Source organism: Mauremys mutica, chromosome 12, assembly GCF_020497125.1.
Source record: "Mauremys mutica isolate MM-2020 ecotype Southern chromosome 12, ASM2049712v1, whole genome shotgun sequence".
NCBI lineage: Eukaryota > Metazoa > Chordata > Testudines > Geoemydidae > Mauremys > Mauremys mutica.
The window spans coordinates 43336655-43407592 of NC_059083.1; the positions used below are offsets into that span (position 1 = coordinate 43336655).

At 52.2% G+C, this 70938-nt stretch overlaps 1 protein-coding gene and 1 pseudogene across 1 annotated transcript; both read right to left on the minus strand.

Moving 5' to 3' along the window:
- Nucleotides 1-2196: 2196 nt before the first annotated feature.
- Nucleotides 2197-36028, minus strand: LOC123345969 (butyrophilin subfamily 1 member A1-like). The gene is made up of 7 exons (XM_044983108.1): nt 35923-36028; nt 34022-34369; nt 23970-24251; nt 15416-15532; nt 9593-9613; nt 9463-9489; nt 2197-2800 (listed from the first exon to the last, which is right to left on the minus strand). The coding sequence occupies exons 1-7, from the start codon at nt 36026-36028 to the stop codon at nt 2241-2243; spliced, it is 1461 nt and encodes a 486-aa protein (XP_044839043.1). The 3' UTR covers nt 2197-2240.
- A 27712-nt stretch (nt 36029-63740) lies between these two features.
- Nucleotides 63741-70938, minus strand: part of LOC123345957 — an 18148-nt pseudogene continuing 10950 nt past the window's right edge.

A 70938-nucleotide genomic window follows, 5' to 3' on the forward strand; every position in this document is an offset into this window, starting at 1 on the left:
ATGTAAAGTAAATAAGGTTTTTAAAATGTTTAAGAAGCTTCATTTAAAATTAAATTAAAATGCAGATCTTATCAGTTTAGTGTGATCCTTGCCCTTGCTTTTCTTTGCTGAGTTTTCCAAGGTCTGGCACGTATTTGGATACTTTAAGCTGCACACATGCTTCTGAGTGATCAGTTGTTAACTGGCTCCAAGAGGGACAGAGGACAGATTTCATGTGTGAAAATACCTGTTCACACAGGTATGTGGATCCAAATGCTGAAAGCATTGCAAACGCAATTTTCTTCAAAGAGTTAAATTTCACTGGCAGGGACATCCAGCAGGTCAGAATAGAGGCCCTATGATCTCTCTCGGTAGCTTAAAGTGCACTCCGCAGATCTCCAAACTTTGATGCCCACAATTCTGAGCTTTTTAACGGAATGAGCTGCATTTCAAAATCTTCAACACCCATCCACCGAAATACAGACAAATCCAAGTCGCTTCTGTTGAACTTTTCAGGTTTAATTAGAAAAGAAAGCATTGGGCCAGATCACTGGAAATCTTGAAATCTGTCAGAAAATTCTGATTCCAGTTCTTGCCTGTACATTCTAATCTCAACTTCCAGCGCAGTGCGCTGTTCCACATGGCGTGATAGTGATGTAAGCACCAAATCAGGACTTAAAAATATCCCAGCACAGTGGTGCTGGAACAATTTTTAAGGTGAGGGTGCTGAGCTGCACCTCCTCTTGCCCCTGTCTGCACCCCTCACTGCCCCAGGCTGGGGCCAGTGGGTCACAGCTGGGGGCGGCTGCAGAGCCCCGGGCCAGTGGCTGGGACCCCAGGCTGGTAGCAGAGCCCCACACACTGGTGGCCGGGACCCGGGGCCGGCAGCGGGCTGACCGGGGCTGGTGCATGGAACTCCAGCTGGCAGGGGACCGGTGGCTGAGACCCCAGGACAGCAGTGGAGCTCCCGGGACCGGTGGCCAGGACCCGGGCAGTGTGAGTGCCACTGAAAATCAGCTCACGTGCCGCATTTGGCACACGTGCCATGGGTTGCTTACCCCTGGTCTAATGGTTATGGCACTGGGCTAAGAAGCAGGAGACCTGGGTTCTCTTTCCACCCTGCAGGGTAAGTCAGCAATTCTTAGAACAGAGACTGTAGGTTAAAATAGGTTTGATTTCTTCAGGGACCAGGGCCGGCTCCAGGGGTTTTGCCACCCAAGACCGCACCCCCCCCCGCCCGCAATAAAAGCTGTGATCGTGATCTGCAGCAATTCAGCAGGAGGTCCTTCACTCCGAGCGGGAGTGAGGGACCGTCTGCCGAATTGCCATCAAATACCTGACAGTGCCGCCCCGCTCCAGAGTGGCCGCCCCAAGCACCTGCTTGATAAGCTGGTGCCTAGAGCCGGCCCTATCAGGGACTGTTTGACGCCCTTTCAATTATCATGCGCTGGTTCAAGCAGTTTGTTTCCCCTGCTTGGTTTGGGCCCCTCTTAGATCTCCAAGGAGACCTTTGAGTGCTCTGGGTAACGTTCTCTGGTTTCATTGGAAAGACAGCAGAGAACCCAGGGAGTTACAGAAGGTTCTGGTCACCCTGCTGTCTCTGTCATATGCTTTGCAGGAGTTCACCCAGGATCTCATGCCAGGCAAATGTCCTGTTTGGATTGGACTTAACTTTATAAGCCCTGCAATGAAGTGGACCTGAGCGGATGGCTGCCAATTAAATCAAACACTTTGCATCTTTCCCCATGTTAAATACATCTGAACTGTTTTTAAACATTAGCCAAGCTAATTGTTTATCATGATCTGTATTTATTATTTATTATATAGATTTGAGGGAAGAATCCAAAAATAAATGTAAATAATTCCATTTCTAAAAATATGTTTAGATGCTTGTTTCTGAAGTACTGTTGAAATGTAAATTAAAATATTCTTGTATTTACACCTTGTCACAATAATATTTTCTAAATTAAAATCTTTTTCCTTTCATATTTTACACTGAGATTTCACAGGGAAAGAAAATTCTGACTGGAGTGAATGACCCCATCCCCCACCATCTGCTACCCCTGGGGCAGGGGACAGGGAAGGTGGGGGCTGGGGGTTCCCAGGTGTCCGGTTTTCGACTGGAAGCTCCAGCTGAAAAGGGAAACTGGCAGCGTCCGGTCAGCACAGAAAGTCCAGTTGCTGCAGTAACTGGCCCCCACCACTGGGGGGAGGAAGAGCAGCAGGGCTGGGAGGGGCCAGTCTGTGCCGCAGGGTCACTGTCAGGGACAGAGATTCCCTCCGGCCTGAGCAGGGACCGGGCAGATTATCAGGGGAGCCGCGTTTGTACCCCCAGCGTTGAGACCAGGATAGAAATAAGGGCGGAGCGTCCCGGAGAAGGTGCCAGTGAAAGTGAAGAGATGGGACCTGTCAGTCACATTGTAAAACGAGACGTCGCCCGCCACATAGTCCAGGAAAATCCCCACCCGGCTGGGCCTGACGCTCACGGGGAGGGGGGTCGGGGGGGAGGTGAGGGCCTTGTATCCCCCATCCCTCAGCCACACGGCCCAGTATCCATCCCCAGGTGAGAGTGTGACCAACCCCTTCCTGCTCACAGATTCCCTACAAACCCCCAAGTCCCATCTTGTCTTGTCTCCCACCTCCACCTCCCAGTAACGCCTCCCGCCTGCGAACCCCTCAGCGCCCAGGACACAGGGACAATAATCAAATCTCTCAGGGTTGTCAGGCAGATCCTGGCGTCTGTCTCCGTGTCTCACACGTTTCCGATCCTCCGACAGGATGAGTTTGGGATGAGCCGTGTCTGGATCCAGAGTCACGTCCACTGGGGAGAGAGTCACAGAGTCAGGGCCGGGGGCAGAGGCTGGTCACTGGGATCAAAGGGAAATTAACCTGAGTCCCTGTTAATCACTGGGGCGGGGGGAGGGGTCGTTGCCTGAGGGGAGTCAGGGCCCCTCTGCCTGTGAGGAGACAATGGGGGGGAAAGGGCAGGAGGAGCGGGTTGGGGGTGAGAAGGTGTCAGGGGAGGCAGGGATGGGAGGTGACAGACTGATGCTGGGAGAGGAAAGGGGAGGGGGAGGTGACAGGAGCAGAGGGGGTGGAGGGAGGGACATGGGGTGTGGCAGGCACAAGGGCAATGGGGTGATAAGGGAAGGGAGGGGCACCAGGATGACAGGGGGGTGAAGGGAAGGGCAGGTTCCAGGGGGCTACAAAGGGTGAGGGGAGGGTTGGGCTCCATGGGAGAAGAAGGGAACAGACCCCAGGAGGCTGCGGGGGGGGCAGGAAAGGGGCAGGCACCAGGGGGCAGAGGGGTGTGAGGGAATGGGGGAGCTCCAATGGGGCAGGGGAAATCAAGGGGCAGGTGAGCTGCCAGGGGGTGAGATGAGGAGTGGGGGAGGTGGAACCATGGGGGGGAGAGAATGAACAGGCATTGGTGCCAAAGGGGCAGAATGGGGGGTGAGGGAGCAGGTGAGCAGAAGGGGGCAGAGAGAGGGGTGTGGAGAAGGGCAGGCCCTAGGGGGGCAGAGGCGTGTGCAGGGAGATGTGGGCACCAGGGGGGCAGAGGGAGGATGAAGGGAGGGTGGGGCCCAGAGGTTAGGAGAGGGGGAGGGGAGGGGTGGGGCAGTGCTGAGGTGAGGGGAAGGGCTGAGACCAGGGGTCCCAAAGGGGGGTGAGGGAAGGGACTTGCACCAGGGAGGCAGATGGTGCCAGGGTAGAGCTGGGACTTGGGGCAGAGGGTGGGGAGGGGGATGGGCACTGGGAAGGAAGGGGCCAAGGGCAGGGTCAGGTGTTGGGGGGCAGGAGGAGGGAAGGGGCAGGCAGCAGGAGGGTGCGGGGGGAGGGGAGAGGGCAGGTGCCAGGGGATTGAGGGGGTTGAGCAGAAGGGCAGGCACAGGGAGGGCAGAGGAGGGGAGGGAGAAGCACCAGGGGGCAGAGAGGGGTTAGAGGCAGGGCAGGTGGGCAGAGGGAGGTGTTAGGAGAGGGGATTGGGGAGAGGCAGGTGCCAGGGGGTCAGAGTGGGGCTAGAGGAGGGGTGAGCACAGGGGGACAAGGGAAAGGGCGGGTTCCAGGGGTCAGAGAGGGTGGGGAGAGGGGCAGGTGTCAGGATGGCAGGGGGAGAAGGGATGGGCTGTTCCAGTGGGGCAGAGATGGGTGGAGGGCAGGGGCATGTGCCAGGGAGGCAAAGTGGGAGTAGAGGGGCAGGGGCCCAGGGGAGCAGAAAGGGAGTGAGAAGAGAGGGAGGGATGTTGGTGAGGGGTCAGAATAGACTAGGGTCAAGGGTCCCTCACAGGGGTGGGGGAAGGGGAAGGGAGGGGCAGGAGCCAGAGGTGGGTGAGGGAGAGGCAGGCCCCAGGGAATCTCTGTTGCTTTGGGGCCATGTGTGGTTGGTTTCTCGCTCAGAGCAGGTCAGTGCTGTCCCCACACACACTGGGGGTGCTGCCCTGCTCTAGGAGGAGCAGCTGGGACTCTCCATGCTGGCAGGCCCCACGGGCCCCACCTTCCAGCCAGGGAAACCCCACAGCCAGGCCCTCCCCTCGCCGGGCCGAGCCCTACCCCCACGGGGGCAGTTGTCTGCATTGGGCTCACTTGGGAGGCATTGCAGTGGAAGATTTTGGCGGGGGGGTATAAATGTGCACTAATGGGCCGTTGCTAATGAGGCCAGGGCAGTGGGAGGGGAGGAGGCATTTCCTCACTTACTGCCCCCTCCATCTGGGAGAAGCTGCACTGGGGACCAGTCCCAGTTCACACCTGCACAGCGCGTCTGCACTAGGGGTTTGCACCGGTGCAGCTACATCAGTGCAAGGAAACCCTGGCAGACATGGCTGAGACACTGCTGTGCCAGGCCCCTCCCCGTCACTGGGGTTATGGATCAATAATTACAGGGTCACTGGAGCAGGGGAGCTGGACTCTGGGCTCCCAGGTGGGGGCCTGACCCACTGGGCTGCAGAGTCATTCTCTCTCCCACGCTCTGGCCCAGTGCCCATGGCAGTGTTCAGACACAGGGGGACGTCATCAGACACCTGGAGCCCAGCGGTTCAAGCTCTCATGGCATCACACGGGGGGACTGAACCTGGGGCTCCCAGCTGAGGGCCCAGCCACTGGGCTAAAGGCTACAAGGGAAGCGGCGGCACCTTTTTCTCTTAAATGAAACCAGTCAGCAAACCCGACATGGAGTCGCGAATAGTTTCTTTTGACTCAAAATATAATTTTGCAGCAAATAAACAATTTGTCCAAAACATTTTACCCAGCTCCACTGCAAACCTGTCTGAGCAATTTAGGAGCCCCAATCCCAGTGACCTGCAATGAGAGACTGTCAACATCCCCAGAAACGCAGGTACAGGCAGGCCAGGCTCAGGACATCAGCTGTGAAACACTCCAGAGCTGCGGGTTAATTTGCCCTTTGCAGACAAATGCCTCCTGGGCCCCTGATCTCAGCCCCGTAAATCAGGCTGAAAATAGAGACTCGGCTCCAGTCTGAACTCTCTGCCCAGAGCCATTTGTACCATGGACGTTGGCATCTCCCAGAGCGGATAACAGTCACAGAGACCATCTCAGAGCCCCAGGAGCTCAGGTATCTCCATCTAACGACTGTGCCAGCCACCCCCCTCGCTCCCATTAACCAGCCCTGGGTCAGACATGCTGGGAACTTTCACACCCAGACTCTGGAGACACTTTGGGTCCTTCTACACAGCCTGCAGCAGCGAGTCTTGGAACAGGGTGGACAGATTCAGGCTTACGGGGCTCCCTCTTTGGAATTCAAAATAGCCACAAAGATTTTCAGGTTCTGGCTGGAACTCAGGCTCTGAAGCCCAGGGTGGAGCCAGGTCTGCCCCTCACAGTGCAAGAGGAGACATTGTCTGTGTCCACATCCCCTTCACCCCCTTCCTGGGATGGGGAACAGCAGCCTCAGGGCCCCTCCCTTCACCCCCAGGTCAGGGGAGTGAGAGCCCTCGGCCTCCTGGGCAGTGGGGCCTCCCAGCACAGGTTCCTGGGTGAGCGTGAAAGTGTCTCCACACAGAGAGCTCTGTGCACCTGGCAAATACACAGATGTGCCCGTGGATCAGGATCCGGGATGTTGCTCTGCCCAGGAGTGATGGAAGCTCCCTAAAAGTAGAGGGATCACCCACTCGTGCCAGCCCTTCTCCCTGAGCTCCTGTCCCCGCACCCCTGAACCCTCGCTCTCACACTGCCCCTTCTTCCTGAGCCCCTGCCTTCACCCCACCTCTTCCCCAACACCCTGACCCCCTGGTCTCTCCTCTCGGCCCCCTCCCCCATCCTCCCTAACCCTTACAGCTGGTTAAAAAGTGGGAGGGAACAGCCCTCCCATTGGTAAAAGTGATGGGGCCATGGCCCCTGGCCCCCCTCTTCCAGTGCCCCTTACTCACTCGCTCTCACCCCAGGAGGAGAGGAGCCTTGGGGCAGTGTCAGTGAGTTCAGTGCTGTGGGTACGAGTGGGGTTTACACCCCGGCTGCTGGAGCTCTGTGTATTGAGGGTATAAGGAGACAGAGGCCGTGTCAGCCCCCCACTGTCCTGCCAACGTGGCTCAGCCCTGACATCTGCCGGAGCCTCTCCCTGGTGAGGAATCATCCCTGCAGCCCGTTCAGGCCTTGGCCTCTCTGTGGAGGTGGCTGGTGAGGCTGCTGTTAAGGTGAGTTATGATGTGAGCTCCTGTCTGCTGGGAACCAGACTCTGAGCCTGGGCTGGGATCAGTGACTGGGGAGTGAAAGGCCCCAGCTGCCCTCACTGCCCCCCTGAGCCAGCTGGTTCCCCTTCCCCCCACAGTGCAATACCAACAATGCTCACACTTGGTGACACCCCCAGTGCCCCCAGCGGGCAGGGCGAGGGCCTGTCCAAGGAGCAATGGGCGCAATCTGCAGCAAGGGAGGTTGAGGCTGGAGATGAGGAAACACTTTCTAATTCTCAGGGCAGTGAAGCTCTGGACCTGGCTCCAAGGGAGGTTGTGGGATCCCCGTCACTGGAGGTTTGTAAGAACTGATTGGACAAATCCCTGCCAGGGATAGTCTAGGCCATGCCCCAGTGCAGGGAGCTGGACAAGGTAATCTCTCGAGGTCCCTTCCAGACCTGCATTGCCATGAGTCTAGGTTACAGCTGTTCTGGAGCTGGGCCCAGGGCGTGGTGAGTGGCACGTGACAGATTTAACACTGTTAGTGACCATTTGGCAGCTCAGCGTCCCTGCCAGGAGCCTGGGCTGGTATGTGGCTGCCTGTACCCAGCTCAGCAGGGTGTTACTGGGCCGTGTGGACAGGACCTCGGGTTGGCACCTGTCCGTAGAGATGCCAAGTGTCCGTTTTTTTATTGGAACACCTGGTTGAAAAGGGACCCTGGTGGCTCCAGTTGGCACCACCGACTGGTACATTAAAAGTCTGGTCAGTGGCGCAGCAGGGGCCCAGGGCTAAGGCAGGCTCCTTGCCTGCCCTAGCTCCGTGTGGCTCCTGAAAGAGGCCGCCAGATCCTTGTAGCCCCTAGGCACATGGGCGGCCAGGGAGGCACCTTGTGCTGCCCCTGCCCCAAGTGCTAACTCTGCAGCTCCCATTGGCCGGGAATTGCGACCAGTGGGAGCTGCAGGGGCAGCGTCTGCAGGTGCGAGGGCGGCACGCAGAGCGTCCCTGGCCACCCATGCACCTATGTGCAGCAGGGACCTGGTGGACACTTCCTGGGAGCCGTGGTAAGTGCTGCTTGGACCCTGAATCCCCTCATGCACCCCCTCCCACACCCTGCCCCAGCCCGGAGTCCCCACCTGCACCCAAGCTCCCTCCCAGAGCCCGCACCCCTCACCCCTCCCAACCCCCCGCCACAACCCAGAGCCCCTTCCTTCACCCAAACCCCTCATCCCCAGCCTCACACCAGAGCCCACACCCCCAGCCTGAGTCCTCATCACCTCCCACACCCCAACCCCCTGCCTCAGCCTGGAGTCCCCTCCCACACCCAAGCTCCCTCCTGGAGCCCGCACCACTCACTCCCACCAACACCCCAACCCCCTGCCCCAACCCAGAGCCCCCTCCTTCACCCCAAACCCCTCATTCCTGGCCCCTCCCCAGAGCCCTAACCCCTCCTTCCATACCCCATACCCCTGCCCCAGCCCAGTGAAAGTGACTGAGGGTGGGGGAGAGTGTGTGACGGGAGGATAGAGTGAGTGGGGGCCAGGCCTCGGAGAAGAGGAAGGGCAGGGGCAGGGCCTCAGGGCAGGGGCAGGGCCTCAGGGCAGGGGCGGGGCAGGAGTGTTTGGTTTTGGTAGATTAGAAAGTTGGCAACCCGACCTGTGCAGGTTTCCCCAGGATTGTCCCTTTGTCCATGTCACTCTCCTGGGAAATCTGTGAGTCTGCCCAGGACGTGACAAGTCCCAGGTGTGTCAGTGGCCGTAGCGGGGGAGCTGCGGGGTGGTGGTGCCTACGCAAAGGGAGCTCTGGGTCCAGAGTGCCTGGGAGAGGCAGAGATGGGGCATCTTGGAGCAGTGAGTGAGATCAGGAGCTCAGGGCCAGCAGGGCCCAGTCACCACTGTGCAGGTACCAGCTGTGGGGGTCACCGCTGGGGGCAGCAGGGTAGATTTGGTGCCATGTCCCGCTGGGTGAGGTTGGTACTTGGGGCAGTCCAGGAGCAGGAGCCTCTGGGGGCTGGTGCCCTCTCCTGGGATTCGAAGGGGGAGACAGTGCCCGGGTGAGGGGACAGGTGGTGTACAGGAAGCAGGCAGATTTCCTGTTTTGTTGCACCTCAGAGGTGGCGACCCTAACAGGACCCCCAGCGGTGTTTGTGTAACTGCCCTGGGTGCCCCCCTCCCTCCCAGCTCTGTGTGGTAGGTTACCCTGGAGAGCATGGACCCCTGGGCCAGTGGTGCTGCAGTGTGTGTGCATGGCCCCTGGGCTCTCTGATCCCTGCTGGAGCTGCCCAGACTCTCCCAGCATGCACCAGGGCACACAAACAGTCAGGCACCATACTGGGTACAAACACACACACACCCCTCAGCCACCGCTGTGAGGCTGAAAAGTTGCCGCAGGGGCACAATTTGTTGCAACTGGGTCAGGGGAGCATCACAAGCTGGTTATAAAATCCTGCCTGCCCTTGCAGTGGGGACAGGGCCTTCCCCCCTCAAGATCCATAGGACACTGAAATTGTGGGCTAAAGCTCGGTCTGAGTATAGAAACCCTGCTGCTGGGAAGAGAGCTGAGCAGTTCAGTGCAAATGATGGCCAGATAAGAATGTCCATCCTGCAGAGCCCAGGTAGCGCCCTGGAAAGGTGACACCAGGGGCAGTATTCCCTCACCAATCAGCCCTTTCCCAAAGGGAGCAGGTCCCTGCTCTGCAACGAACCTGGGGTGTCACCTGCCCCTTTCCATCCACCCAGTGACATTGCTGTTTCCAGCCTATTGAATGTCATAGGAAAATGCTCTGTGCAGGGAAAGGAGCAGAGAGCTCCCGGCGGGAGGTGGGTGTTACCATGGATAAAACATCAGTGGTATGTACAGTACCTGCGTAGATCTGGGCGCGTCTCCACCCTGCAACCAAACACAGACAGAGGGGTGAGAACGCCCCTGAACACCGACACGCTGAGCAGGAGACAATGTCACACAGGGTGATACTGGGGGGAATGGAACTTACTGAGCTCAGCCTGGAGTTTGTCTAAAAATAAAACAAAGAGAAATGAGTCAATACCACATAAAGTGACCAGATGTCCCGATTTTATAGGGACAGTCCCGATATTTGGGGCTTTGTCTTATACAGGTGCCTATTACCCCTCATCCCCTATCCCGATTTTTCACACTTACTGTCTGGTCACCCTAATATCACATTATCTTGCAGAGGAGAAGTGAGTCAAAAAGACTTTAAAGCAGGGAAGTTAAAATCCTTAGACTCAGCCTGGAGGCTACATCAGCAACCAGAGCCTGGCACCTCCTGAGCAGCAAAGGAATTAGCAAGGGGAGAAATATTGTAACCCCACCCGGCCAGGTGCAGGAGGTGGTAGAGCCAAACAGGGATCCCTCAGCAAATGGAAAATATTAACCCTGTGAAGCCAGTAGAAAGGAGCATGCAGTACATCGGGTGAAGTGCATGATGGGAATTAGGAGGCTAAAATGGAATTAGGAGAGTGAACGTCCAGAGAGATAAAACAAATACCAGGGAATTATTTCAGTCCATCAGTATCAGGAAGTCTGTGAGAGAATCAATGGGTCCCCTGGATCCACAGGGGAGAAAGGGAGCAACTCAGGAGGGTAAGGACAATGCTGAGAGACTGACTGGTTTCTTTGCATCAGTTTCTACCACCGAGGTTGCTGGAGAGAGACTTGCCCTGGAGCTGCTCTGTTCAGGAAATGAATATCAGGGATTGAGGTGTGAAGAGGAGATATTGGAACAACTGATAAATTAAAGAGCCAGCAGCCACCAAGAGCAGCATAGATCCCTGCCAGGTGGCAAATGCCCAAGAGATCTGAAATGACATCAGACAATATGGCTGAGCTGCTAACGATAATACGCATCTCTCATTAAATCAGCTACACTCTTGGAGATCCAGAAGACTGGGAATGTTGTCCCCAGCTTTAAAAATTTGGCCGGAGTAATTCTGAGAGTTACAGCCCAGTGAGCCTTACGTCAGCGCCTGGCAAACTGGCTGAAACAAGAACTAAACCAGAATTCTAAATCCACTGTATGAGAATGACGGGAAAAAGTCCAACCAGCACAGCTGGAAAAGAAAGCTGAGGGTATGTCTACACTTAAACCCCTACAGCAGTGTAGCTGCACCACTGCTGCTGGGGGGCTTCAGCATAGACACTACCTGTGCTGAGGGGAGGGATTCTCCCATTGTCATAGGTGACCCACCTCCCCCAGAGTCAGTAGCTAAGTTGATTCTTCCGTCGACCTAGCACTGTCTACACCAGAGGTTAGCTTGGTAAATATAAACTACATCTCTCAGGGGTGTGGATTCACACTCCAGAAAAATGTAGCTACACCAGTATAAATTCCTAGAGTAGACTAGGCTTGTGTCTCACTAATTAATTAAATGCCAGTGAGTATGTCAGTATAGTATGGCACAAAGGAGAACCCAATGGCATAATTGATGTGGACTGTGAAAGCCTTTGAAAAAGTTCCTCACAAAAAGTTTTTAAGGAAACTAAGGCTGTCTACACTACCACTTATGGCTGCGAAACTTATGTCACTCAGAGGTGTGACTATTCCACCCCCTGAGCAACATAAATTAAACTGGCATAAGTGTTGGTGTGCACAGCTATGTCAGTGGGAGAAACTCTCCTGCCCACATAGCTACCACCGCCCGCAGGAGGTGAATCATTATGCCGATGGGAGAACACTCTCCTGTTGGCGCAGAGTGGCTCCCCTAGAGATCTTACAGTGGCCCGGCTGCATCAGTACAGCTGTAGTGTTAGAAGCTCTGTAGTGCAGAAATAGCCTAAGTCATCATGGGGTGAGGGGTAAAGTATTGTCCTGGATCAGAAACCAGTTAAATGAGAGAAAACAAAGAGCAGGAATAAATGGTCGATTTTCATATGGAAAAAGATTAGCAGTGGGGTTCCTCAAAGTTGGGTATTAGGACGGGTGTTTAGTCTATTTCAGTGGTTCTCAAACTGTGGGTCAAGACCCCAAAGTGGGTTGTGACCCTGTTTTAATGGAGTTGCCAGGGGTGGCTTAGACTTGCTGGGGCCTGGGCCCGAAGCCCGAGTCCCACCACCTGGGGCTGAAGCTGAAGCCCGAGGGCTTCAGCCCTGGGCACTGGGGTTCAGATTACAGGCCCCCTGTCTGGGATGGAAGCCCTTGGGATTCAGCTTTGGCCCTGCCCCCGCCCCCCACCCAGGGAGCAGGACTCGGGCAGGCTCAAACTTCGGTCTCCCGTCCTGGGGTCGTGTAGTAATTGTTGTTGTCAGACGGGGGTCGCGGTGCAATGAAGTTTGAGAGCCCCTGATCTATTTATCAGTGACACAGAACAAAGGATAAGCCCTAAAGTGGCAAAATGTGCAGCTCACACCCAATGATTTAGGTTACCAAAGAAGTCTGAGTTATTTCAGAAGCACCAAGCTTGGATAACCTGATGGCTGATGAAATTCAGTGTTGATCAATGTGAGGTAACGCACATTACAAGGATAATCAGACCTGCGCATGCAGGTTACTGGCTTTAAAATACTCAGGAAAAAGACCTGGGCAGCCCTGTGGACACCTCTGTGAAGAGCTCTGCTCAATGTGATCTAAACTCTCAGGGTGAGATTCTGTGCTCAGAACCTGCAGCCCAGGGGCACTTGAGGGCTCAGGCAGCTTTAAGCGCTGCCCCGTATCCTCCTGACCTGGGTGCTCTGGATGCCAAAGCAGCCCCCGCTGTAACTCAGGGCTTGTCTGCAGGGCAAAGTAACACCTGTATAAAATAAGTTGGGCATTTAAACCACTCATGTTATACCAGCGCAATGCTCCATATGAAATAAACTTATTCCATAATAAGAGTGAGTTTTTCTGGCTTAGCTTGTGCCTTTAGTTACAGCAGCGACCTGGGCATATGGGCAGCAGCACGGCCCAGGATCTCTGCAGCACCGTGCGCTGTGGCCCTGCCCCAACACCCCCCTCTTGTTCCCAGCCCCATCTTCCCTACACCCCTACAATAGGGCTTGTGAGTGGGTCCTCAGAGGGCAGCCCGCAGCTGTTCACTGCTCTGCCTGCACTGGAGGAATCCTCCCTCAGCTGGATCCAGGTCTTCTGGAGCCCATTTACACTGTTTTGGTCCTTTTACTGACAATAAAGGGGTTGAAGGATGGGTGAAAATCTCATGCTCCATTTATTAAAAGGTGTCCAGCCTTTCTGGGTATGAAGGTAGCATTGAGCAAGTGACCTGGGTGTAAGCAGTGCTCCAGCCCACTGAGATCTGCCTGAGTCTGCAGGCAGCGCTGTTTGCTGCTCACACTCATCCAGTGGCGTTGGGATGGTGACATTAAAGCCTGATCAATGACAATTTAATTGTCACCATTTGCAATTACCTCAATGCTGATCATTTTAACAGAAACATCCAACTTCTGTGCTTCTCCCGCACAGTTGGATGCAAGGACTGATACTGAGGAGGGAGCGGGGCAGTGGGGCAATGGCAGATACTGGGGCAGAAGGCAGTGGGGCAGCTACCTGTCATCAAAGGTTGCTGGGGTGAGGAACAGTGAATTCAATTCCCTCCATTCAAATACTTTTATGCTAAAACAGGAAGGGAAAGAGGAGATACATTTCCCTTTCCCTCCCCTCCCCCAATAGGAAATGCCTCCTGGAAATGAGAGCAAACGCACACACATAAACACACAGCACATGGTCACTGAGGGTGAAATCCTGCCCCTTCCCTCTTTACATGGCTGTGGAAGGGGGGATCCCAAGTGAGAGATCCTGTTAAATACTGGACAAGTCTTATAGTCTCCAGCCATGAGCCTGGCCCATGTGGGCTGCTAGACAGAGCTGCTCAGGCCTCTTCCCCTTCGCAGCTCATCTGTGTGAGTGCGACACAGAGAGAGAAAAGGGCGAGAGGTTGGATTTCATTCCATCACGTGTAGGGTGAAGTTCCTATTACTGTTTAACGCAGCTCCGCTGTAGTTATGAGACGGAGAAACAAAGAGCTGGACAAATGGGTCACACAGATAGGTCTGTCTGTGGAGGACTCTGCCCTCTGCGTCCCTGCTGCCTGGGACTGGACTGCAGCGATGGATGGTTCAACCTGTCCCCACAGGCTGTGGCCTCTATGGGTCGTAGCAGCCGACCCTGCTGCTTGAGTCCTAGACCCACTCACATCAGATATGGCTGTTGTGGGAAGGAAGGTCTCTGTTTATTGAGTTCCTTGGCAGGTGCCCTCTGTGCCCATCCCTTGAATGGCCCCAGCTCCCGACTGTGGGGATGGGGGAGGGAAGAGAGCGATGGGAATGGGACTCTGACCTGGGCTGGATAAGGAACAGGATCTTGTTGGCTCCATCCTAGGCCAGATCCTGATCTTGTGGGTGGTGTCTGCCCCTTGGTCCTAGGGATAACAGGGAAGAGCTCCCCCTAGGGGCTTGGTAGATAGTGGGTGTCCCAGCAAAGGATGGGGTGGACGTGCCCTTCCTAAGCTGGATGCTCAGGTTATTATCACTGCTGAGCACAGCCTGAGCTAGAGCATCTTGTGCCCAGTGTGAGCAGCGTGTCAGACCAGCCATGCAAATCCTGAGTGTGTTTGTGTTATTACAGCATCCTAGCCACAGCTCACCATGGCAGCTAGTGCGGAGAATTCTCTGAAAGTCCAGGGAACAAGACAGTGACAGTTAATGGTTCTGATTGTTTAGTGTTTGGAAATGAGTCCAGCATAGCTCTCTTTGGGCACATACATGACTTTTACATACAACTCAAAATGAGTTAATCCCTGCCACCTAAACATGGACTCAACCCACATAACGTATCTGTTAAAGCAGGGCTGGGGAACCTTTTTCTATCAGGGGCCGCTGACCCACAGAAAAAAATAGTCGGGGGCCACACAGCCCCACAGGCAGGGGGTGGGGCGCAGAGGCTCGGGGATTCCCCTAGGCTCTGGAGTGGTGCCAGAAATGAGGGGCTCAGAGTGTGGGATGGGGCTCCAGGTTGGGGCAGGGGGTTGAGGTGTGGGAGGAGGTGAGGGCTCTGTCTGGAAGTCTGGGCTTGGGATGAGGGGTTTTGGGTGCAGGAGAGGGCTCCAGGCTGGGGCAAAGGGGTTTGGAGTGCAGGAGGTGGCTGAGGGCTGGGCAGGGAGTTGGGGTGTGGGCTCCAGCTGGGGGTCTGGGCCCTGGGGTGGGGCCACGGATGGGACAGGGGGTTGGGGTGCAGGAGGAGGTTCGGGGTGCAGGTTCCAGGATGGAGTTTTGGTGTAGGAGGCATTTATTCATTTATTTATAAATGGACACAAATCTGACATCAGGAATTATAACATTCAAAAACCAATAGGAGAACACTTCAATCTCTCTGGTCACTCAATAACAGACATCAAAGTGGCAATTCTACAACAAATAAACTTCAAAAACAGACTGCAACATGAAACTGCAGAACTGGAATTAATTTGCAAACTGGACACCATCAGATTAGGCCTGAATAAAGACTGAGAGTGGATTGGTCATTACAAAACCTAATTTCCCCCATACTAATTTCCCCCTACTGTTACTCACACCTTCTTGTCAACTGTTTGAAATGGGCTACTCTCATTACCACTACAAAAGTGATTTTTCCTCTCTTGGTATCCTACTGTTAATTGAATTGTCTCGTTAGATTGACCATCCCCTCTCCCCCGCCCACCCAACTTGGTAAGGCAACTGCCATCTTTTCATGTGCTGTGTATTTATACCTGCTCCTGTATTTTCACGCCATGCATCTGATGAAGTGGGTTCTAGCCACTTATGCCCAAATAAATTTGTTAATCTCTCTCTCTCTCTCTCTCAAAGTTCCCGCCTCTTGTTACTTAACCTTTTGCTCTGTGTTGCCTCCAGAAGCAGTAACTGGCCACGGGAAGGAGAACAGCCAGGAGAATCAGGATCACACCCAGAGCCACCATCCAGGGACTGACTCGCGGAAAAAACAGCTCTGCAAGAGAAAGTGCCATTGACTTAGGAGCAAACATGTCCGGAATAAAGGCAGGACACTGTGACAGTTAAAAGAATCTCACAGGGAAATATACAGGGAGATGTGGCTGCTTTATGCTTTATTATTAAACTAGTGAGAGCCCAAGCTTTAGCCTGGTTACTGAACATGGTTAATTAATGGGAGGGGACATGTTGGGGGGTCGGGTGCAGCTCCATTATGCCACTCCTATCCCCCACTGACATAAGTTCAGGCATTTCCTATGTTGCTCTAAGTGATCCCCAAACTGCAGCCAGTGCAGAGTAGCCCTTAGAATCAGAGAATTGTGACCAGCTTCCTGACACCCCCGACTCTCCTCAGCCATATGAAAGAATCTGGCCCGAAATATGTTAATGCAGGATTTTAATAAAAACAAAAGTTGAGCCTCGAGATGCAGAGTAATAATTCCTCCAGATTCCGCTTCCCTGGGTTTGGAGCAATGGATGGCTAGAGGGTCCTTGCTAAATGATTAGTGCGATGTTTTGAAAACTGTGTAAAAATTACAAGCTGACACTTGAAATCCTGAGGGGATTCCTGGTCCTGCTTGCAGGCTAAGGGGCTCTGCAGGGATTGTACATCTGGGTCCTCTGCAGTCAGTCTGCAAAAAGCCAGCCTAGAGCAGGGTGGGTTTGGTTCTGCCTCTCTGCCTTAGGGAGCAGCCTGCTTTGTCTCTCTCTGTATTTGGCTGTGGCGTGTTAGAGTTCTGGGTTCTTAGAAATAAAGCAGAGTGACACGGCAGCCTTTCAGGAACAGTATTTATGTTTTGTTTCTATCTCTCCGTGTGTGCTGTGAACGTAAAAATCAGGTAATGCTGGGCATAGCATAGACTAACCAGCAGTGCAGCACTATGAGACCTCAGACAAATAGTGCTTTACAAATACAACATTCTTACTCTTACAGTGATGAAATATTCATTCGATAGTAACCAAGTTATTTGGTAGATAATAACACATAAAATCACAACCTTTTTTTCTAAAAATTAACACGCTCTTAGGTAAGATTTTGTTTCTGCATATTTGGGGCCTGAACTTTTATTGCTGGCATTTTCAGATGTAATCTCAGGCCTGGTCTACACTAGGACTTTAAATCGAATATAGCAGCGTTAATTCGAATTAACCGCTCAACCGTCCACACCAGGAAGCCGTTTAATTCGACCTAGAGGGCTCTTTAGTTCGAATTCGGTACTCCACCCCGATGAGAGGAGTAGCGCTAAATTCGACATGGCTATGTCGAATTAGGCTAGGTGTGGATGCAAATCGAACTTACTAGCTCCGGGAGCTATCCCACAGTGCACCACTCTGTTGACGCTCTGGACAGCAGTCCAAGCTTGGATTCTCTGACCAGCCACACAGGAAACGACCCGGGAAAATTTGAATTCCTTTTCCTGTCTGGGCACTTTGAATCTGATGTCCTGGTTGGACATCGGGGCGAGCTCAGCAGCACCTGCAACGATGCAGAGCTCTCCAGCAGAGGAGTCCATGCAATCCCAGAATAGAAAGAGGTCCCCAGCATGGACAGACCGTGAAGTCCTGGATCTGATCGCTGTGTGGGGCGATGAGTCTGTGCTTTCGGAGCTGCGCTCCAACAAACGGAATGCAAAGACCTACGAGAAGGTCTCCAAAGCCATGGCACTCAGAGGATACAGCCGGGATACAACGCAGTGCCGCGTGAAAATCAAGGACCTGAGACAAGGCTACCAAAAAGTCAGAGCGGCAAACGGACGCTCTGGAGCACAGCCCCAGACATGCCGCTTCTACGAGGCACTGCATGCCATTCTAGGTGGGTCTGCCACCACTGCCCCACCAGTGACCGTGGACACTGAGTATGGGATAGTGTCGAGGGGCAGTTCCTCGGCGATGTTCGCCAATGGGGAAGATGAGGAAGGGTTTGTGGAGGACGACGCAGGCGACAGCGCTTACAATACCGCTTTCCCCGACAGCCAGGATCTCTTCATCACCCTCACAGAGATCCCCTACCAACCCTCCCCGGCCGTTAACCCGGACTCAGAATCAGGGGAAGGATCAGTCGGTAAGTGCTATAAACATGGAAACATTTATTTTTTAAAAAACAGGAATAAAAAATATGTAAAAACTATATAAAAACTTTTCCTTAAAAAACTATATAAAGAGAAGGTCCACACATATAGGGATGGAACAGAAATCCTCCTGGGACACTTCCACGAAGCTCTTGGAGAGCAGCTCGAAAAGTCTCCGCAGGAGGTTCCTGGGGAGAGGTGCCTTATTTGGTGCTCCGTGGAAGCACACTCTTCCGCACCAGGCCATCCTAATGTACAGCGGAATCATTGCCTCCACCAGCATTGCAGCGTACGGTCCTGGTCTGTGCAGGGATTCTAGCAGCATCCTCTCTCTCTCTCTCCGAGTGACCCGCCTCAGGGTAATCTCGTTCGGCGACTGCTGCATCTAATTAGGGCAATTAGTGTACTATTACTATTGTGAATGCTTGACTTTTACTTTGCATAGCAATGACCTTCGTTTAACAGCCACGTGTTGGAGGCCGCAGAGGAAAAGCATACAGTGATCTTTCCCGGGCACAGCCGCGAGGGGCTGGAACAGGGTCAGACTTTATGCTTTACAGATTGCCTTCAGCGGGAGGGCACAGCTATCCATTAACTGTTAAGCAGCCTATAGTGTAGTGCTTACCAGGCCTGGCTGCTACACGGATTCAGCTGTACCGCCCCGCTTGTCCGATCTCCTGTGCAAGACCGCAGCCAATGAAAGCGTATTCCGAAATCTCGAACTTGTCCTGAGAGCTCGTGAGACTAGGTGCCCTGTATGGTCTTGTTCACAGAAACTGACTAGACTGTGTTCAGTGTTCGCAAACATGTATCTTTTCAAGGAAATCACTTCCTTTTTCCCATCACACAGCTGCGGGTCTTTCACGAACTGCCCCGGCATCCCCCTCACAGAGGCTGGCGCAGATTAGGCGGCGAAAGAAAAAGACTAGGGACGACATGTTCTCTGAACTGATGGCTTGCTCCAGAGCCGAGGCGGCCGAGCAGAGACAGTGGAGGGAGACCCTATGTCAGCACCAGCGCTCACACAGCGAACGGGAGGACAGGTGGCGGCAGGAAGACCAGCAGGCGACTCAAACGCTGCTTGGGCTAATGAGGGAGCAAACGGACACGCTCCGGCGCCTTGTAGATGTTCTGCAGGACCGCAGGCAGGAGCAGAGAGCCCCCCTGAACTGTATCTGCAACCGCCTTCCCCCGCCACAAAGTCCTGTCCCCCCCTCACCAAAAATCACAAGAAGGAGGGGCGCTAGGGGCCGTGAAAACTGTCACTCCACCCCAGCAGAGCGCTCATGTACCAAACAGCTCTCATTCCCTAAAGTATGAGAAGTGCTTCCCTTCCTGGATCACCCAGTCCCAAATCCAAGTTTCATCCCCCCACTGTGTAGTTGAGTATTAAAAGTAGTTTGTTGTTATTCACTGTTTCCATCACGTTTTCCTTGTCAGAAGACTTTGTGTGAAGGGGGGAGGGTTTTTTTAATTGCATAGGACAGCCTCCATTACCAGGGTACAGACTTGGGGGCAGGATCAACAGCAGGACACACACAGACTGCAGTCACTAGGCACTAGGGTCATTCTGGGAAGTGAATGCTGCCCCGGGTCAGTCTGTGAGGTGTATGCTGCCCCAGGGTCCTAGCGCCTGACATCCACAAATGGCAAGGCAGGCTGCCCTTACCATGCCCTTCCACCCTAGCCACGAGCCTCTCCGATGCCCTGAGCCCCAGCAAGAGCCCTCATCCACGGACACATACTCACCCTTCCCACACACCCCTCACCCCTTCCTACGCCCCAACCCCCAGCCCAGAGCCTGCATCCAAACTCCGTCCCAAAGACGGCACCCCTCACCCCTTCCTGCAAACCCACCCCTTCCTGCACACCCACCTGCAACCGTCCTCCCCCCAGAGACCGCTGTAGGAGCAGGAGCCTGTCATTCCTCTAGTGTAGAAGCGGTCTGGACATCAGTGCACACCGTACCCACCACAGTCCGTGTCCATGTTTCAACCCTTGAACAGGAATTCATAATTAAAGAAAACTTTATTAATAATCAGTGTTCCATTAAAGTTATTTTAAAACGTGTGTTGGAAGGGGGGAAACCTGGAGAACGGGGTATGTAACCGCAGATCGAAGTCAACAGTCACTGAAACAGGCTCAGGTTCAGCTTCTCTGTAAATCAACTGGAGAGTCATAGGTTACCCTACTCTCCGAGGAACCTATCTTTCAAAGCCTCCCGGATGCACAGCACTTCCCGCTGGGATCTTCTATCGGCACGGCTGTCTGGCTGAGCATAATCAGCAGCCAGGCGATTGGCCTCAACCTCCCATCCAGCCATAAAGGTCTTCCCCTTGCTCTCACAGAGATTGTGGAGCACACAGCAAGCAGCAATAACAACGGGGATATTTTTTTCGCTGAGGTCTGAGCGAGTCAGTAAGCTCCGCCATCTGCCCTTGAGACGTCTGAAAGCACACTCCACCACCATTCTGCACTTGCTCAGCCGGTAGTTGAAGAGTTCCTTCTCACTGTCCAAGGCGCCTGTATAGGGCTTCATGAGCCAGGGCATTAGCGGGTAGGCCGGGTCCCCGAGGATCACTGTAGGCATCTGCACATCCCCAACCGTTATTTTGTGGTCCGGGAAGAAACTACCTGCCTGGAGGCGTTTAAACAGACCAGAGTTCCTGAACACACGCGCGTCATGAACCTTGCCCGGCCACCCGACGTAGATGTTGGTAAAACGTCCCCTATGGTCCACCAGTGCTTGCAGCACCATTGAAAAGTAGCCCTTTCGGTTAATGTACTCGCTGGCCTGGTGGGCCGGTCCCAGGATAGGGATGTGAGTGCCATCTATAGCCCCACCGCAGTTAGGGGAATCCCATCGCGCCGAAGCCATCTATGACGACCTGGACGTTTCCCAGGGTCACTACCTTTGAGAACAGTTGCTCAACGATTGCGTGGGCTACTTGAATCACAGCAAGCCCTACGGTAGATTTGCCCACGCCAAAGTGGTTCGCTACTGACCGGTAGCTGTCTGGCATTGCAAGTTTCCAGAGGGCTATGGCCACTCACTTCTGCACAGTCAGGGCTGCTCGCATCCGGGTGTCCTGGCGCTTCAGGGCAGGGGCCAGCAAGTCACAGAGTTCAAGGAAAGTGCCCTTACGCATCCTGAAGTTTCACAGCCACTGTGATTCATCCCAGACCTGCAGCACTATGTGGTCCCACCAGTCCGTGCTTGTTTCCCGGGCCCAGAATTGCCGTTCCACACCATGAACTTAACCCATTGCCACCATGATCTCCACTGCGCGGCGTACCCTGCTTTGTGAGAGGTCTGCGCCACTCTGTGACTTCCTGTCCTCACCGCGCTGCCGGAGCCTCCTCGCCCGATTTCTCAGCAGCTGACTGTGGAAGAGGTGGACGATAAGGTGCGAGGAGTTGACAACGGCCATAAGTGCAGCGATGATCGCAGCGGGCTCCATGCTCGCAGTGCTGTGGCGTCCGAGCTGTAACCGACCAGAGAAGGGCGCGAACAGATTTCCCGCCGGCGCTTTCAAGGAGAGAGGGCGGGAGTGATGGTTCAATGATGACAGTTACCCAAAACCACCCTCGACACATTTTTTCCCCCAGCAGGCATTGGGGGCTCTACCCAGCATTCCACTGGGCAGCGGGGACTGCGGGAACTGTGGGATAGCTTCCCACAGTGCACCGCTTCCAAAGTCGACGCTGGCCCCGTTACTGTGGACTCAGACAGTCGAATTAGTGTATTTAGTGTGGATACACAAATTCGACTTCATAAGGTCGATTCCACAAATTCGAATTAAGTAGATTCGAAATAGTCTTGTAATGTAGACGTACCCTAAGTAGCAGCGCTCAGGCCATATTCAGGGCTCTCTTGTGCTAGTCAGGAAAAGTGACTATTACCCAGATTTTCATAAATATTTAGCACCAAAACTCTCATTGAGAACAAAGGAGAATTCCCTCCCCCACAGAGAATTGTGATGTTCACAACATGTGTGCGCGTGAACGCACACACACGCACACACACACACACAAAGTGAGATACAAGCATAAATACTCCTGCTGGAAGGCTGCAGTGTATCATGACTTTATTTCTTAGAATCCAGAATCTGAATACACAAGAACCCCAGAACAGAGAGGGCTGCGTCTCCCTAAGGCAGCAGGCACAACTCACCCACCTTGCTCTATGGCGGCTCGTCTATAGGCACAGTTAGTGCGTGGCAGGCTGGGGTGTAAATCCACTGTGCACTGGCCTGGTGCGCACTAACTGGCTGTGTGCACCCTGCTGCACTGCACTAAAAGTTCCCTGGTGCACTTTGATCTGTTCCCATTTTAAAGCAGGGTAGATCAAAGCACAGCATGGAATTTTTAGTGCATGTAGCAGGGTCCAGCCCAGGCCTGCACACAGGGCCGGCTCTAACATTTCTGCTGCCCCAAGCAAAAAAAAAGAGCGCCGCCCAACCCCTCCCCGAGCGTTGCGCCGCGCTGCCCAAGTCCCCGCCCCCACGCAGCGCCGCATCGCAGCGCCCAAGTTCCCGCCCTCCCCGAGCGCCGCCTGTCCAAACCAAAAACAACAAAACCAAACCCCGATCGCCGCCCCCTCCCAAGGTGCCGCCCCAAACACGTGCTTGGTAGGCTGGTGCCTAGAGCCGGCCCTGCCTGCACAACATGTGGCCCGCGGGCTGCATGTGGCCCGCGTGGGCTCACTGTGCGGTCCGCGGGGTGAGTAGGCAAGTGTTGTGGCGGCGGGGGGGGAACAAGCCAATGGCTGGCTGGCCGGCTGGCTGCCTGGTGGGTGGGATGGTGAAGAGGCCAGTGGCAGGCTGGGGAGTGAGGACAAGCCTGCAGGCAGTGGCGGGGGGGCCGGCGAGCCGGCGGCAGGGGAAGGAAGGGGCTGAGGAGGCGAGCGGGCAGGCAGTGGCGGGGGGGGCAGGTGAGCCTGGGGCAGCAGCAGAAGATAAGAGGCCAGCGGTGGGCAGGCAGGTGAGCTGGCAGCGGGGGAGGGGGGCTGAGGAGGCGAGCGAGCAGGCAGTGGCGGAAGGTGAGCTGGTGGTGGGGGAGGGGGACTGAGGAGGCGAGCAGGCAGGCAGTGGCGGGGGGGCAGGTGAGCCTGTGGCAGGGGAGGGAGGGGGCTGAGGAGGCAAGCAGGCAGGCAGTGGCAGGGGGGCCGGTGAGCCAGCGGCATGGGGGGGGGCTGAGGAGGCGAGCGGTGAGTTGGTGGCTGACCTGTTCCACTGATTTTGTCTCATAAAATTTGGTCCTTTTTGCTGCTTTTCTCTGGGCTGGGGGCTGTCCCAATGCTGCAGCGAGGGTGATCCCAAAGGAAGGTGCTGGCTTCTAACCCCAGAGGCCCTCAGCATGTCTGCTCATCTCTAGTCTGCCCACTTGACAAGTGTGATTGTCCTTGGTCTGGCTCCCAGCCCCTCTCCAAGGGGTGCAGCTCTCTGGAGCTGCTGCCTTCCACGCCTTCCTCAGTCACACCTCGTTCATTCAAGAGGGCAACTGATTACAAAGTTGGGGGAAGATCTTATTCTACTTCTGGCAAAAAGACATTTTTCTTTTACCTTAATTATCCTACCTTAGGGGCCCCCTATAACATATTACCAAGGTTCAATACAAAGTCATATAAAAGTTATACAAAAATGCATAATGCAGAGATTTATCTGCAACTGCATTGACTGACTGCTGTGTGCAGTAATATAGTCATCCCTGGGTCTTTGAATGAGGCTTTATACTGGGGTGGGGAGCGGGTGGGCAAGCGGCAGGTGGGCAAAGAGGCGAGCAGTGAGCCAGCAGAGGTTCTAGGGGCGGGCATGGGGGTTTCTGGCAGGGGAAGGAGGAAATGAAAGGAGGTGAGTGGGGGACTGACTAGGAGGGATGCAGCAAGCCAGCGGGGGGTTAGGGGGAGAAGAGGGGTGTGATGGTGGGGCCAAGCGGGGGGGGGTTGTGTTGTGTTTCCGGGGGGCTGGGTGGTGCTGGGGTGTGTATGTGTTTCAGCGGCACTGGGGTGGGGTTCGGTGAGGCTGGGGGGTTTCGACCCTCAGTTGTTTTCTTTGGAGTAATATGGCCATCAGTGCTTTATGAGTTGTGCAGGCCTGATGCAGCCCAAGCTCAGACATCTATACCACAATTTAACAGGCTCTTAGCCTGAGGCCCTTAGCCTGAGCCAGCTGGCCTGGGTCACCAGCAGGTTTTGAATTGCAGTGTAGTCATAGCCAAAGAGAACTGAGGTTGTTCAGGACTTTCCAAGACGTGCTCAGCACATTGAAGGTTCAGGCCAATAAACAGGCGACACAATGATAAATATTCTCTGCCCACATCTGCAGCATCTCAATCTATCCATGTGTGGCTGGGACAGGCACTGACCTGCTATGGAAATCGCTGACTCTCTCTCCTGGTTGAGTCGGGGGGTTCTGACAGAGCAGGACACTTTCTGGTTGGACTCTTCAGTTAGAACAATGGCAATCTCTGCTTGAAACAGGCCATTGGCCTCTGGGGATATTTTTTCAGAGGTTGATGGTAAGAGCTGCCCCTGGAGATCTCTCCACTGAGCTTCGGGCTCTGGGTACCATCCAGCTGATCGATACACCACCCGAATCCCTCCGTCCTGATGTCCCTCCACAGAGATGGCAGGAGCAGAGCCCAAACCTACAGAAGAAATAAATGAACTTGTGACAATCCTACCGTGCCCAGTAATGAGCCAAACGTTTTATTACACAGTTATCAAATGACATTTCCTATTAAACTGAGAACTGAATGTGAGTCCATGGATATGGTTGATTAGTTAAACTGGCCAGATTCCAATTTGATAGACTTAATCTTAATGTCAGGGCTGTTCTATGCAGAAACTTGCTCCAGTTTCGTTAAAGTGTTTTTTTTTAAACCAGTGCAAACCCCTGTGTGACATTCTTATATCAAGAAGGAATCGCCTCAAGCTTTTAATTAATATAAGCCATTTCCAAACCATTTAAGAGTGTCCATATAGGGTTTTGCACTACTTCATTGTAACCAGTTCATGTGTATGTATAGACCAGAGGTGGGCACTGCGGGACCATTCTGCCCGGCCTCTGAGCTCCTGGCCTGGAAGGCTAGCCCCCAGCCCCTCCCCCACTATTCCCACTCCTCTGCAGCCTCAGCTCACTGCACTACAGGTGTGACGACACGTTTAGCAACCCTCCCGTTTTGCAACTAGGTGCAGTTTCCGCCAGGCAATGTAACCATCTGAGCTCCTGCTCAAGATTTGCTGCCGCCTGGTCCATGGGGTTGCAAATCAGGAGGGATGGGATCTGTGGTCAAAAACACTCACGATCTGCTTCCTCCTGGCTAATGTGCCAAATTGATAGGTCTGTCCTGGCAGCCCCCTCACTGCGATTTGCCCCCCTTGATCCTTTTAAACCACCCCAAAGAGAAGGCAGCAAATTGTAAGTAGAAGTGAGGGCAGAGAGAGGGCAGCGGCGACAGCGAAGGTTACTGGGCATGCTCAGTTTGGGTGAGCATGCTCAGTGCACCCAAAGTAGGGAATCGGGAGCGGGATTTGTTTGCGTCGTTACACCGGCACAATACTCTGGGCAGAGGGGCTGTGAGCTCCTGGGGCAGCGCAGTTGCAGAGCCACAGTGCTCTGTGCTGCGCGGTGCATGGCTGGCTCCAGCTGGGCAGCACGGTGCCTGTCCTGGTGCATCTGCACCACCAGCCACCGGTGCTCCAGGCAGCGCGGTAAGGGGGCAGGGAACGAGGGAGGGAGGTTGGATAGAGGGCAGGAGAATTCAGGGGTAGTGGTCAGGGGCCGAGGCGGTCAGAGGGCAGGGAACAGGGGTATTGGATGGGGCAGGGATCCCAGCGGGGGCAGTTAGGAAGGAGAGGGGGGGTTGGATGGGGTGGCGGGGAGCAGTTAGGGATGGGCGGTCTGTGGGTGGTCAGGGGACAGAGAGCAGGGGGCATGGATAGGGCAGGAGTTCCAGGGGGGCCATCAGGGAACAGGGGGGTTGGATGGGGCAGGAGTCCCAGAAGGGCCATCAGGGGGCAAGAAGCAGGAGGGGTCAGATAGGGGGTAGGGCTGGGCCATGCCTGGCTGTTTGGGGAGGCACAGCCTGTTGTGTATTTGGTTGTCATGGGTTTTGTTACTATGGCAACTGAGTTAGACTATTAAGGGATAGCTCAGCCGGTTTCAACCGGCTGAGTGAGCTCTCTGTATATCTGTAAATAAAATGGAGGTTTTGGTTAGCTGCCTGCTCTCTGGCCTCAAGTGATTGCTTCCTACACCGGCTGCCCCAAAGATATAACACTGGCGACGAGGGTGAGACTCCGGTGCTGCTCCAGTAACAGAAGGAAGTAGAAGTTAAGGTAAAGAACAAACAAACAAAAAAAGCTGCTTGTTTGCACTGACTGTGAAAGTGAAACTAAAAATCATGGCTATTCTGACCAGGCCCCTGGAGCCTTTTGATGAGAATACAGAGCAGTGGCATGTGTATACTGAGCGTTTTGAGCTTTTTGGTATTGCAAATGACATTACAGAAGCGAAGAAGGTGCCAATATTCTTAACTGTTGTAGGGGCTAAAACCTACTCTCTGCTACGCAGCTTACTACACCCTGTTAAGCCTGAGACTAAATCTTACAGTGACATTGTGGAAATCCTGGGGTCTCATTTCTCCCCAAAACCACTGGTAATTGCTGAAAGATATAGGTTCCACAAAAGAGACCAAAAGGAAGATGAAACAGTTGTACAATTTGTAGCCATTTTAAAAAAGCTAGCAGAACACTGTGCATTTAAGGAGATGTTAAATGATGCCCTGCGTGACAGGTTAGTGTGTGGCCTCTGCAGTGAAGCTATACGGAAGCGCCTACTGACAGAGGCTAAGCTTACATTACAGAAGGCTGTTGATATTGCTGTCTCCATGGAACTGGCTACAAGGGAGGCACAATACATCGGTGTATCCCCTAGGGTGCAAAAAGTGTCACAAGAACTGACCCACAAAACGGTGCAGAGTCAAGAATGTTACCTCTGTGGTAAGCTGGGTCACCAGGCATCAGAATGCTGGTGTAAGGACCTGGTGTGTCGACACTGTGGCAAAAAGGGACACATTGAGTATGCCTGTAAACAAAAGAAAAAGAGGCCTGTGGTCTGGCCGACAAAAAGAGGAACCTTGCATACCCTAGAGCAGACCCAGGATGATCAAGGTGACACCTCCTCACAAGAGGAAGTGCCACTGCATGTTTTGTCTTTGGCAGCGGGCTCACATGAATACTGGGTAACCCCCTTATTGGAGGGCAAACCTATACGCATGGAACTAGACACCGGTGCAGCTGTCTCGCTGGTTCCTGAGACTGTGTATAAGGAAAAGCTACAGCATCTTCCGCTTAAGGCAACAAAAACTGTTCTGAAGATGTATACAGGTGAAGCTGTGCCCATGTTGGACACTATTGATGTTAAGGTGGAGCTCAATGGACAGGCGGCTAAATTGCCACTGTTTGTGGTGAGAGGTGACTACCCAGCCTTAATGGGTAGGTCTTGGCTTGGGAAGATTCAGCTGAACTGGGCAGAAGTGCACCGGATGACTAAAGAAGAAACCAGTCTAACCCCTATACTAAGGAAACATGCTGCTGTTTTTGGAGATGATTTGGGAAGTATGAAGGGAATCACTGTGACATTGAACATTAAACCTGGCAGTCCACCAAAATATCTGAAAGCCCGAACTGTGCCATATGCCATCAGGCCAAAAGTTGAAGCAGACCTGGAGCGCCTGGTCACCAATGGAGTCCTAATACCAGTTACCCATAGCTCATGGGCCACTCCTATCGTTCCAATAGTGAAGAAAGATGTCTCTCTCCGGATTTGCGGTGATTTTAAAGTCACTGTCAACCCAGTGTTGTGTGCAGAGCAATACCCGCTTCCCCGCATCGATGACCTCTTCGCAGGCCTGGCTGGGGGACAAAAGTTCAGTAAGATTGATCTGAGTCAAGCATATTTACAGATGCACGTCGATGAAAAGTCCCAAGAGCTGTTGACTATTGTGACTCATAAGGGGCTTTATCGATACTGTCGCCTACCCTTCGGAATCACATCGGCTCCCGCCCTGTTCCAGAGGGCTATGGACCAGATCTTGTGTGGCTTGTCAGGAGTTGAGTGCTATCTGGATGATATCCTGGTCACTGGAAGAAATGAAGAGGATCACTTAAAGAATTTAGAGGCTACCCTACAAAGACTGGAAGAGTATGGCCTACGAGTTCGCAAAAACAAGTGTGAATTCTTCAAGCCCTCTGTTGAATATTTGGGACACATCATCGATTCTGCAGGTCTTCATAAGGCCCCTGCAAAAGTTAAAGCTATTGTGGAGGCTCCCCGACCTCGAAATGTAAGCCAGCTGCGCTCGTTTCTAGGACTCCTGAACTATTATGGAAAGTTCATCTCACAGTTAGGCACACTGCTAAAACCACTTCATGAGCTCCTTGGGCAGAACAAGGCCTGGAAGTGGACTGAAGCCTGTGATGTTGCATTTAACAAAGCTAAGGATGCATTGTTAAATTCTGAAGTTCTAACGCACTTTGATCCATCCTTACCCCTGCAATTGGCCTGCGATGCTTCCCCTTATGGAGTGGGAGCGGTCGTGTCACACATTATGCCTTCGGGAGAAGAAAGACCTATTGCTTTTGCTTCACGCACTCTAAGCAAAGCAGAAACTAACTACGCCCAAATCGAACGTGAGGCATTAGGAATTGTTTTTGGAATTAGGAAGTTTCATCAGTACCGGTTTGGGCGAAAGTTTGCTCTTCTTACAGACCATCGACCTCTGACATCAATTTTTGGACCCTACACAGGCATTCCCCCATTAGCTGCTAGTCGTATGCAACGTTGGGCATTGATACTTTCTGCACACACATATGAAATCAAATATCGGAAATCCACTCTGCACGGCAATGCAGATGGCCTCTCAAGGTTGCCTTTACCGGTCAAACATCAAGATAGTGCCCAAAAGGAAATCTTCTACTTTGAACAGGTAGAGAATACACCCATCACTGCTACTCAGATAAAGAAGGCAACCCGCATAGACCCAGTATTATCCCAAGTTATGGACCTGGTGATGCATGGAAAATCTCGACAAACCTCTCCGGTCTCACCCGACCTTGTTCCCTACATGTCCAGGCGGACGGAGTTATCGGTCCAATCTGGTTGTTTGTTGTGGGGGAGGCGTGTCATAATTCCACCACCCCTGAGATCACAGATGTTAGAACAGCTACATTCCGGTCACTGTGGAATAGTGCGCATGAAGGAAATTGCACGAAGCTATTTTTGGTGGCCTAGATTGGACAGTGCTATTGAAGAGAAGGCAAAAGCTTGTATGTCATGTCAGGGTGTCAGAAATGCACCCCAGTGGGCACCCCTACACCCATGGGACTGGCCTGAAAACCCGTGGCAACGTATTCATGTTGACTTTGCTGGCCCCCTTGAAGGAAGCATGTTCTTGGTGGCAGTAGATGCCCATTCTAAATGGCCAGAAGTCTCTATAATGCAGTCCACTACTGCAGAGAGTACTATCCAAAAACTATGAGGACTCTTTAGTCGTTTTGGTCTGCCAGAACAACTTGTGAGCGACAACGGACCGCAGTTCGTCTCTCAGGAGTTTCAAAATTTTATGAAGGCAAATGGGATACACCACATCACGTCAGCACCATATCATCCGTCCGCCAACGGATTAGCTGAAAGATTTGTGCAGACAATGAAAAACGCTTTGAAATCAGCAAGGGGACAACACTCCATTCAAAAGCGTCTGGATACCTTCTTACTTTCCTATAGAAACACACCTCATGCTACGACCCAGGCTTCCCCAGCCTTTCTAATGATGGGACGACAGCTGCGCACTTGCTTTGATCTGCTGAAACCTTCTGAACCCAGACAAACTGTGCAACGTCAGCAGCAATATCAAGTCATCAGACGGGCACCCAGAGCAAAAGACCGAACCTTTAGCCCAGGACAGCCAGTTTTGGCTCGGAATTATACTTCCAGAGCTAAATGGCTCCCGGCCACAGTCATCACTCAAACAGGACCTGTTTCCTATACAGTCCGGACTGCAGAGAATCTTACCTGGCGGCAACATGTAGATCAGCTGTTGCCAGGTCATGCCAGTCTTCAGGACGCATCTGCAGTTGAGGGGTCTGACTTCACCCCTCCTGGTGTGACACCGAATCATGAGTCACCTGTTCCTGACTGTTCTCCTCCATTACTGCCGGCAGCTGAGATACCCCTTTGCCCAGCACGAGCTGATACCACCTCCTCACCTATTCGTGCTGCGGACCCTGAGCCCCTAGTACTTTCAGGTGCAACAACACCAGAAGTTCGCCGTAATCCACCTAGAGACAGAAGGCCTCCTCATCGGCTGGATCTTTAGTTAGGGCGAACCCACGGTTATGGGGCAAAATAATCCCCAGGGTTTAGCCGGGAATGGAGGCAGTATACCCTCCTTCTCTAGTTTAGTGTGTGTTTTATTTAGGGGATGTTCTTATTAGGGGGGGAGGAATATGTTGTGTATTTGGTTGTCATGGGTTTTGTTACTATGGCAACTGAGTTAGACTATTAAGGGATAGCTCAGCCAGTTTCAACCGGCTGAGTGAGCTCTCTGTATATCTGTAAATAAAATGGAGGTTTTGGTTAGCTGCCTGCTCTCTGGCCTCAAGTGATTGCTTCCTACACCGGCTGCCCCAAAGATATAACACAGCCTTCCCTAACTGGTCCTCCATACAATTTCTGAAACCCGATGCTGCCCTCAGGCCAGAAAGTTTGCCCGTCCCTGGTATAGACAAACATTAAATTAATTCACTACCAAAACACTTTGTTACTGGGTAGTTCAGGTTGCCTCGGCTGTGCCTTGTACCCTTCCAGAGCACAGAAGTTGGCAGCAGAAAACTGGACTCCTCAGAGCCAGGAAACACACCCACAAAATACAGACATTAGATAACAAATAAATGCAGGGTTAAGGTATTGCCTTCTGCCCCAGATCACACTTTTACTGATGAGCTAAACTGAAATAAAATTATCTTAATCTGAATGATCTTAATCCGGCCGGTGGGAGCAGCGACCCAGTGGGGGTGGCAAGCAGGAGCAGCGAGCAGGCAGCCAGTGGGAGCAGCGAGCAGGCAGCTGGCAGGAGTAGTGGGCAGGTGGGAGCAGAGAACAGTTGGCCAAAAGAAGCAGTGGGCAGGTGGTCCGCAGGGGCGGCCAATGGGAGCAGTAAGCAGGCGGCCAGTGAGACCAGCAGGCAGGCAGCCAGGTGGCCCGCGGTTGCATTTCCCCCACAACCACTCTGCTCATGGCAGGAGCAGAATGCACACAGATGTACCTATGAACTCTGGGTCTGTGCTGACCAGGCACAACAACTGTAAGTGGTGGTTAAACGAGGGGCACACTACAAGAACTTGGTTGTTGGACTCAAGAACCTGAAGCAAAGGACACTGCCCAGCACACTCTGCGGAGGGTGTCTTGCTGATGCTTTTGTGTTTATGAATATCACTTGTGCTGTTTTCTCAGATTAATGCTAGGTTACTTTTATTAAAGAAACTATTTCTAGCTCAGACTCTGTGCTTGCGAGAGGGGAAGAATTGCCTCTTAGAAGTGCCCAGAGGGTAGAGTGAAATTTTCCCACCTTACTAGGTGGGGGCTGAAGCGGTTTTGTTTATATTGTTGAAAAGGAGCCCCCTGGATATTGAACCCAGCCCTTCTTGCTGCCCACTCCAGCGGGCAGAAGGGCTACATTATTATAGCGCTTTTTGACTATCAGTGTAACTTTTGTCAACAAAAGTTGGCAGTGTAGACAAGGCCTATTTCAAGGTGGGTGGATTTTTTTGTTGTTTTGATTTTGTTTTTCCTTTTTGAGCTGTAATCGGTATCCAGGAGATAATTCAGAACGTGCTGAAACTATATTTGAAAAGAAAATAAATTATACCTGCAAACACTCACTGGGAGGGGTGATGGGGATGGAGGAAGAGATGGGAACAGGGGTTGGGTCTGCAGCAAGGAATGTGGGTATTATGGGGCGTGGGATAAATTGGAATGGGTGGAAGGGGAGGAAAAAAGGGTTGGAGCCTCCTCAGGTAAGAGAAAGGAGCGGGATGGGAAGGATTTGATATTGTGAGGGGTGACAGTAAAAGTTGTGGGTTTAGGGGCAGGGAGTCCTGTCAGCCCCAAATTCTCCGCTTTCCTGATCTGGGGAGCCCTACTCTTTTGCAGGGTTCTGAATTCCTTTTTCTTCCCACTATATGTCCTGGGATCTGGGAGACCCTGTCACTCTTGGGGTGTCTAACCCCCTCATGTAATCTGTGATCATGGGGGAGTGGGGGCTGAATGTGGTGAAAATGTAAATGCCTGAAGCACAGGAAATGAATAGTTATAATACATATCACCCGTGTGTGGGGTTGCCAGAGTGTGTGTGGGGGGGAGGAAGGAGAGTTGGACTGGGTGGGCCTGCAACATGGCTGGGGTCCTGGGGAAGTCTGGCTGGACCAGGGGCAGGGGGCCCAGCTAGGTCTGGTAGTTGGGGTGAGGAGCCCAGCTCAGTGTGTAGCTCAGGCTACATAACTGAGGGAGTGTCTGGCCCACCAGTCAGCTGCTGCCTGTGATGTGGGCACCCAGAAACGCAGGGCAGAGGGGAGCTACATGTTGTGAGGGATGGTGGAGAAGGAGACAGACACATGAGTCTCCTCTCAAATGCTTAAAGTAGCTGCTGTGTAATAAAACTGTCCAGGTGTTGGGGCAGGGACCTGGGATGAGATTTCTCTCACCAGCCCTGTTACCAGCTACCCACTGCAAACACTGCAAAGCACGACCATTATCCCCACTGCACTGTCACAGAACATACAGGGGGGAGGGGCAGTGAGCAACCACGGAGCAACTGAGTGGCCTAACAGAGAGTTCCCAGGACTGGGACTATTCCTCGCTCTGCCACTGAGCTGCTGGGTGACCCTGGGCAACTCACTTCTCTCCTCTGTGCCTCAGTTTCCCATCTGTAAAATGGGGATAATGATGTAAAGTTCTTTCAGGTCTACTAATGGAAAAGCATCATACTATGCTTTTGGTTATTACCTAGGCCCTGTCGTGTAGCAACTGCAAACCTAGGTGAGAACTACAATCACCTAAATGGCCACTAGCTTCTACAACAAACATTTCCCTTTCTGTTAAAAAAAAAACACAACTAGAAAATTCACTGACAAAACCTTCGCTAGCACAGAGTTCAGGCTGTCTGATGATATTATCTTCTGCCCTTTCATATCACAGTGACAGCTCTGAGACCCTGTTCCCACTACACTCTCCACTGGTCAGTACAGCTAAACTGAAAACAGGGAATGCAGCTGCACTGCAGGCAGATACATGCTGCAATTCAAATCAGTGGAGCACAGCACAAACAATGCCACCTTCCCATAATCCTTCCTCATGTCCATTCACTGACAAAAAACTTAGGGTAGGTCTATACTATCGCAGTAAGTCAACTTCAGGTATGCAACTCCAGCTACATGAATAATATTTATTATTATTCAGTCTCCCATTGACTTACTTTACTCTTCTCATAGGGGGTAGAGTACATGGGTTGACTGGAGAGTGATCTGCAGTCGATTTGGCAAGTCTTCGCTAGACCTGCTAAATCGACTGCCGATGCATCGATCTCCACTCTGTTGATCCGGGTTGTAGTGTAGATGTAGCCTTAGTTACCTCCAGGCAACCTTTACTCTGTACTGTCTCATGCACTTCCAGAACACTGAGTTCAGCAATACTCAGACCTCTAAAATGAGGAAATCCATCGGGAAGGTAAACATCCAAACAACCTTAACTCTGCCCCTTTGGAGCTGGCAATAACCACTGGGAATTGGTTGCGTGCACTAAAGCTGCATCCACTATGCTTGGTGTAGCTGTAATGACCAGTGGAGGGATTATTTGGAGCTTATTGGAATTTCTCATTCTCCCACTCTTAGACCAGGCTCTGGACTACAGGGTCTTGTGTATCAACCACTGTTACCCTGAAGGGGCCAGGCACAAGCCGAGATCAATCCCAGCTGATGGCATCAGTTTGGGGAGGATCAGCCATTGTTTCCCCTTGTGTGCACAAAATAATTGTAATAACCACAACATGTTAATGTCACTTGACTGCTTAAGGGTGTTAGTGTGTCTCATTAACGCCTTGGTCCAATGCTCTCAAATTTGGGCCACTAACCCCACCCCAGAGACCAATGAGTCACAGCAATTTTCAAGAAAAATGAATATGGGTTTTAGAGAACTTATTAAAAAACAGATATTAAAACAGCAAACTAGAATCAACCTTATCCAGAGCAGAGCTGCTGACCCACTATAATGAAAAAAATTGTGTAATCTCACAATGAACCTTCTGACTCTACTTATTACCCTGTTGAAGACGTTAAAACGTCAGAACAAGGTACTGACCTGCCACCTGTACTTCCAATATAGCATCTTCATAAGAGACATTGGACTGAAAAAAACACTTATACCGTCCATCATCGGAGGGTCGGATACTGCGTATTCTCAGGGAAACTCTCCCATTGGTGATGTCGTCTTTCAAGAGCTCAGTTCTTCCTCGATATTCCGGCATCTGCTCCCCATACTGATCCTGCCCATCACGGTACAGGTGCACAGCTGCAGAGAACTGGGATCGGAACCATCTCAGCTCCATGTTCTCAGCACTCATCCTGGGGGAGAGGTGGCAGGGCAGGAAGGCCTCCCCACCTAGAGAGGCAGTGATTGGATGGTCAGGTCCAGTCACTGTGAATTTTGCTGTGAAATGTACAATGAAAAAAGGAAATTAAATTGGCGAGGGGCTGGGGTTTGGCATTAATTCAGCAGTAAGATACAGAGTAATAGAACACCCTGCGTTAGAAGTGAAAGACCATTTAAAGACAAAAGCTTGACGGAGCATAAACCAATCAAAGGTCTGAACACGTTACACTTGTCCCAAAAAATTCTCATCTGGCACATGGGACTCTCTGGTAGATTCCAAAGTCTTTCAAACCTTTCTCTAAGGGTTTGTCCTCTTGGTTAACAGGTCCTGTCACTTTGCAGCCCAAGATCTCGGGCCTCTGGTCAGTTCAAATCCAGCTTTTATACCAAACATCTTTGTTCTCTTGGGCTTCTGGGACCTGGTCTAACTCAGTTTATGCAACTCTCCCTAGGGGTGGTACTTCTCTGGAGCTGTTACCTGTCCCTCAAGTAATTAACCCCCATGGTTTGCAAATTCTGAAGGAGATGGGGTAACCCTCCCCCATGGCATAGATTACAATCCCGAGCCCACAAATATACATATAACATGTACCATTGATAAAGGGGACACAAATAAACAGAACATTCATAAAGTGAATTTGATAGTCCCCAAAATGCCGCACGTGGCTGCAATATCTGTCACACAGAGTTCGCATGTGAGTGTTATACGCTGTCCCTATTATCTCTGAATAAAGCTCTAACTTCTCATAGGCACCCTGGGGCCTGGTTCTCTGATACACCAAGGCCTTTTCGTGCTGCTCCAGCCCAGGGGCCTCTTCATCTGTAGTAGGGGTGGTGTAAAGGCTGACAAGGTGTAAAGATATGAAAACAGATCATCACTATGCAGGCAATGGCTTTAAAGGTAATGTCAGGGATCAGAAGGCAGATAGAAAAGTGCAGGAAACAGAGAACTGGTCACTGTGGAACTGCACAGAATGTGGACAGAGAGAGCTGGTTAAATTAACAGGATGGAAACCACAGCAGGGGGGAACCAAAATGCCCAAGTAGCTGTGGAGCCAGCCCCAGGGGTGGGTGGGACAATATAAGGGGTTCACTTAAGGCACAGAATGAAGAAACCAGCAAATATCCTCACATCCTCACTGTGAGATGAGGTCTAGCTCTGAGCCCTAGTCAGAGGTGCCTAGTGCAGCATGAATGACTTGTGGATTGTTACGTCTAAATCGGAGAGTCTAGGATTCAGGACTCCTTCGTGACTGAAGAACCTGATTTGTGATGTATACGGTCTGTCAGCGCAGTGTATAGGAATTGGATAGTGTCCTTTTAAATAGTTTGCGAGCCCTGTAGTGGTGCTCACTGTGTTCTGTGTTTTAGAAGCTGCCAGAAATCAGCCAGAGCAGTAGGGTGGATGTATTGTCTCGGCCTGACAAGATGGTACATAGATAGTAACTATGGTCAGTGGGGACCCAGGTGTAGCCTGTGATTTCTCCACGTTGCTGGTTGTAGGCAGGTTGAGCAGACGTGGTTTACAAGACAAGGCAGTGATGCGAGGTGGATGGTGATGACCAGCAATAGCAACAGCAGCAAACCAGCGAGGAAGCTGGAGCTCCTACCTGACGCCAGACTGTGAACCTGTAGAGCGAGGCAGAGAGTGATGTAGCCGGGCAGAGCGGAGCTCACTGTGGTGCCAGGGGAGAACGAGGGAACCTTCCCCGTCATCGTAGCTGGGTCTGGGGAACAGCAGAAATAACAAACCAGACAGCGAGTGAGTGGGATGCAGTGACAGTGCCAGGTTGTCTGACTTTCATAGCCCTGGTCCATGGATCAGTTACATTTACATTAGCCCACTTCCCAATAATCATAGACTAAGTTCAAAGGGGACCATTAGATCATCTAGTCTATGTGTGCCACAGGCCAAAGACTCTCACCCATTTACCCCTGTACTGAGCCCAAACTTGTGTTTGACTGAAGCATCTTCCAGAAAGTCACCAAGTCTTTGTCTGAAGAGAGCAAGAGATGGAGAATTCACCATTTCCCTGGGTAGTTTGTTCCAGTGATTAACCACCGTCAATGGTACAATTCTGTGCCTTATTTCGAATTAGAATTAGAATTTGTCCAGTTTTAACTTGCAGCCATTGGTTCTTGTTATGTCTTTCTCCACTGTATTAAAGAGCCCTTTAGTACCGTGTATTTTCTCCATGAAGGTGTGACAGGTGGGTAATTTTACTTAAATATTTTTATGAACAAGCAGTAGGTCTCTGTACTGATTCCCCCAAAGCAGCAACGATTCCAAGGATAAGCATTGCTTCTCTCGCTGCGACGTAGCCAAACAGGCTAGGTGTCTGAGATGTAGAGCCACTCGGACTGTCTGGGCTGGAATCAACCCATATCAATGGAGGATCTTGGAAAGACAATGGGAAGCCTCAATGATTAAGCATCAACTCCTACACCAAGTTTCTTCCCCACACCTCTCTGCAGGGAAGAGGAGCCATAGCCCAGAGCTGGAGCACAAAGGGCGAAGGTGTCAGGGGTCTGTGTTAAGGGACTGGGCTAACAGAGACATAGGAACTCACTTGGGACGAAGGCCTGGTCTACACTAGGCGTTTAAACCGGTTTTAGGAGCGTTAAACCGATTTAACGCCGCACCTGTCCACACTACGAGGCCCTTTATATCAATATAAAGGGCTCTTTAAACCGGTTTCTGTACTCCTCCCTGACAAGAGGAGTAGCACTAATATCGGTATTAACATATCGGATTAGGGTTAGTGTGGCCGCAAATCGACGGTATTGGCCTCCGGGCGGTATCCCACAGTGCACCACTGTGACCGCTCTGGACAGCAATCTGAACTTGGATGCACTGGCCAGGCACACAGGAAAAGCCCCGCGAACTTTTGAAATTCATTTCCTGCTTTCCCAGCATGGAGAGCTCATCAGCACAGGTGACCACGCAGAGCTCATCTGCACAGGTAACAATGCAGTCTCCTGAGAATCGAAAAAGAGCTCCAGCATGGACTACACGGGAGGTACTGGATCTGATCACTGTATGGGGAGAGGATTCAGTGCTAACAGAACTGCGTTCAAAAAGATGAAGTGAAAAAGTATTTGAAAGAATTTCCAAGGCTATGATGGAAAAAGGCCACAGCAGGGACTCAGTGCAGTGCAGAGTGAAAGTTAAGGAGCTCAGACAAGCCTACCAGAAAACCAAAGAAGCAAACGGAAAGTCCAGTGCAGGGCCAAAAACATGCCGCTTCTACGCTGAGCTGCATGCAATTTTAGGGGGCTGTGCCACAACTACCCCACCGCTGTCCGTGGATTCCGAGGTGGGGGTTGTAATCTCAGCCATGGCTGAGGATTATGCGGACGGGGAAGATGAGGAGGAGGAAGAGGAGGACAACCTTGCAGAAAGCACACAGCACTCCGTTATCCCCAACAGCCAGGAGCTTTTTTTGACCCAGACGGAATTACCCGCCCAGCCCTCCCAAGCCACTATCCTAGACAATGAAGCCATGGAAGGGACCTCTGGTGAGTGTACCTTTGTAAATATCAAACATTGTTTTTTAAGCAAGCGTTTTTTAATGATTGATTTGCCCTGAGGACTTGGGATGCATTCGCAGCCAGTAAAGTTACTTAGAAAAGTTTGTTAATATGTCTGGGGATTGAGCGGAAATCCTCTAGGGACATCTCCATGAAGCGCTCCTGGAGGTACTCCAAAAGCCTTTGCAGAAGGTTTCTGGGCAAGGCAGCCTTGTTCCGTCCACCATGGTAGGACACTTTACCACGCCATGCATGTAGCAAGTAATCAGGTATCATTGCATGGCAAAGCATAGCTGCGTATGGTCCCGGCGATTGCTGGCATTCAAGAAACATCCATTCTTTATCTCGCTGTGTTATCCTCAGCACAGTGATATCGTTCAGGGTAACCGGGTTGAAAATCAGGAATTTAATTAAGGGGACAGAGATGGCCATTTTCCTACTGGGTTCGTGGACTGCAGCTTAAAAAAAATCCTTTCTTGCTCGTAGCCAAGCGGGGGGAGGGGAGGATTGAAATACCGATGAGCTTTTTCGCGTTTGGTTCTCAGGGATCTTCCCAGCTAACAGCCACGCGGTGGGGGTGAGGGAAGGGGGGTGATTAGCAGCTTTCATGGTACCAGCCATGCGGTGGGGGGAGGGGTAAAGCACCGCAGAAGCCGAAAGACAGTGGCTTACCATGGCCGCATGCAAGCTGAATTCTGATGCCCGGACCTGTGTCTGTGAGATCTGTAACACCAGAGCCGCAGGCACTCAATATTGATGCAAAATGCGACCTTGTAGTGAAATCACATGTGCTATGTAAGGTGAATAGTACTGTTCACTGTGAAAGAGTATAGCCATTGTTCTGTAAAATGTATCTTTTTTAAATACTTCTCTCCCTTTTTTCCCTCCCTCATGCAGCTGCAAATTTTTCAAGCCTGCCTACTCCATCCCAAAGGCTAGCTCAGATAAGGCGGAGGAAAAAGAAGACGTGAGATGAAATGTTCTTGGATATAATGGAAGTAACCCGCAAGGAAAGAGCTCATCTGAATGAGTGGAAGGAGGTGGTATCAAATTACGGGAAAGATGCCAGTGAACGTGAGGACAGGAGGGACACCCGAGATCAGAGGTGGCGGCAGGAAGATCAGCAGTGGCGGGATGCAACTCTGGGGCTGCTGCGTGATCAAACTGACATGCTCCGGCATCTGGTGGAGCTTCAGGAACGGCAGCAGGATCACAGAGTGCCGCTGCAGCCCCTGTATAACCACCCTCACCCCTCACCATGTTCCATAGCCTCCTCACCCAGACATGTAAGAACGCGTGGGGGGAGGCTCCGTGCACCCGCCCACTCCACCCCCGTGGACAGCCCAACCAGAAGGCTGTCATTACTGTGAAATGTTTTTAGTGGGCTTTTCCATCCCTCCTATCCTCCTCCCAAACCACACCCGGGCTACCTTCTCAGTGCCCCCTGCCCTTTTTATAATGAATTAATAAAGAATACATGATTTTTAAACTATAGTGACTTTATTTCCATAAGTAAGCTGTAATCGAAGGGGGAGGGTGGGTTGCTTACAGGGAATTAGTCAATCAAGGGGGGTGGGGGTTCATCAAGGAGAAACAAACACAACAGTCACACTCTACCCTGGCCAGTGATGAAGCTCGTTTTCAAAGCTTCTCTGATGCGCACCGCTTCCTGGTGTGCTCTTCTAATCTCCCTGGTGTCTGGCTGCGCGTAATCAGCGGCCAGGTGATTTGCCTCAGCCTCCCACCCCGCCATAAAGGTCTCCCCCTTATTCTCGCAGAGATTGTGGATCACACAGTAAGCACCAATAACAAAGGGGACATTGGTTTGGCTGAGGTCTGAGCGAGTCAGTAATGTGCGCCAGCGCGCCTTTAAACGGCCAAAGGCACATTCTACCACCATTCTGCACTTGCTCAGCCTGTAGTTGAACAGCTCCTGACCAGTGTCCAGGCTGCCTGTGTATGGCTTCATGAGCCATGGCATCAAGGGGTAGGCTGGGTCCCCCAGGATAATGACAGGCATTTCAACATCCCCAACTGTTATTTTCTGGTCTGGGAAGTAATTCCCTTGCTGCAGCCGTTTAAACAGAGTAGTGCTTTTGAAGACACGAGCGTCATGAACCCTTCCCGGCCATCCCACGTGGATGTTGGTGAAATGTCCCTTGTGATCCACCAGTGCTTGCAGCACCATTGAAAAGTACCCCTTGCGGTTTACGTACTGGGTGCCCTGGTGCTCCAGTGCCAAGATAGGGATATCGGTTCCATCTATTGCCTCACCACAGTTAGGGAATCCCATTGCAGCAAAGCCATCCACTATGGCCTGCACATTTCCCAGAGTCACAACCTTTCATAGCAGCAGCTTAATGATTGCTTTGGCTACTAGCATTACAGCAGCCCCCACAGTAGATTTTCCAACTCCAAATTGATTCCCGACTGACCGGTAGCTGTCTGGCATTGCAAGCTTCCACAGGGCTATCGCCACTCGCTTCTCTACTGTGAGGGCTGCTCTCATCTTGGTATTCTGGCGTTTGAGGGCAGGGGAAAGCAAGTCACAAAGTTCCATGAAAGTGCCTTACGCATGTGAAAGTTTCGCAGCCTGCAAAACTATGCAGTCCCACCAGTCTGTGCTTGTTTCCTGGGCCCAAAATCGGCGTTCAATGGCTAGAACCTGCCCCATTACCAGCAGGATCTCCAAAGTGCAGGGGCCCATGGTTTGAGAGAATTCTGTGTCCATGTCCTCATCACTCTCATCGCCGTGCTGCCATAGCCGCCTCCTCCTCACCTGGCTTTGCAGGTCCTGGTTCAGCATAGACTGTATGAGAATGCGCGAGGTGTTTAAAACGTCCACAATTGCGGTATTGAGATGAACAGGGTCCATGCTTGCTGTGCTATGGCGTCTGCACAGTTCACCCAGGAAAAAAGGTGTGAAACGGTTGTCTGCTGCTTTCACGGAGGGAGGGGTGAGGCTGTACTCAGAACCACCTGCGACAATGATTTTTGCCCCATCAGGCACTGGTACCTCAACCCAGAATTCCAAGGGGTGGGGGAGACTGCAGGAACTATGGGATAGCTACTGGATAGCTACCCACAGTGCAACACTCCAGAAATCGACGCTAGCCTCGGACAATGGACGCACACCGCCGAATTAATGTGCGTTGTGTGGCTGCGTGCACTCGACTTTATATAATCTGTTTTACAAAACCGGTTTCTGTAAAATCAGAATAATCCTGTAGTGTAGACGTACCCATAGACTCATAGACTCTGAGGTCAGACGGGACCATTATGATCATCAAGTCTGACCTCCTGCACAACGCAGGCCACAGAATCCTACCCATCCACTTCTATAACAAACCCCTAACTTATGTCTGAGTTATTGAAGTCCTCAAATTATGGTTTGAAGACCTCAAGCTGCAGAGAATCCTCCAGCAAGTGACTCATGCCCCATGCTGCAGAGGAAGGCAAAAAACCTTCAAGGCCTCTGCCAATCTGCCCTAGAGGAAAATTCCTTCCCGACCCCAAATATGGAGATCAGTTAAACCCTGAGCATGTGGGCAAGACTGACCCGCCAGCACCCAGGAAAGAATTCTCTGCAGTAACTCAGATCCCGTCCCATCTAACATCCCATCACAGACCACTGGGCATACTTACCTGCTGATAATCAAAGATCAATTGCCAAAATTAGGCTATCTCATCATACCATCCCTTCCATAAACTTATCAAGCTTAGTCTTAAAGCCAGATATGTCTTTTGCCACCACTACTCCTCTTGGAAGGCTGTTCCAGAACTTCACTCCTCTAATGGTTAGAAACCTTCATCTGATTTCAAGTCTAAACTTCCTAGTGTCAAGTTTATACCCATTTGTTCTTGTGTCCACATTGGTACTAAGCTTAAATAATTCCTCTCCCTCCCTGATATTAATCCCTCTGATATATTTATAAAGAGCAATCATATCCCCTCTCAACCTTCTTTTGGTTAGGCTTCTACTCCTAGCAAAAAGACATTTTTCTTCTACTTTAACTATCCTTAGGGGCTATAACATTATACTGTTGGTGTCACTAGGCCCACTCTAGGTAACTCGGTGGGGGGGGGGTGGAAGACCACAAGTGTCGATGAAGCCCCCCTGCTCTAGGCCTAAGTAAACCAAGACCCCATGATGAACTTTAACCAACCTAAGTGGCTGCAAAACAGACTGTGTAACAGTCAGCTTACAGCTCAAGGCAGTCTGAAAGCAGTAGTGATAAGAAAAGTCTACATGCCCCTGTGAAGGACACAATAACAAGTCTCAGAGAGTTTGCTAACAAGCTGCGAATGTTACAGCCAAGGATTGCTTACTGTAGCTGCTGGGGGGGGGGGGCGGGAGGAAAGGGGAAGGGAAGGGGGGGAAGAAAGGGGGAGAATCTAAGCTGAAGCAAACGCCTTGAGTATAAGAAGGGAAAGCTGCTTGTATCTGCGCGCTTGATTTGAGACGTATTAGCCTCCTTGCACCCACTTTGAGATCTTAAATAAACTTTGTCTGCTTCTCCACCCTGGTGTGTTCATTGGCGTGAAGCACACAGGGCAACGAACCCCGCTGTTGCCCCCTCGGGCCCTCTGTGCCGGCAACAATACCAAGGCTTAACACAAAGTTTTCTATACGTTTTTCTACATAGGGATCTGATACAAAGTTCCTATATCAAAGGACTTGATACAAAGTTGTATGAAAATAGCTTAATTCAGGGTTATATGAAGAGGCATAATACAAAGTCATATGAAAGTCAGAGGTTATATATGGATAGGCTTAATACAAGGTTATATAGAGAGGCATAATACAAAGTCATATGAAAGTTGTGTGAAGATGCTTAATACAGAGATTTATCTACAGGGTTCATTTGGGTTGGGGTCCAGGTGAAGGTGGTTGGAGCTCAGTGGGGAGGGTGTCTGGGGGGGCTCATCGGGGTGGTACAGATGCAGGGCAGGTGGGGCTTGTCAGGGTGAGGGTTTGATGGCCCTGCTTAACAGGGGAGCCCCAGCTGCTGCCAAGGGGATCCGCATGCTGGGTCCCGTTTCCCCTATCCCAGGGATCGGTAACCTTCAGCACGCGGCCCATCATGGTAAGCCCCCTGGCGGGATGGGCCAGTTTGCATCCGCAGGTTCAGCCGATCTCGGCTCCCACTGGCTGTGGTTTGCTGCTCCAGGCCAATGGGGGCTGCAAGAAGCTGCGGCCAGCACATCCCTCATCCTGCAGCCCCCCATTGGCCTGGAGCGGCGAACTGTGGCCAGTGGGAGTCGCGATTGGCTGAACCTGGGGACGCGGCCAGTAAACTAGGGTGACCAGATGTTCCGATAAAATTGGGACCCTCCCAATATTTAGGTATTTGTCCCGCGTCCTGACTGATCTTCGGTCGGGATGCAATTTGTCCCAATATTTTGCTCCACCGGCCGATTTTTGGTTTTTGGCTCCGCTGGCAGCACTCGGGTTTTTTTTTTTGTTTTTTGCATCCAGATCCCCCACTGAGCTGCCTGCAACCAGACCACCCCCCACAGAAGCCTCTTAATCCCCCCCCACAGAAACTCCCCCCCCCCCCCCATGTGTCCCAATATTTACTTCCTCTCATCTGGTCACCCTCAAGTAAACAAACCAGCTCGGCGGCCGCATGTCGAAGGTTGCCGATCCCTGCCCTATTCCCTTCTCTTCCCCATCCCATGCCCCTTCCTCACCACTCCATCTCCATCCCATCCCACCCACTTTCTTCCCCTTGCCTCTTTCTCCCTGCCCCCGCTTCCCCTATCCCCCTCTGTTCCCCATCCCATGCCCCTTCCTCACCACTCCATCTCCTCCCCATCCCACCCCGTTCCTTCCCCACTGCCTCTGTCCCCCCGCCCTGCCTGCCCCACCACGGGCACTCACTGTTGTACAAGATGAAGGATGGCTCCCAGCACACAGAAGGGAGCTCAACCAGCACTAGGACCCAGAAGGTGGTGTCCAGCTGCAAAGTCCCCTGAGCTGAGCAGCACCTTTTTTCAGCCTGGCTGTGCAGCTCTGCAGTCAGAGTAGGTCTGTTCATTCCACCCCCCTCCCCAAAGCCCCTCCCCTGCCTCTTCTCTGCCTCCTCTCCCCAGGTGAGCATGCTGTGGCCCGCCCTCCTGCCAGCAGAGAGCTGATTGGCGGCAGGGAAAGGGAGGGCAGGAACAGAGCAAGCTGTGAGAGGAGGCAGGGGAAGGGGAGTTTGGCTGCATTACTGCAGCAGGAGCCTCAGTACCAGGAGCACCAAGTTTCTGACCCCCTGAAGGAGAGAGCCAGGGGCAGAGAAGGGTGGCCCTGGCCAGGGCCCCCCTGGAGTGTGGGCCCAGCACATGGCGCCAGTGGCTCCATGGCAAATCCGCTACTGCTTGAGGGGGTGTCAGTCACCAACTCGTGGTGGAAATCTGGCTCCTCTAGCTGCACTAGGGGATTGGGGGATACAGCAACATTGGGGGGGTGCAGTGAACAGGGGCAAACTCAAACAGGGGAGGGGTACAAGCGCATGGGAGGGGGCATGGGCACACAAGGGGAGGGGCTAATAAGGGGGAGGGGGGCTGCAGGGGGAGAGGAACAACCAGGCTGGGAGTGGGGCAGAGGAAACAAGGGGCTGGCTTCAGGCTGGGGCGGGACAGTCAAGGCTGCAGAGGGAAACGGGCGGGGCAGACAAACTAAATGAAGCTGGGGCTGGGGAGGGGCAAAGGCTGGAGGGGTAAATGGGGCAGGCAGCAAGGGGTAAAGCTGGGGGGCCAGTTGCAAAGGGGGAGGGGTGCGTCCACGAGCACTTGCACTTAAAGTCAATGTTCAGCTGGCTGCTGCTGCAGGCCCAAAGGGTGGAAACGGGCGTGGCAAGCCAGGCGAGCAGCGCAGTCTCAGAGGCTGGAGCTCAAGGTAGATGGAGACAGCCAGTGGGGGTAGCGGAGGGGACAGCAGTGATGGTGGGGGCAATGGGGGACAGGAATGGACCGGGGGCAGGCTCCATGCCACACCCACGGTGTCTCCACAAACACAGTCGAGACCCCCACCACAAGAGCACAGTTCGAAAATTGCTCAGTCCTTAAGTGCCCCCCTCCATGGTGGTCTTCAGAGCCTCTGTGCATTCCCCCAGCAGCAGGCGGTCCTCTTCTCCTCCTCCTCGGGGCTCCAGCAGCAAACACAGCAGCAAACACAGCAGCTCCAGGTGGCGGTCTGGTGGCCAGGCAGGAGGGACCCCGCTCAGATGGTGGTGGTGGTGTCCTCAGCAACAAGGGCTGGAGCTGGGGTCCCTCACTCCCCTCCTTGGGGAGCAGCCCCCCCCCACCCCTCAAAGGACTGTAGTTGGAATAACAACAGTAGCAGCCCTCTCTCTCCCTCCCTCTACAGCAGAGTAGTCTTATTGGTAGCCAGGAAGCTGCCATAGGACCTCCCCCAGCCTAAGCGGCAGATCCACAGGAAATGGATAACCAAGAAATTCCGGGGGACAACAAATGAAATAACAGGGACAGGAGTGTGGCCAAAAGGCTAAATGAAAGGAACCTGATGGGGACACCGAGCGGAGAACCCCAGACAACGCCCATTGCTCCTCGAAGGCGTCAAGGGAGCCAGTGGATGCCACCCAGAGGAACTCTGCCCAGATGCGTGAATGGACTGAGGAGTGGAAATAGGCCCCACAGTCACAGAAAAACCCGTCGGCCAACCTCCTCTCCCTGGTTTTGTAGATGGCCAGTTTGGCCAGGACCAAGAGGAGGTTGACAAGGAGGTCCTGTGATTTAGTGGGGCCTCGGATGGGGCGTGCGTCAATGAACAGATGAGGGGAAAAGTGCAACCAAAAATGTAATAATATATCTAAGAGGAGCCAGAATAGGGGCTGCAACCTGGTGCACTACAGATAAACATGCGCCAGGGTTTCCCTCACACCACAGAAGGGACAAGTGTCCGGGATAGGGGTAAACAGGTCTAAGTACACACCCATGCTCACGGCCCCATGGAGGAGCTGCCAACTGATATCCCCGGCAGGCCTCGGAAGCAGGGTAGAGTATAGGCTGGCCCAATGGGGTTTCTCACCCTCGAGAGGCGGCAGGAGGTCCCGCGACTTTGTGTTGGGGCGGGACGCGAGGGTGAGGAAGTGAACGGTATGGTGCATGAGTGTGTACAGATGTTTCCTTGGCGCGGTCTGGAAGTGAACCGGCTGCAAATCGTGCAGCTGGCTCATGGTGAAAGGGCGGGTGGGCCGGTTGGGTCCACGGGGCAGGGGCCCGATGAAAAGGTCCACAGGCCAGGAGTGGAGGGTGGGACTCTCCAGTCACTTTAAATCCCAGCAGCTTTTCTTTCTCTTCCCCTCAGAATCTTCAAATGGGCCTGGATATTTTCCTGAAGAAACAGAAATGATTTGGGAGGTTTTATTTGGAGGGTTAAGAAGAGTCTAAAGCTGAATGTTTTTCCAATCAAACCCCCAGATTGGTTGGTTCTAATCACTTTGTGACATCAGGACCACCAAAGAGATGAAACCTTATTAATGGAGACTGGGAGTGTGTCATATTCAGACTTGTTAGCAAATCAGGTTCAAATTATTATTTTTTTGTAATTAGAGATCTCATTTGTAACCAAGCTTTATCAGTATTTATGAACTGATCAGTAGTGTAACGCATAACTCTGGAGTCACATGGGGGTGAATCAATAAACCTGTGTTTGAGAAAGTTTAATGAACAAAGTGATACAAATTCCAAAAGCCACCAAGGTTTAAATATAGGCTGGGATTTCAGCCCTGAAGCCCTGGGGGCTGCACTGGTTGGACAGAGCTGGTCTAACCACCAGGGCAAACCCCATGAGATGTGGGAGGCCATTCATCTGGTTTGAAGCTGTGCAGTCCCAGTGTTTTGGAGCGCTGTCCCTGTCTGGTGGGGACCCAGCACTGGGTGTGGCTCTGTCCAGTGAAAATGAGAGAGAGGAGGAAACAGCTGGATTTACACGTTATGTGCCCCTGGCAGGGTCCCCACACTGCCCCCGGTGGCTGAGCAGTTGAAGGGTCCTCGGCGCCAAGCTCCCTCCTCCTGCCTGCAGGGACTCGGTGCTCCAGGTCCCCTGCTGCCCTCAGCGACTGGGAGCTGTGGAGGACCCCCACCACCCACAGCGGCTCGGAGCTCCTAGCCCCCACAGGAAGTAGGGGTACCACCACTTTTAACATTTAGGCACCCACTGCCCAGTGCCCCTTGCACAGCCCTCCAAAAACTTCCCATTGCCCCCCACAGACTCCCACAGTGCCCAGCGCCCCCCACTGCCTAGCACCCCACCCCTTCCCTGCCCAGAGCCCCCCCCAAACTCCCCCAGACACCCACTGTCCCATGCCCTGCATACCCCCTCCAGCCCCCTGCTGTGAGCACCCCAATGACCCCAGCCCACACCCCCAGCCCTCTGCCCACCCTGACCCCTGCACCCCCCCACACCCCCAGCCCTCTGCCCACCATGACCCCTGCACCCTCCTCACACACTCCAGCTCCCTGCCCTGACCCCTGCACCCTCCCACGCACACAGCCCCCTGCCCTGACTCTTGCACATACCCCCATAGCCCACTGCCCCCCCTGCCCTGACTCCTGAACCACTCCCACACACCCAGCCCCCTGCGCCTCCTCACACACACCCAGCCCCCTGCCCTGACTCCTGAATCCCCCTCACATCCCCACCCCCATCCTAAGCACCAAACAGGAGCTCCTGCACCCCCACATTCCTACCTGCATCCCTTGCACCAAACAGGAGCTGCCCCAGGGAAGCTCTCCACAACCCAACCTCCTGCCCCAACCCTGAGCCCCTCCCTTACCCTAGCGCCTAGCCAGACCCCACACCCCAACTGTTTTTTTACAATATTTGGAAAGATCACTAAGTGGTCCGTAGAGACCCTCCACGATTTTCAAGTGGTCTGTGGAAAAATAAGTTAGATTACAAGAACAATCAAGGTACCTCACTTTATTTTCATTTACTTGCTATTACTTATAGGAGGAGGATGAAAAACGGGGGTGAGCGGAAATGAGAATGTTGTTTTTCTTGTCTGGGTCCCAAGGAGGGGCCCCAAAAATGAAGCTGAGCACATATCTCACACCCCAGAAAGGGCATCTCGCACCCCTCTCAGGGGATGCGTGAACCCCAGGTTAAGAACCACGGCACTACACTGATAAGATCTGCATTTTAATTTAATTTTAAAAGAAGCTTCTTAAACATTTTAAAAACCTTGCTTACTTTACATACAATAGTTTAGTTATATAGTACAGACTTATAGAGAGAACTTCTAAAAATGTTAAAATGTATGACTGGCACGCGAAACCTTAAATTAGAGTGAATGAACGAAGACTCGGCACAGCACTTCTGAAAGGTTGCAGACCCCTGCCCTAGGCACATGCCTACTGTGCTAATGGGAAATCGGGCCCTGGGAGGAGACTGAGGATGCATGAAGGACACCAGTATGGGGGGGCACCTCCATGCAGAATGACAAAGGCAGGTGCGGGGATGTCCCATATTCTGGGGATGTATCTGTGGCCACCCTAATTAGAAATGCAGATTTGTGTAAAGAACATCTGGGGATTGCCCTAGTGCTGTGCTAAACCTTTTCAGAGGCAATACCCGCTGGGTAGGTACCTCACTGTCCCATTCTCTGGTAAAGATCCTGGAAGCAGTGGATTCTGGGAGATTTCCAAAGGCTGAAGGTGGGGCTAATGGAACCACTTTGGCTGGTCCTTGCCCACATACACACTAGTGCAGTTCAGATTGACACAGGTCAGCACCACCCGGGAGTTATTTGCTACAATCCAGTCTAATCCCCCTGGTATTTGGCACAGTCCTGTGCTGTCTGGAGCCCTTTTATAGGTGGATTCAAGGGTTTGGGGGTCCACCCAGTGTTTAGCACAGTGATCTCCTCTAGTGCAGGCCAGCATCAGAGTTTAACCCCTGATGGAGCAACACAGGAATTCAGAATCCCAGTGAGAAACCTCATCTCCCAGCTGGGCCTGGGACCTTTATCAGATTTGCTGCCCCAGGCACCTGCTTCCTTAGCTGGTGCCTAAAGCCGGCCCTGGGTCCTGCAATCAGCCCCCTGTGCTGGTGGGGAAGGTCACTGGGGCTTCCCATGGACATCAGAATCCATCCCCCTGTGTTGCATCGCAGAGGAGCAGGGACAGAGTCTGACAACCCATGTGATCATAAGCAGAGAGTTCTTTATTCATTTCCAGCATACTCTTATATCCCATTATGGCAAGCAATCAGACAGTTGCTAATTGGTTAACAAAATATACACAGCCGCAGCTGTAACCCCATCCTAATTAACATCCTACACACCTGTTTGACTTATCATCCTATTTACAGTTAGCTGGCCGATGAGAGCGCGCCCAAGGTCAGCCCTTTATACACAATTCCCAGTGTTATCGGCTCGTCCCAGAAGCCTAAACAATCTCAGCATTTCACATTCTATTCCCAACACCCCTGTCCTGACAAGCTTGCAGAACTGTGTGTCTGAGGAGTGATATTTAGGCTTGGGCAGAATTCATTTTATTTAATATATTATTTTGACAGATAAAATTTATTTTTAATTTTTTTATATTTATCTATTTCACAGTTGCACAGTTTTTATCAATTTAAATGTTCACAGTTGTGGGAATTTATGGGGGAGGTCAGACAATATTTTGGTCAGACGATAATTATTTAATGGCAGAAGATACTGAGATTCAAAAAGTTAAAACTTTGTAACCATTAAAACACAAATTGTCAGCATCACTTTTCAAAATATACCAAGTAAACATCCTTAAATCAAACTCTAATAACTTCTCATGCCGCATTTTTCTTACTGTGCCTATTTGTAAATTTAAGTTATTATCAGTGGAAATGCTGCAGCCTAATGCCTATTTCTGAGAGAAGCCCCCGCCTGCCTGTAATTGCTCTTGTTGTCCCTATTGCTTTCCTCATTTGGAGGGAAGTCCTGACTGCTCCGGCTCTGCCACTTTAAGGGTAAGAGCCTGAGAAGAAGTACAGGAAATCCACTCTGTGAAGAAAACAAAGACATGGCTTGGAGACAGGGAGGCAGGAAGGCAAATACATGGCTTCGAATGTCAGGAGCAGGAACCAACATTTCTAAGGATTTATGTCACTGAAGCAGAAAGCTCTGCAGTAAGGAATATTCAGGAAGGTTGATTCAGCAAAGCACTTATCTGTCCAGCCAGTGCAGCTCAGCAGAGGCTGGGGGAGAAGCATCTCTCTCTCCCGGGCCACAGCAGTCCTGGAGCTGGCCTGCCCGAGCGTAGGGTGACCAGATGTCCCGATTTTATAGGGACAGTCCCGATTTTTGGGTCTTTTTCTTATATAGGCTCCTATTACCCCCCACCCCAATTTTTCACATTTGCTGTCTGGTCACCCTCCTGAGAGGCTAGTGGAGAGCAGGAGCTCACAAAGGTTCAGGCCAGTCACCTCCCAGAGGGAACTTTAATTCCTGCAGAGCGAAGGTTCCCCCTCTCCAGTGTAACAGAGAAAGTACAAACCTGTCTGCAGAGATCAGCTGGATTCCCAAAGGGCAGCTCTGGCTTGGCAGCCCCTGCGTTCCAACCTGTTACCTCAGCCCCGGAGTGGGGCTGGGGCTGGGAGAGAGATGCCTCTCTCTTCCCGGGGCCAGACAGCTCAGCAGGGGTTAGGGGAGAGGCATTGCTCTTTCGCCTCAGCAGCCCTACACACTCCAAACACCCTTCTATCCCTCACCCCCCCCCCCACCGTCTTACATATGCATCCTCTCTGGGGTTCAGGTGCCTAATTAGTGGAGCCACACCTGCATCGCTCCAATAATTAGGTGTGCGGCACTTGATGCCCTCTTGTGCGGCCGCCCAGACATGCACCTTAGAGGGAAGACAGGTTCCCAGGTGGAGAAAAATTGGGAGTGCCCAGGGAAAATACCCAGCAGGAACCATCCCTCTATGGATGATCAATTGCTGAGGAATCCATCAGACCCTAAGGATATCTTTGAGGATATGTGTATGACTATATTAATAATGTGTGCATGGGCGGCAGGTTATATATTTGTGTGGGACCCGGGCCCCAGCAATATTCAGGGCTGGGCGCCCTGCTCCAGCAATAGTTGGAGCTGGGTCTCTTCCCGCCCCCCGGTCCTGCCTGGATCGGCCCCGGCCACCGTAGGTCTCCCCCTGCCGCCGCGACCCTGCCTGGAGCAGGTCCCAGCCCCCGCCTGCCACCCCCCCCCTCCGCGTGTTCCCCCCCCTCCGCCGCGTTGTGTTGCGTCCCTGCCTGACAGAACGCAGCGCGCCTCTCCCCTGCCTGCTGCCCGGAGGGCTCCCAGCAGATTTGCTGTCTGCTGCCGCAGGGTCCTAGTGCCTGCCCTTCACCACTACTGGCAAGGCAGGCTGCCCTTACCCTGAGCCTCTCCAACCCCAAACCCTCAGCCCCAGCCAGAGCCCTCATTCCCCCCACACCCTAATCCTCTGCCCCAGCCCTGAGCACCCCCACATCATGAACCCCTCATCCCCTGCACCCTAATCCTCAGCCCCAGCCAGAGCCCTCATCCCCCTGCACCCTAATCCTCAGCCCCAGCCCTGAGCACCTCCACAGCATGAACCCCTCATCCCCTGCACCCTAATCTTCAGCCCCAGCCCTGAGCGCCCCCACATCATGAACCCCTCATCCCCAGCCCCACAGCCCTCACCCCACACTCCAAACCTCTGCCCTAGCCCTGAGCCCCCTCTTGCATCATGAACCCCTCATCCACAGCCCCACAGGCCTCACCCCACACTCCAAACCTCTGCCCTAGCCCTGAGCCCCCTCCTGCATCATGAACCCCTCATCCTCAGCCCAACCCTCTTCCCTAGCCCTGAGCTCCCCACATCATGAACCCCTCATCCACAGCCCTCACCCCACAGCCCAACCCTCTTCCCTAGCCCTGAGCCCCCCCGCATCATGAACCCCTCATCCACAGCCCTCACCCCACAGCCCAACCCTCTTCCCTAGCCCTGAGCCCCCCCTGCATCATGAACCCCTCATCCACAGCCCTCACCCCACAGCCCAACCCTCTTCCCTAGCCCTGAGCCCCCTCCTGCATCATGTACCCCTCATCCTCAGCCCCACAGTCCTCACCCTGCACTCCCTCCTATCCCCAAACTCCCTCCCACTTCCCACACACCCCTTCCCAACCCCAAACTCCATCCCAAAGCCTGCACCCTTCACCTCCTCCTGCACACCCACCCCCTGCCCCAGCCCAGAGCCTGCACCCAGCACCCTTCCTGCACCCTAATCCCCAGCCCAGGATCTGCACCCCAGACCTCCCCCGCCGAGCCCCCTCCCAGAGCCTTAGGCAGGTGGGGGCAGAGTTGGGGGGGGCGGAGTTGGGGGCGGGTTCTGGGCCCCACCAAAATTTTTACAAACTTGCCACCCATGAATGTGTGCATGGGTATTCACAAGATTTAGATACACTTTGGTAATTATAATCTTGCTTGTGACTCTAATAAAACTCGTAATGCAGATTAGACGTGGCAGATGTATGTGTGGTCACTATCCGTGGTCTTCCTGAGTTCCTAGAGACCCTACATCTGAAACACGTAGCAGAGGTGACTTTCAATCTGTTGAGCTGGAAACTGTAGCAACCAGAGCCAAATCCAGAGTGATGTAAGACAACATCACTACATTTACTCTAAATAGAAAAGGCTACACTTCATATTTTATGACTCTGAAATTACACTTCCTAGTGTCAGTGCTTTACCTTCCTCATCAGCATTTTATTTATTAGTGTAATTAACTAATGGCAGAAAGGTGTGATTGGACGTTTCTGGGGCACAGACCTTTACCAACATCAAGCTCCCTTCTACCTAATCCTGAATTGAGGTGATGCAGCCACAATTTTTAAAGGTGACCAAGAAAAGATCAAATAATGAGTTTTCTGATCGTTGTTTCCTTGGGATCAATAGAGGTGAAAAAGGCCTTCAAACTTTTTTATTCTTTTACTAATTAAAAATTCTGGTCTTAAGAACACTTGGCACAAAAGATCTGTTAGTTCAATATTCAGCACCTTCATCTGTGCTGAGAATCTGAGGCCAGGTTTCGAGTAGGAAATTAAGTGGGTAGAACTACACCCCTCAGGGTGTGAAAAATCCACCCCCGATTGACACAGTTAAACTGATCTAACCCCTGTGTAAACCTGTCAACAGGGGAGGGCTTCTTCCAACACAGCTACCAGCTCGCAGGGAAGTTGGTGCAGGGAGCATCTTCACTGACGTGCTACAGCAGCACAGCTATGCCACTTCAGTGTTTTAAGTGTAGACTGGCCCTAAGAAAGCTCCAAATACACATGGTAGTTTCCCAACCAGCCACAGCAACAACAGGGGAGTGAAGGTATTTTGGGGAGAAAACTCAAGAGCAATTCATTTTTTAGGTGGAAAAATCCCTGCCAGGAATCTGTCAGGCCTCCCCTCTGTGACCTAGAGAATCACAAAAGGAAGCAGATCCCAGTTATTCTCTCCTCTTCAGGTCATCTTTAAGGAAAGGCCATTTTTAAAATTCTAGACACTCGTCTCCAGCTGCAGATGTTGCTGTTTTCTCTCTAATTCTTCCATTTGGAAATAAAATCCCCACTGATATCACCCCATTTCCTCTGGTTATTAATGTATGATGTAAAATCCTCTACAGTGAGAAGAACCTTGTCCCCCATGGTGACTGCCCAGCCCCAGCTGCTGCCTCCCCCAGCCCAACCCAGCTCCCCCCAACGTGTTCTGTGTTGTAATTGAAATAAATATTTTAAAATGTAGAAAAACATCCAAAAATATTTAATATATTTCAATTGGTATTCTACTGTTTAACAGTGCGATTAAAACTGTGATTAATCATGATTAATTTAAAATTGGTTTTGATAATTTAATTTTTTTAGTTAATTGAATGAGTTAACTGTGATTAATCACCAGACCTAATTCATAACAGTGATCACCCCAGTAGAGAGGAGTGTGGGATCCAGCCTTCCCGACTGCTCTCACTGTTGATGCTAGAGCACCAAGTGTGGCTGTGCTTTGCCGACAGAAGGCGCATAGTGTGAACATGCACAAGTGATGTAATTATACTGGTTTTTGATTGTCAGTGTAACTTGCATTGACAAAACACTAGTGTAGACAAGGCCTAACACCCCTCCCAAGGATCTTTCTAGCAGCTGGAAGAAAGTATAAAAGAGGAAGAGTGACATCATCACTTGCAGGGCCGGCTCTAGGTTTTTTGCCACCCCAAGCAAAAAAAATTTTGGCTGCTCCCCACCCCAGCCCTGGGCTCCTCACCACACCCCATGCTGCCCCAGCCCTGGGCTCCACCCTTCCCCCCCACCATTGCCCCCACCACACCTCCTGCCGCCCCAGCCCTGGGCTCTCCCCCACTCCACATGCACCCTCCTTCCGCCACAGCCCTGGGTAGGTCATTCAGCAGGAATTTTGGATGTGCACAGAACACAGGCAAGATTGGTTCCATATGGTTACAGAGCTGCAGTAAGGTGGAACAATTTTCAGCTTGTGTGATTGGAGGAGATCTGGATGCATATTATAAGACTGTCCTCCATAAATGAGGAAAAGTTGAGGTGCCTTTATTATTCTTTTGTTCCACTCTTTGTTTCTATGGGGAATTTGCCAATGCAATATCACAGTCTTCCTTTTAAACAAACAAACAAACAAGCAAACAAACAAAAAAGGCAATGGCTGTTGAAAATAGCAATTCCAGTCCTAATAACCACTGGGAAGCATTTCTTGCTCAATTTTATCCTACATTTCTACAGCAAATTACAGTGGATCAGTATATTTGATTTGGGAGAAATGAAGTAACAGCTGCCCAAACTGAGCCTGAGCAATCCTGAATTTCGAGGTGTTCAAATCTGGAAGGCAGGTGCTGGGGGGGCAGGGAGCTGTGGCTTCGCAGGGGAGCACAGCAGCATAGTCATCTCCCGGTGGGTGCTAAGGGGACGGGGGGGGGAGATGCCATAACAAGTGTGTCTCCTTCCCTCCTCCCTCTACAGGCGCAGTCCCTTTGTTGTAAGGTAGCACAGCACAGAGTGGCAGCGCAAGGGGCAGCTCCATCCCCCACTGAACAACGATGAAAAATGTTTGCTGCCTCCTGAAGAACATTGCAAAAGAAGGGGCTACATTTTCTTTTAGTTTTAGAAAGTATTTGCTTATATGGCTTATAGTTCCAAGAGTGCTGCTGCACAGGGTGCAGGCAGGGATGCCAGCAATGCCCCTCTGCTATGTACATCGGCCAAACAGGACAGTCTCTACAGAAAAGGATAAATGGACACAAATCAGATACTAGGAATGGCAATATAAAAAAACATGTAGGAGAACACTTCAATCTCCCTGGCCACACAATAGCAGATTTAAAGGTGGCCATCCTGCAGCAAAAAAACTTCAGGACCAGACTTCAAAGAGAAACTGCTGAGCTTCAGTTCATCTGCAAATTTGACACCATCAGGTCAGGATTGAACAAAGACTGTGAATGGCTTGCCAACTACAAAAGCAGTTTCTCTCTGTAAGCTGGCGAGTCGGGGCTCAACCCTCCTGCTGGGCCGGAGGGGAGCCACACCGACTCGCCCCTTGTCCCCTCTACGTGGGAAGTCCAGGCCCTCTGGAGCAGGGGGGCTGGATAACAGCAATCAGTCTCAATATAAGTCCAGGTTCAGACCCTCAGGCAGGGGCCGCACAAGGCACACAGTCACTAAGTATACACCCCGGCCCTCAGTTAGGGCGGGCAGGCAGACAGCAGTCCTTGGGCGCAGACCCTTATAGCAGGAGCCGGGCACCCGCACAGTCAGTATAAGCCCAGGCCTCTGGAGCGGGGGCTGGGCAACAGCAAAGTCAATACAGGCCCAGGCCTCTGGAGCGGGGGCTGGGCAACAGCAAAGTCAATACAGGCCCAGGCCTCTGGAGCGGGGGCTGGGCAACAGCAAAGTCAATACAGGCCCAGGCCTCTGGAGCGGGGGCTGGGCAACAGCAAAGTCAATACAAGCTCAGGCCTCTGGAGCAGGGGCTGAGCAACAGCAAAGGTAATTGCAGGTGTTGCCGGCCCAAAAAGGCCTGAGGCAGCAAACAGTGGTTCGTTGCCCGGTGTGCGTCGCACTAATTATCACACCAGGGTGGAGAATGCAGAAAAAGTTTATTTGAGCTCAAGTAAGGTGCCAGGGAGATATTTACCATCTCAAATCCTGCACACACAGATACAAGCTGTGTGTGTCTTCTTATACATGATTTCAATAAGGCATCCTCATTACCCCCCACTAGTCTCCTCCCCACTCCTATACAGTGTATAGTTAACAATTAAATCATCCTTGACAGCAGACAATTCATCTCGTAACTTTTCAAGGCTGTTACCTTGGTTTACTTCTGAATTTATTACCTCGTCTCCCCTCTAAACTAAACACAAGATAGTAAAAAGGGGCCTCTTTTTACTATCTCCTGCTGTCCGTGTTGTACTGATAAGAAGCAGTTACACATTCCATTCTCACTTCTAACTTAGGAATTCAACTAGAGTTTAACATAAAGGGACTCTTAGACCAGCATAAAATAACTTTGGTTCAATTCAGGCCTAGTACAGAAAAACTTCATTAATACTGTGGTTTTCTACCCTCCTGAATTATCTAGGAATATGCCTAATGGCACCAACAATTCCCCCCTTTGAGAATACTCAACAAACATTTGGTTGAGTTTTCTCATACTTTGAAGACAAAAAACAATTAAACTCTAGGGAGCTGGGGTATTCAGTTCCACATTCATCCTCCCTATGGACCCGGCAGGATTCGGTATGTGGAAGCCCACACCCACCCTAACCGGTCCTCATGCCTGGAAGGAGCATTGTGAATGTCCATACTTCCATCCAGAAAGTGTCCAAGTATGTCATCCCCCTGACCACAGATCAGATGGTTCCTGATAGTCTGTAAGGGCAGTGGGCCAAGTCTGGTGCTCAAGATCCATCTAAATATACCAGATCCCACTGCAATACCTTCCCAGTCTCAGTGATTCTCAATACCATCTCTGTCAGCAACTTCTGGGTCATAGAACTGAGGATGGAAATGACATGTAAGCCACCAACTCTAGCCTGTCCTTGGGATAGCTGAGCTCTAAAAATAAGGCTAGTGGCCCCTTCTAGTTGGCCCAATTTCTTATCATGTTCCCAGCTTGTAAGAATATTTCAAATGGCTGCTGTATTATTGGCCTGAGTCCACAGAGATCTGGTCAATTCCCCCTTCTTGCAGAGGAAACAACCCAGGCTTTCTGTTGTGCTAATCTAATGGCAGCCCCTTGTGAGCAATACATGCTGGAGGATTTATCCAAACCACAGGGCGCAGCCTGTAGAATAAACCCCAAAATCTAATCAATACCACAGTCTCAAACAGGGGTCCCACAAATTTCTTCCTGCCAGTGTATAATTCTTGGTTTCTACACCAGGGTCAGTCCTTTATGTCCTTTTTGGTCAGGAAATCCTGGATTCTGACACTGCACAACGCTGTTGGTGGTCACCAGGACTTAATAAGGGTCTTTCCAGCATAGAGCAAAAGCAGTCTTTCGCTGGTGGAGCTTTACATTAATCCAGTTTCCTGGTTCCAAGAAGTGGCAGGCCTCCTAGGGTCTTTGTGTAGTTTGTCTTTACCTGTGAAAAAAAGAAACCTAACACATTTCATTAGTGCCTGTCAGCGATTTGCAGACTTTACAGCTGTGTGGGAACATTTAAGCCCCCCCCCCCCTTGTCTTGGTTGTTAGCTAAGTCTTAGCTGAGAGCAGTGTCCTGAAATGGGGCTAATGCCCTATCTTTAAACTCAGCATGTTAGCTATTTTTCCTCAGTTAACTCGTTCTTCTTCCTTTTTCCTGTTTGGCTTCTTTTAACCTACAAAGGAAACTTAGCCTTCACTTATACATCTTTTTCTAACAATGAACACATATACATTGCCTTTATACAGTACATTAGTCTTATTATTTAAAGTTTGTCACATCTATCCTTTTACTAAAATAACTTTCGTCAAAGCTTTGGGACAACAAGCTAGGACAAGCACACCCACTTTGATGAGTTTATTTCATAGAGCCTCTAGTCCAATAGTTTCCCACCATCCCCAGCCCTCTGGCTAGAAATCTGAGATAGCCAGAAGGATCCAAATATAATATGGGGAGTGGGTTAACTTTCCATGTCCTTGCTTCCAAAAACTATTAGTATGCAAGTTTTACTAACGATTTTCAATTAAAAGATTTGGCCAATAAAATTTCTCTTTCTCTTATTTAAGGAGATGTATTAAGCTTTAGTATATCATATTTTTCCCAATTTATCCAAGCACTTTGTATTCCAAGTTGAACAAAACAAGTATCTGTATTCCAATCCAGACCATCCCATAAACAAAATAATTTTGGCCACCAGACAGACACCACAAGACAGAACATAAAACAAAACATAATTTTTACTGTGCCATCAAAGGCATGGTATGTTGAATGCTCTTCAGCTAGCATCAGTTTTCTCTGATTATCTGAAAGACAAAAACAGAAGTCTACCCTTTCTGGGCAATCAATCATCACTGAAAATATACAAATACCTTAGTTGATTTCAGGCAAAACAGGGGAATTACCCCATATTTTCATATATATGTTTCATAGGCAGCTTAAGTCTCAGTGACTTCTACTTTATCAGTTAGATAACTTGCATCAATACAGATGCTTCCTGACTTGCTTTGTACTTTTAACTCCTGCTTTTAAACACTGAAAGAAAACATCATCACTTATAGTGCCTTTAGAACCTAATAAGATTTCAATTACATAGCACTATATAAACATTTTTTAGATAATTCAACTAAATGGGTCATAACCAAATGATTGCAATCTAATAATTTCTTTGCCTGAATTTATTTACAAACATTTCAAAGACACCAAGAATTTTTCTCTTTAGCATTTTTACAAAGTTCAACTGCTGTTCCCTCCAGCAACTACGGAGTTAACTTTTCACACTGCCTTAAATCACTCACTTGTTTTCTTCAACAACCATTTTTCTCAACTTAAATCACTATTCCAAGTATCCTCCTGGGTATTTGAAATCCCCATGTTTATACCTATTTACTCCTTTCTTCCACTAGACCCTCAAAAGTTTCCAACCCGTTTTCCAATCTCTCCGTCTGTTGTTTGCCTGCCTGGGCCCGATCCTTCTTGTCTAGCTGAACCGTTCTTTCCCTAGACACCAATTTGCTCCACTGCCAGTTTTAACTAAGGGGGGGGTTGGCTTCTCAACTAGCCCCCACCCTTCTGGTCTTTTTCCCTAAAACATTTTAACTCACAAGACTACCTAAGTCTTCCCTTGTGAGGCTTGCCACCTGGGCAAAACACATGGCCCACTGGTGTTTAATTATTTAATCTCCCCTTGTAGCAAACACACTACTATTACGGTGTATGCTGAGCACAAATAGTTAAATTTTGGCAAGTCCCTGAAGGACTGGTACTTGCTTAACCAGGGCTTCCTTTTCTAACTAGAAATCCTGTCTCAAAGCCTGCAACTTGCCCTGAGCGCAGGTTTGAGTTGCTGTCTGGGTCATGATCTATGCTCTTAATTGCTCAATTCTAGTTATCAAGTACATATTTGTTCTTTTTCTCCAACTACTCTATTGCCCAGTCCTGCTGCAACTGGGGGTAGAACCCCTTTCTAGTTCTCAGACTTACTGCAGCTGAGAGTAGGCTCACCTTTAATCATGCAATTCTCAACATATAACACCAACAGTTCCAAACAAAAGAAACACAACATAACAAAGGTAAAACAAATAGATGGTGTAAATTCTATAGGGCTCCCCCATTCTCAATTACTCACCAAACTGTGACAAATCTGTTACCAATTTATCTACTGCAGGACGTTGGGGGAGGATAAAACACACCATATAACCAAACCCCAAAGCTTCCCCAAGCCTTAAGCCACTTTAATACTCACACATATCCAGACTGGCCACGTCTGTATATAACATTCAGAGAAGGGGAATAGGTGGACAGGAGATTATTCTGTATACAGCTTATCCAGTATTTCCAACATGCTTCCACTCTTGGGAGAGCTGTTCTTTTACACCCTGGAATCTCCTGCAGTGTCTCTTTCAGAGATCCCAGTTCAGGTCACCAAGCCATACCAGCTCTGGGATTGCAAAGACTGTTAAATCTCACTGAACAGTTAAGCTTTGCAAATGCAATCTCAGTTCTGTAACTTAGATTACCTTTAATTTACCTCTGTCTATATTTTCCCACAGCCAGCTGGGGCTAAAAGCAGTTTTTCTTTGTACTTAACATAGTCTGACCTAATACACAGAGCAGCTCTCTCTTTATCTCTGGGCTTAGCAGAGTTTCAAATTAACCCATTCCTAGACGAATTGCTCACACCGTGTCAGAGGCTTTTCCTTTGGTAATTAAAAGCTCCTCTGAGATATATGATCTTATCTAGATTGAAGGTACCTTCTAATGGACATTGTTTAGATGGATTTTTACGCGTGTAAAGATTCCAATTCTCTAAATACCTGCAGGTTTCAGGACCATAATGTACGTACATGTACTATGCTGGGGTACCCTTAGGGGGTGAGGTAGAATATTTAGACTGTCCCTTCCCCCATTTTCCACTTACACACACAAAGAGGGGGGCCCTGTCCGCGCTAGCGGCTCATAAACTAAGAATCTCTCCCTACAGGACACTCACACAGGAGAGATTAACGAGGATGACTGACTCTTCTACACCTCCTTTCAGCAAAGAGCTTCGGCTAGTCTCTGGGAGAGGAGCCGCTTACTCTAATTGCATTCAGTGAGATGATCAGACTGTCAGTAGCCCACACGGAAAGGAAGGGGGGGGGAGGGAAGATAGGTTCACACATTCCTAGACCCAGGCAGCTTCCTCGCCGGACGATGCCAGGCTGAGTCAAGCCCACCGTGGGTCGGATCTCCTAAAGATCCACTAGTTACTGGGCTTGCGTTAGACTACTCCTGATCATTAGCAATCGCTTCACAGGGCAATCTGGGCGTCTTCCAGTAACGAACACTCACACTGGTGTACACACACACACACCAAGACCATTATTCCCACGGACAATCCTCCTCCCAGTGCAGCTCTGGGGCATATGATGGGGGATTTTTACAAGAGCTCTTTATACAAACAGTTTCAAAAGCTACCCATTTGCTAACAACACAAAAGTAATTGAAGGATCATGTTGTAATTAAGTGATCCTTCTGGTGGCCACCTTTCCTGGCTCTCTAGTTGATATTGAGGCCAGTCAACTGTACAGAACCTTTTTAGTTTACCCTTAATCATTGGATCCAAACCAAACACTTTCCAATTTGCTAGAATGCATTCTGGGGGCATACACCATGCCCTGCCTGTACTCCATCCCTGCCCCATACCTATGGGAAGACACTGGGCGTCCCCAGGTCTTAACAGGCAAACAAAAGGTTAACAACACTGAACTGTTCCTACCTTTTCCACAGGACCGGTTCCTCACCGTCGCCCACAGCTGCTTCTCCACTATCTGAGTGCGTTGCACCGTTGTGCCTTCCAAGGTCGGTCTGACACGTCCCTGCCGAGGCCCCCGGTAAAAGCACCGGTGCGCGCTGGGCGTCGGCTGTGACTGTCGTCCACCGGCCATTGGAGGAGTCCGGGCAAGGCATAATTTTGCCTCGAGCCCACCCAGGGACGCCAAGACTGTTGCCGGCCCAAAAAGGCCTGAGGCAGCAAACAGTGGTTCGTTGCCCGGTGTGCGTCGCACTAATTATCACACCAGGGTGGAGAATGCAGAAAAAGTTTATTTGAGCTCAAGTAAGGTGCCAGGGAGATATTTACCATCTCAAATCCTGCACACACAGATACAAGCTGTGTGTGTCTTCTTATACATGATTTCAATAAGGCATCCTCATTACCCCCCACTAGTCTCCTCCCCACTCCTATACAGTGTATAGTTAACAATTAAATCATCCTTGACAGCAGACAATTCATCTCGTAACTTTTCAAGGCTGTTACCTTGGTTTACTTCTGAATTTATTACCTCGTCTCCCCTCTAAACTAAACACAAGATAGTAAAAAGGGGCCTCTTTTTACTATCTCCTGCTGTCCGTGTTGTACTGATAAGAAGCAGTTACACATTCCATTCTCACTTCTAACTTAGGAATTCAACTAGAGTTTAACATAAAGGGACTCTTAGACCAGCATAAAATAACTTTGGTTCAATTCAGGCCTAGTACAGAAAAACTTCATTAATACTGTGGTTTTCTACCCTCCTGAATTATCTAGGAATATGCCTAATGGCACCAACACAGGCTTCCGTGCCTGAGCGCTGAGGTGAGGGGGAAACTGCCACCCGCGAGTGGGGTGGCAGGGGGAACACAGGCCCGCCCTCTCCACTGTGTTCCAGCCCGGGGCCCTATTAGCGGCTCTCACGGCCGCTGGTCAGTGGGGTCCTGACCGCAACACACTGACATGGGCACCTCAGTGTCCGTAGCCTGACAGGGGTCGGCTATCCCCGGGCTACACTCCATATCCCCCTCGGGGCCTACCTGCACACTTGTACCAGGTTCGGGCCAGTCAAAGGTCCTCGGCTCCTCCGGGTCCGGGCTTGGTGGGAGGTCTGGTAGCACCTCCGGAAAGTCCGGCCAGGCCTGCTCCAGCAGCTCCTCCGGGTAGCAGGGCCGGGGAAGCCCCGGCGGCTCCTCTTCGGGGGGGGCGCAGGGGCGGTCCGGCGGCTCGTCCCAGTACCGGTCACGGGGCAGCTCTGGCGGCTCCTCCTCGTAGTGGGCGCGGGGAAGCGGAGGCCAGTCTGGGCAGCTGCCTTGGTTCCTGGAGGGCTCCCAGTCAGGAGCTCCCGCCGGCACGTCTGCTCCCGGCGGCTGCTGGCTCCTGACTGAGCTCTGGCATCTTCCTTTTATACTTCCTGTCCCGCCCCTTGACTTCCGGGGGGCGGGAACAGGAAGTGGTGTCTCAGCCCACTTGGGCGTCTGGCCGGGAGCTCCCTCTGCTGGGCCGGAGGGGAGCCACACCGACTCGCTACACTCTCCCTTGGTGTTCACACCTCAACTGCTAGAAGAGGGCCTCATTCTCCCTGATTGAACTAACGTCGTTATCTCCAGCCTGCTTCTTGCTTGCATATTTATACCTGCCTCTGGAAATGTCCACCACATGCATCCAATGAAGTGGGCATTCACCCACGAAAGCTCATGCTGCAAAACGTCCGTTAGTCTATAAGGTGCCACAGGACTCTTTTCTGCTTTTAATTCTATCATTTTTTCAACTATTAATTTTCAAAGGTGTAGTGCAGCAGGTGGGTGTATGTGCCCTGCCTGCCAGAGAGAACCAGTCAAGACAATAAGGCGGGGGGGGGGGGGGGGGAAAGAGCGAGAGAGCAGCTACACATGTGTGTAGTTGTGATGTTTATGACACATGTACATTGTAACCGAACAACCCAGTCTGACAATTTAATAGTTTATTTTGTTAAGATAAAAATTTTGGATTTCTTGAAATTCCACAGTTGAAATACAAATGACATTATTTAGAGAAGTTAAACTTCACTATAGATTTGAGGGAAAGATAAAAAATGTAAATAATTCCATTTCTACAAATATATTTAGATGCTTGTTTTTTAAATACTGTTGAAATGTAAAGTAAAATATTCTTGTATTTACACCTTGTTACAACAATATTTTCTAGTTAAAATAATCTTTTTTCTTTCATATTTTATATTGAGATTTCACAGGGGTAGAAAATTCTGGCCAGAGTGAATGACCCCATCCCCCACCATCTGCTACCCCTGGGGCAGGGGACGGGGAAGGTGGGGGCTGGGGGTTCCCAGGTGTCCGGTTTTCGACTGGAAGCTCCAGCTGAAAAGGGAAACTGGCAGCGTCCGGTCAGCACAGAAAGTCCAGTTGCTGCAGTAACTGGCCCCCACTACTGGGGGTGGGAAGAGCAGCTGGGCTGGGAGGGGCCAGTCTGTGCCGCGGGGTCACTGTCAGGGACCGAGATTCCCTCCGGCCTGAGCTGGGACCGGGCAGATTATCAGGGGAGCCGCGTTTGTACCCCCAGCGTTGAGACCAGGATAGAAATAAGGACGGAGCTTCCCGGAGAAGGTGCCAGTGAAAGTGAAGAGATGGGACCTGTTAGTCACATTGTAAAACGAGACCTCGCCCGCCTCATAGTCCAGGAAAATCCCCACCCGGCTGGGCCTGACGCTCACGGGGAGGGGGGTCGAGGGGGAGGTGCGGGCCTCATATCCCCCATCCCTCAGCCACACGACCCAGTGTCCATTCCTAGGTGAGAGTCTGACCTGCCCCTTCCTGCTCACAGATTCCCTACAAACCCCCAGTACCCACTCAGTCTTGTCTCCCACCTCCACCTCCCAGTAACGGCTCCCGCCCGCGAACCCCTCAGCGCCCAGAATTTCAGGGTACGTATCAAATCTCTCAGGGTTGTCGGGCAGATCCTGGCGTTTTTCTCCGAGTCTCACACGTTTCCGATCCTCCGACAGGACGAGTTTGGGATGAGCCGAGTCTGGATCCAGAGTCACGTCCACTGGGGAGAGAGTCACAGAGTCAGGACTAGGGGCAGGGGCTGGTCACTGAGATGAAAGGGAAATTAACCTGCAGCCCCGTTAATCACTGGGGGGGGAGGGGTTGTGGCCTGAGGGGAGTCAGGGCCCCTCTGCCTGTGAGGAAACAATGAGGGAAGGGGCAGGAGGAGCGGGGGAGGGGTTGGAAGGTGTCAGGGGAGGCGGGGGAGGGGAGGTGACTGATGCTGGGAGAGGAAAGGGGAGGGGGAGGTGACAGGAGCAGGGGGAGGAGGGAGGGACATGGGGTGGGGCAGGCACAAGGGCTATGGGGTGATAAGGGAAGAGAGGGGCACCAGGACGACAGGGGTGTGAAGGGAAGGGCAGGTTCCAGGGGGCTGCAGGGGGAGAGGGGAGGGGAGGGGAGGGGTGGGCTCCTTGGGAGCAGAAGGGGACAGACCCGAGGAGGCTGCGGGGGGCAAGGGAAGGGGCAGGCACCAGGGGGCAGAGGGGGGTGAGGGAATGGGGGAGCTCCAATGGGGCAGGGGAAATCAAGGGCAGAATGAGCTGCCAGGGGGTGAGATGATGAGAAGTGGGGGAGGTGGAATCATGGGGGGGGGGGGGAGCGAATGAACAGGTATTGGTGCCAAAGGGGCAGAATGGGGGGGAGGGAGCAGGTGAGCAGAAGGGGGGCAGAGAGGGGTGTGGAGAAGGGCAGGCCCTAGGGGGCAGAGGTGTGTGCAGGGAGATGTGGGCACCAGGGGGGCAGAGGGAGGATGAAGGGAGGGTGGGGCCCAGAGGTTAGGAGAGGGGGAGGGGAGGGGTGGGGCAGTGCTGAGGTGAGGGGAAGGGCTGAGACCAGGGGTCCCAAAGGCGGGTGAGGGAAGGGACTTGCACCAGGGAGGCAGATGGGGCCAGGGTAGAGCTGGGACTTGGGGCACAGGAGGAGCTGGCACCAGGGAACTGGAGGGGTGGTGAGAGGTGCAGGTGTCATGGAGCCAGAGGAGGAGGGGAGGGGCAGGGGTGAGAAATAAAGAGAAGGTGGCATGGGTGATGGTGGCAGAGGGGCGAGAGGACAGCAGGGTCAGTGGGGCAGAGGGTGGGGAGGGGCTGGGCACCAGGAAGGAAGGGGCCAAGGGGAGGGTCAGGTGTTGGGGGGCAGGAGGAGGAAGGAAGGGGCAGGCAGCAGGAGGGTGCAGGGGGAGGGGTAGGGAAGGTGCCAGGGGATTGAGGGGGTTGAGCAGAAGGGCAGGCACAGGGAGGGCAGAGGACGGGAGGGACAAGCACCAGGGGGCAGAGAGGGGTGAGAGGCAGGGCAGGTGGGCAGAGGGAGGTGCTAGGAGAGGGGATTGGGGAGAGGCAGGTGCCAGGGGGTCAGAGTGGGGCTAGAGGAGGGGTGGGCACAGGGGGGTGAGGGAAGGGGCGGGTGCCAGGGGTCAGAGAGGGTGGGGAGAGGGGCAGGTGTCAGGAGGGCTGAGGGGAGTAAGAAGGGTGAAAGTCAGGACAGCAGAGGAGGGTGAGGGGAGGGGTGGGAGACATGGCACAGAGGAGGGAAAGGGGAGAGGTGGACGCCAGGACATAGCGGAGGTGTGAAGTGATGGGAGGGCTCCAGGGAGCAGATGATGTTTGGGGAGAGGGGCAGATGCCAGGAGGGCAGGGGGAGAAGGGAGGGGCTGTTCCAGTGGGGCAGAGATGGGTGGAGGGCAGGGGCATGTGCCAGGGAGGCAAAGTGGGAGTAGAGGGGCAGGAGCCCAGGGGAGCAGAAAGGGAGTGAGAAGAGCGGGAGGGATGTTGGTGAGGGGTCAGAATAGATGCAGGGTCCAGGGTCCCTCACAGGGCTGAGGGAAGGGTAAGGGAGGGGCGGCAGCCAGAGAAGGGGGAGGGAGAGGCAGGGCCCAGGGAATCTCTGTTGCTTTCGGGCCATGTGTGGTTGGTTTCTCGCTCAGAGCAGGTCAGTGCTGTCCCCACACACACTGGGGGTGCAGCCCTGCCCCAGGGGGAGCAGCTGGGACTCTCCATGCTGGCAGGCCCCACAGGCCCCACCTTCCAGCCAGGGAAACCCCACAGCCAGGCTCTCCCCTTGCCGGGCTGAGTCCCACCCCCACGGGGGCAGTTGCCTGGATTGGGCTCACTTGGGGGGCATTACAGTGGAAGATTTGGGGGGGGTATAAATGTGCACTAATGGGCTGTTGCTAATGAGGCCAGGGCAGTGGGGAAGGGAAGGGGCATTTCCCCACTTACTGCCCCCTCCATCTGGGAGAAACTGCACCGGGGACCAGTCCCAGTTCACACCTACACAGCGCGTCTACACTAGGGGTTTGCACCGGTGCAGCTACATCAGTGCAAGGAAACCCCGGCAGACATGGCCTGAGACACTGCTGTGCCAGGGGCCGTAACCCCTCCCATCACTGGGGTTATGGATCAATAATTACAGAGTCACTGGAGCAGAGGATCTGGACTCTGGGCTCTCAGATGGGGGCCCAACCCACTGGGCTGCAGAGTCATTTTCACCCCCACACTCTGGCCCAGTGCCCATGGCAGTGTTTAGACACAGGGGGACGTCATCAGACACCTGGAGCCCAGCGGTTCAAGCTTTCATGGCATCACCCAGGGGGATTGAACCTGGGGCTCCCAGCTGAGGGCCCAGCCACTGGGCTAAAGGCTACAAGGGAAGCGGCGGCACCTTCTTCTCTTAATTGAAACTAGTCAGCAAACCCGACATGGATTCACGAATAGTTTCTGTTGATCCGAAATATAATTTTGCAGCAAATAAACTATTTGTCCAAAACATTTCACCCAGCTCCACTGCAAACCTGTCTGAGCAACTTAGGAGCCCCAATCCCAGTGACTTGCAATGAGAGACTGTCAACATCCCCAGAAACGCAGTTACAGGCAGGCCGGGCTCCGGACATCAGCTATGAAACACTCCAGAGCTGCTTTTTAATTTGCCCTTTGCAGACAAATGCCCCCTGGACCCCTGATCTCACCCCCACAAATCAGGCTGAAAATGGAGACTTGGCTCCAGCCTGAACTCTCTGCCCAGAGCCATTTGTCCCATGGACGATGCTAGCGGCACAGACCCTCTGCAGCTGCACCTGGGCATCTCCCAGGGCGGATAACAGTCACAGAGACCGTCTCAGAGTCCCAGGAGTTCAGGTGTCTCCATCTAACAACTGCGTCAGCCACCCCCCTCGCTCTCATTAACCAGCCCTGGGTCAGACCAGCTGGGAACTTTCACACCCAGACTCTGGCGACACTTTGGGTCCTTCTACACAGCCTGCAGCAGCGAGTCTTGGAACAGGGTGGACAGATTCAGGCTGGCGGGGCTCCCTCTTTGGAATTAAAAATAGCCACATAGATTTTCAGGTTCTGGCTGGAGCTCAGGCTCTGAAGCCCAGGGAGGAGCCAGGTCTGCCCCTCACAGTGCAAGACGGGACATTGTCTGTGTCCACATCCCCTTCACCCCCTTCCTGGGATGGGGAACAGCAGCCCCAGGGCCCCTCCCTTCACCCCCAGTGCAGGGGAGTGAGAGCCCTCAGCCTCCTGGGCAGTGGGGCCTCCCAGCACAGGTTCCTGGGTGAGCGTGAAAGTGTCTCCACACAGAGAGCTCTGTGCACCCGGCAAATACACAGATGTGCCCGTGGATCAGGATCCGGGATGGTGCTCTCCCCGGGAGTGATGGAAGCTCCCTAAAAGTAGAGGGGTCACCCACTCGTGCCAGCCCTTCTCCCCGAGCTCCTGTCCCCGCACCTCTGAACCCTCACTCTCACACTGCCCCTTCTTCCTGAGCCCCTGCCTTCACACCACCTCTTCCCCAACACCCAGACCCCCTGGTCTCTCCTCTCGGCCCCCTCCCCCATCCTCGCTCACCCTTATGGCTGGTAAAAAGTGGGAGGGAACAGCCCTCCCATTGGTAAAAATGATGGGGCCATGGCCCCCCTCTTCCAGTGCCCCTTACTCACTCCCCAACCCCAGTAGGAGAAGACCCTTGGGGCAGTGTCAGTGAGTTCGGTGCTGAGGATACGAATTGGGTTTTACACCCCGGCTGCTGGAGCTCTGTGTATCGAGGGTATAAGGAAACAGAGGACGTGTCAGCTCCCCACTGTCCTGCCAACATGGCTCAGCCCTGACAGCTGCAGGAGCCTCTCCCTGGGGAGGAATCGTCCCTGCAGCCCCTTCAGGCCTTGGCCTCCCTCCGGAGGTGCCTGGTGAGGCTGTCGTTAAGGTGAGTTACAATGTGAGCTCCTGTCCACTGGGAACTGGACTCTGAGCCTGGGCACTCCCAGCCATTCAGTGTGATACCAGCGATGCTCAGGCTTGGAGACACAGAGGACCTGTCCAAGGAGCAATGGGCACAATCTGCAGCAAGGGAGGTTGAGGCTGGAGATGAGGAAACACTTTCTAATTCTCAGGGCCGTGAAGCTCTGGATCTGGCTCCAAGGGAGGTTGTGGGATCCCCGTCACTGGAGGTTTGTAAGAACAGGTTGGACAAATCCCTGCCCGGGATAGTCTAGTACCTGACCTAGCGTGGGGGGCTGGACTAGGTGACCTCTCGAGGGCGCTTCCAGCCCTGCATTGCTCTGGTGCCAGCTTACAGCAGTTCCTGGGGCTGGGCCCAGGGCCCTGGGGGCTCTAAGCCTGGTGAGTGGCAGGTGACAGAGTTAACACTGTTAGTGACCATGGCAGCTGGCAGCTCAGCGTCCCTGCCAGGGGCCTGGGCTGGCATGTGGCTGCCGGTACCTGGCTCAGCAGGGAGTTACTGGGCCATGTGGACAGGACCTAGGGTTGGCACCTGTCCATAGGGTTGCCAGGCATCTGTTTTTTTATTGGAACGCCTGGTCGAAAAGGGACCCTGGCGGCTCCGGTTGGCACAACCGACTGGGACATTAAAAGTCTGGTCAGTGGCGCAGTGGGGGCCCGGGGCTAAGGCAGGCTCCCTGCCTGCCTAGGTCCATGCAGCTCCTGGAAGTGGCCACCAATTTACTTCCCTGGAGTTTGAAACTTTTCTAGCAGAACATAACCAAGTGTCAGCCATGGTCAAGCCTCCCTTTGAATACAGGTTGGCTCTGGGGGTGGGAGGAAATGTATCAAGAGGGCTGGTCCTTTTAGGGGAGTCAGGGACCAGACTACCTGTGACAGGTCCCTGTAAGGGAGAATGAGACACCACAGACCAACCTGGAAGTAATTAAATCCCTAGGTGGCTAGTCGGCAGCGAAACAGCGAATGAGGCTGATAAAGGGTTTCCAGGGCTCAGCTGAAGGGATCCTAGGGACAGGAAGCTGCTGAGGAGAGGAGCTCCCAGGAGAGCTCACCAGAGCAAGCAGCCTGGAAGGGGATCCTAGAGCAGTGCTCCCCAAACTGTGGGTTGTGCCCCCCTAGAAGGTGTGGAGGAACATTTGGGGGGCCTGACAGGGCCTGGACCAGCCCCCATAGTGGCAGGAAGGGAATGTCACCCAGCTCTGCTCTGCCCCCAGCTCCACTCTGGCCCCACCCTCAGCCCCAGCTGCATCTCGGGCCCCGACTTCAGCCACCGACTCCTGGCCCTGCTCCAGGCTGAGAACCCAGCTGCAGCCCCAGCCCCAAACATGGTTCTACCCCGGGCTGAAGCCCCCAGCTCCCGGCCCCAACCGCGGGTCCACTCCCAGCCACGGCCCCCAGCTTCTGGCCCCAACTGGAGCCCCGTTCCTGGCCCAGCTCTTGACAACAGCTCTCACGGCTGGGGCGCAAACCAGGTAAGGAAGGGCTTGACCAAAACAGTTTGGAGATCACTGTCCTAGGCAGAGGAGCTCCCCTAAGAGATGCCAGAGATGACAATGACAGCAGCAGCTGTAGCAGGACAGAACCCTGGAGAGCTGCCCCTGGCTGGAGAAAGTGGATGCAGAGAATAAAGGCACAGTCTGAAATGACCCAGCTCCAGGAGGGAGGGCTGGAGTCATCTGATTCCACTATGGAAACTAATCCAAGTCCAGCTTCTGGAAGGACTGAGGGCTCCTGACTTGAGGACAGTGAGGAGCTGCAGTGAGAGCTGGAGGCTGGAGCAGAGTGAGGGAAAAGATTTTATTTCGGGGTTTACTTGGACTCAGAGTGGACCCCAGGAGGGGACTTTTCTCTCAGATCTTTTGGACTGTGGGGTGTAATTTAAGGAGTGCTGAAGAGGGTAAACTGAGGCAAGAAACTTGCCAAGATACCCTGAAATGGCTGAGGCTGGTATCAATAACAACACTCACTGCCCAGCTCCTAAGGTCTGCATGACAGTGCGGGGCCTTCCCCATTGCACACAGGGACCCTGAAGCGCAGGAAGCCCTGGTTACTCTGCCCCACACATTTTCCCAGAGACTCCCCTGAGCTGCCGGTCCCGGGTCCCTGGGGTCAGAGCACAGGCAGTCGAGTGGCACTGACCGGCCGGGGCTGCTGGGGTGGGTGGAAGGAAAGGGTTAATCTCAGTGCGGTGGCACTTTGCTGCCCAGCCCGGGCTGGTCTCTGCCCTCTGGGTGCAGCACAGGGCGTGTGTCTCTGAGCAGGTCCCTGCCCACTCACCCGCCATTTGCCCCAGACACAGAGAACCCAGGTGCTGAGGGAAGGAACAGCCCCAGCAGCCGCATTGGCCCTGGCCT

Excerpts from the sequence above, each read along its gene's own strand:
- LOC123345969 (XM_044983108.1), bottom strand. The coding sequence starts at position 36,028 with ATGACGGGGAAGGTTCCCTCGTTCTCCCCTGGCACCACAGTGAGCTCC. Across the intron at positions 34,370-35,922 it reads GGTTCACAGTCTGGCGTCAG|CAAAATTCACAGTGACTGGA; the intron begins GTAGGAGCTCCA and ends TACATTTCACAG. Across the intron at positions 2,801-9,462 it reads ACGCGCCCAGATCTACGCAG|TGGACGTGACTCTGGATCCA; the intron begins GTACTGTACATA and ends CTCTCTCCCCAG.